Here is a 52,194-nt window from a genome sequence, read left to right on the forward strand (position 1 = left end):
CAGGCCGGTGCCCCCCTCCCCGCCCCCCCCCCGGTAGCCCCAAGATCATAAAGAGGGGCAGGGGGAGTCGGTCTCCCTGTTCCTTCTGGCACGGACACCCCTCCCCGTCCCAAGAGGGGCGGGCAAGGAGAGCGGTACTGGCGGTTAAGAAGAGTCCTGGCAGCTCTTCCGGGACAAATTGAGTCCCGCTTTCTCCGTCTTGGTGGAAGCTCGAGGGGGTGGCCGCGCCTCTTCATTTCCTAGTAACGTGCGAGACTGCCTCCGGCCACTGCCGGGACAGCGTCCAGACCCACGGGCTAAGGCACCGTGGAAGGACGGGGATTCCGGCCTAGCTCCCGGGCACCGGTTTCGGCGGCGCGGTCAGGACGGAACCGTGAATCCCCATTTCCTGGAGCGCGGGGGGTTAACTCACGGATTCCAAGTTTCCTCCCGCGGAGGCGGGTCGGTCTTTCCAGTGAGCTTAGGAAGAGTGATTTCTCTCGCCCCTGCAGCGCGGTTTCTTTTTCCCAGAACACCTCAAGGTCACTTTTTCCCCTCCTGCCGGCTCCGGGGGGTGAGATTATCACTTCTCCCCTCTTCTTCAGGGCTGACTCACTGTTGGGTCTTCGGTCCTCCGGTGGGAGATGAAAGTTTTCTCAGGCAGGGGCCTGCGTTGGTGGGTTCGTGGCCCCAATTAGACAGGGCAGAGGTTTCCCACGAGCGGCCATCAAGGGCACGGCGGCATCCCGGCCCATCCCCGTGGGCGGACCGGCCGCCCGACTGCCTCCCGGGAGCCCGGACACCAGGGGCCGGATCTGGGGGCGGTTCCCCCCGATCCCGCCGCCACGAGAGCCCCGGCTCTACCGTGGCCGAGCCGCCTAAAGGGTGTCGGGAAGGGAAAGGGAGCGTTCGAACTGAACCCGCCTCCCTCCTGGGGGGAGAGCCCTTCTCCACCCCGGCAGTCCTTCGGATACCGGGATGGAGACGGGGACCGTCCGCCCGCTCCTCGGAGAAAGCGGGGCTGAGGCTCCCGGCGGGCCCCACGCCTTGGGCACGCCGAGCCCGCGTGACCTCCTTGAGGCTCGGGAGACGGGGAGGGGTGACCGCACCTCCCCCAGAGCCCCGGGCCCCGCTGGCAGTCGGAGAACGCCCGCTTAGCCGGCCAGGCGCCAAATGCGACGGACGAAAGAGAAGGAGACGTACACGACTGCTCTGAGCAGCTGAAGGACGCAAACCCTGTTTCTCGGTAACACTTGTACCCACCCTGCCTGGAAGTGCCAACGGGTAATTTCTTTAACCTCTCCTCTGCGATAAGGCTGCAGTTAGTCCCAACCCTAGACCAGAATACATCTGCCGCAAGCACATGTGTTTAAAAAAAAAAAAACCAAACAAAAACCACCGCATTCCCCCGTGGACCGGCCAAACAATCCTCATCCCGGCATACTCTATGTTATAAAGCATTTTATGGAACTGTATTTATTGCTTAATATTGTCATGGGGAAAGTATTTACGGTACTGGCTTCATCTGTGGGGAGCGCTTGAATGCCGCATCGGTTGCGCGAGGTGCAGAGGAAAGCAAGGAGCCGGCAAAGAACGAGACTCGAAAAGACGTGGGAGCAAGGAAGGGGAAGGACAAAGGGACGAAAGGACAAGGCAAGGCGTCGCCCGTTACCTGAGGCTGGAACCATCCAGCGTCCTCCAGGTCACCCAAGAAGAAGAGCTGGAGACGGCCCTTGACGCCGCGTCCAAGTTAGGGCACGGGCAGCTCGGCGGCGGGTCCGGCGTCGAACGGTATTTTTCCACTTTCTTCCTCTAGATGGATGAGACCCCCGGGCGCGGGGAAGGTGAACAGTTGGCTGGCGAGAGAAGCCTTCCAAGGCCGCCTTTCTGGGCGAAGACATTAACTGAATAAATAAGATTTGATTTCTTCTCATTTGTGGGCTTTTCCTCCCTCTGCCGTGCACGTTTCCCAACTCGGGGAAATGATTATTCGTTTTACTGATTAAAGACTAGTCTAAACCTGGCACTTTTTCCAGGGTGGGACCCGGGCAGGACTTATTTCCCGTTCCTCTGCAAATAGGAAATCCTCAGGGGAGTCGATCCGGGGTCCCGTTTGCGGCCTGCGCCACGAGGGAAGGCCCTGCCGTACGTCGGCTTTCCCCATCAGGCGCCTAACGTGGCGTAAACGTCCGCTCGTTCTTCCTCAGAGAGCTCTTCCGCGGCCTTCTGGACCGTAAGCGCGTTGTGAGCGGGGAACCCGTTTCCCGAATCGGTTACTTGGCCACGCCGTCCTCGCCCAAGCTCTTGGTACACAGTAATGACTGAGCGCTTACTATGTGCCGAGCACCATCCTGAGCATTTGGGAGAGTACGACGCTGAGCGGACGCGTTCCAGCTGAGGGGGAGACACGTCGACCCGATTAAACGAGCCGTTTAGAATAATTTAAAACGCTGCGGGGTTGGGCGACTATCCCGTGTCCAAAGGTCACAGCCGCAAAGGCACCGGCAACACCCAAGGGAGAGTAGAGAGGGCTTAATCGGGGAAGGCCTCCTGGAGGAGACGGGATCTTAATAACGTCGGAGAGAGAGCGCCGGTCTGGGGGACAGGGAGGGGGAGGACGCGGGAGAGGCGACGGCGGCGAGGAAGACGAGACCGGGGCCCGGCCAGAGAGCCGGCACTAGAGGACGGGCTGGGCCGTAGCAGATCGGTGCAGCGAGGTACTGCCTCGATGTCGGGACGGGATGGGGTGAGGTGAGACGGGACGGGCAGGTCGAGGCCTTCGAAGCTGACGGTAAAGAGACGGTTTGAGGTAGAAGTGACTCACTGAAGGCGATGGACGGATGGACGGATAGAGCCCCCGCCGGGAAAGAGACCACCATCACCCACCTCACCGTCCCGAATACGGCCACAGAGGAGACGGGATTCGCTTGCATTCGCCCAGGTCCATTCCGGGTGTCCTGCACCCTCCTACTTGGCCAATTAATTAACGTGGGCATCTGTCGAGCGCTTACTACGTGCACAGCACCGTTCTAAGCGCCGGGGGAGATACGGGGTCGTCGGCTGGTCCCTCGTGAGGCTCCCGGGCTCGGTCCCCATTTTACAGATGAGGTCGCTGAGGCCCAGAGAAGTGACGCACAACTGATGAGCGGCGGGGCCGGGATTCGAACCCACGGCCTCCGACTCCCCGGAGTCTCTTCTCTGCCCGGGCAAGGAGGAAACGCCCTTCCCTCCCTCTCTGCCGTCCTTCGACCGCAAGATGCGCCCCACTCTTCCCACGGCCGCACGACACCGCACCTCCACCACTCAGCGCGGGGAGCGAGCAGATTAATCACTCTTCCCCCACCAGGCACCTCAGCTAGTCCTCCACCTTCGCTCGGCTATTCCCGCAAACACCCGCCCGAGCAGCCTTCCTTCGAGGGATTCAGCCACGGAGCAGCTCATATTCTGGGGTTTAAGGACAAGCAGCAGGGCACTTTCCTTCATTTAACCGCACGGGCCGAACGACTCCAAGTCGCGACGACCGCCTGGGGTCGGGAAGGGCGGGTAGCCCCGCCTCGGAGCAGAGAGGAAAAAAAACTAGAGCCGCATCTGAACGGCTGCCGGGGGTGTCTCCGACACGCGCCTTCACCGGTCGAGACATCGGAACCACGCCGATCGTCGACGGCCTCTTCAAACTAGGGAGATGCGATTACATCTTACTCTTTCTATAAAAAAACCAAAAAACTAAATCCCCCAACCGGATCATCCGTGATCAGAGAGCAAGTAAATGTGACCGGCTAACTTATTAAGAGAACACGTCCTTTCCCCGTTGCCGTCTCATAGGTGAATACTTAAACCAAGATCCAGATTCGGAACTCTAACGGTCAACGCGACGCCCGTGAGTCCCAACTACAGACGGTCCTCGTTGCGGGCAGGGCACGCGTCCTGTTGTACTCTCCCGACCGCTTAGTACAGTGCTCTCCACGCCGTAAGCGCTCAATAAAACCACGAACGGATGCATTTTTCTAACAAAATCACCGAATAAGGCAAACGCCTTTTTACCGACGAGCTCGAAGCATTTCATACCATCGCAAGGGTTCGCTGTAGCCCGAGGTAGGCGAGGGGGGAGAACACCTCAAGGTTGATCGACTCCGCCCGCGTCCCCCCCCCCCCGGCCCTTTCACTTCAGTGACGGCCTCAACGGGGACAGCCGGCGGGGGGCTCCTTCGACCGGTCCCACCCGACTCGGATCCCGCGGGCTCCCTCCTCTCCGGAGCGCCCGGGTGACGCTCAGACAAGGAGTCCCGTTTGGGAGCCCCGAGGGCGCCACCGGCCGGAGGCTCCCCGAGGGAGGCACGACAGCGGTCTACCCGGTGCCGCCCGGGCCTCGCCACTCGGAGAGGACCCGAGCTTCGTCTGTTATCCCGACCTGTCTCTGCCACCAACTCGATGGCGCAGACGCTAAGGCGTTCAACGGGTCAACTCCTGGTGTCTCCAGGCGACGCGCTCCACGTGCCCTCCGCCGAATGACTTGAATCCGCAGGGAACGGCGCCCGACTGTTTAGTACAGTGCTCTGCAGGCATCGCTCAGATTAGTACAGTGCTCTCATCTCACGTTAAGCACTCGATAAATACCACCGACTGAAATGAAATCACTTACAGGTGGAACTATTCAGACGCTAAAATAAACGGCGGTGCTTGTTAAGCGCTTACTACGTGCGGAGCACCGTTCGAAGCGCTGGGGGACACAAGGCGATCGGGTTGTCCCACGTGGGGCTCACGGTTTTCACCCCCGTTTTACAGATGAGGTCACTGAGGCCCGGAGAAGCGAAGTGACTTGCCCACGGTCACACAGCTGGCAAGCGGCGGAGCCGGGATTAGAAGCCACGACCTCCGACTCCCAAGCCCGGGCTCCTGCCACTGAGCCACGCCGCTTCTCCAGTCTTCTAAAAAGACCTGCCGAGGTATCACGCTGCACTGAAATCCGCCGAAAGGCTCGGGTTTGGGCCAAAAGCTGTGTGGAGGATGGCAAAAAATTAAGTGAGCTAAAAAGATTAGAAAAAGAACTTTATTTACAACCAAGGAAGACCCGGGAGTACTCAAGACACACATACTACGCACCGGTGAACTGAACGTTTTATTTTAAAATCGAATTCACGCCGGCCAGGCCGCAGCCACCGAGCGCTTTCTTTCACCGCTCTATCCGGACGACCATCACGGTGACATTATCCGCGGAGCCCCGCTGCACCGCCTTACTGGCTAGCCTGTTGCAGGCCGCTTCGTATCGGGCGTCGGCGGCCGACTTCCCTTCTCGAGTCTGGATCTTCTCGTCCTGGGCCCGGGAAGGGAGGAAAAAAAAAAAATCTACAGTTACAAAACCACGTAAGGGTCTCTAGCCACTGCGATGCAACGGCGGGTGAGAGCGGGGAGAGCGGACATCAGGGGCAGGCCACAACACGGTCGCATTCTCGACGGGATTTAAAGGGCGTCGACACTCGCAGCAAACGCAGCAAAGGCTCGGAAGAACGCCCACGGAAACCGGGTCCCGTCAGGTCTCCCTCTCACCTCCAGGCACGACAAGATGAAATTCACAGCTTCCTCTGGGGTAAAGACCTTGAAGAGACCATCACAGGCCAGCAGGATGAACCTCAACAGAACACAGGTGAAAAGGCGTCTCAGCGGGTTTACTCTGTCAACAGATGGGGAAATGATCTCCCAGAGAATGTGAACCAGCTCTGCAGGTTAAATAATTGGAAGCAGCCAACAGTGGGAAAAACTGTGGACGGGGACCAAGGGGGGAGGACGCCGCACTGGACGGCTAAGGAGGCGAGAGTTGTGGGTGGGGGACTAGGTGATAAAAATCAGAGTGGTTTAGGGACTAATCTGAAACAGTATAATTCAGATGAAAGAAGAGCATCCTTAAGAATTCTGTGTTCAGTTGGGAAAATTCATTCTGAGGAAAACTATCCGCTCGGGCTGCCGGCCCCCAACCGGGCTCATTATCCTGCGACTAAAACCCCGCCCACGGACAGCCAGGTGGCACTCTGTGTACCCGGGGGGCCTCTACGGCTTTTATCTTTTTTCCGATTAAAATTTTCCCTGGGAATCTTCCATTCCTCCTACCTCTTTCCACCCTCCGATGCCTCCCTGGTTCCCAGCTTGCGCCCGATAGTTGTTCCCGGGGGCAGAGGGGAGCCTGCGGGAAAAATCCCTTTTACAAATCCTTTAAAGTTATTTGGGGGAGGAGGGGGAAAATCAAGGAAGCCACAGCTCTGCTCCCTTCTACGCTCCCTAGTTTCCACTGACCAGAGGCAAGAGTGCGGATTGCTGATTCCTGAGATCTATTTTTCAACAACGCCTTCCTTCGACATTGGATTTAACCCAAGTAACAAAAATATGTCCTAAAACTGAATTAGCATCACAGTGTTACCACACTCCCAAATCATTTGGGCCATCGGCAGATAATTTAGGCAGAGCTCAGCACCGAGGGTATATAGTCCACCCTGACTTTACACCTGACAGACAACATTCTGTCCCACTAGGTTGCATAGGAGCAGATGAGGTCAGGTGGAAGCCCCAAGCCACTGTGAGCCTATTGGTGGCCTATTGGGAGTCAGAGGGTCATGGGTTCAAATCCTGGCTCTGCCACTTGTCAGCTGTGTGACTGTGGCCAAGTCACTTCACTTCTCTGGCCCTCAGTGACCTCATCTGTCAAATGGGGATTAAGACTGTGAGCCTCACGTGGGACAACCTGATGACCCTGTATCTACCCCAGCGCTTAGAACAGTGCTCTGCCCATAGTAAGCACTTAAATACCAACATTATTATCATTATCATTATTCACAGCTACCGCCCGGTGCCCTGGAATACCCGAAGGCACAGTAATACCTCCAGTCATCCCCAAACCGCTGCCAAGATCCATGGAAAAGAGGAGTAAAAGGGGGTGGGGGGGAAAATATGCAGAGAAGGGCACGAAGAAAGAAGCGGATAGACAAGAAGGGCAGAAGAGGAGGAGGAGGGAGGAGAAAGGAACAGCCAGACGGGGCAGGGAAAGGGCGAGGGGGAGAGGGAGAGAGAGAGAGCCAGCCAAGATGGAGTGAAGACTATGGAAGGGGCAGATCAGGGGGAAAGAGAAGTGGGGAGGAGATGGAAATGCTAAAATTTCAGGTGCGATTTACAAGAGCCGTCGCTAGACCGTAAGCTCGTCACGGGCAGGGAACGTGTCTTTATCGTTACATCGTACTCTCTCAATCGCTTAGTACGGTGCTTTCCACACAGTAAGCGCTCAATAAATACGACTGAACGGATGAAAGCGTCAGCTAGAAGAAACAAAAGTGGAGGCGGCAGGCAGACGCCATGAAACTTACTGAACTTCCTGTAACGTTTTTCTGTTTAATGACTTTAAAACTTCTTTCCAGTTTAAGAGAGAGAGCGCTCTAAATTTTCCCCTTTCAACACTCTCCTCCATTTCCCTGAGGAAGGACTATAAAATTCTAGCACTGGCTGCTGGGCAGATCATCATGGAGATTCCAGTAATGAGCAAACCGCTAACTATTCTTACTTCTCCCAGGGCAAACCTCCTTCTGTTCTCTCACGGTCTGTCAGACAACAGAACTGTAGGGAAAGGGAAAGGAGGCCCCGGTGGCCCCTGGATTAAGTTGGGCATTACCTGTCATTGTGTGTAAGTTGGCAGCGTTTGATATCTGGCACGGAGGTGACGCCGCAGCGCTTGTACTGTCCGTCCCCAATGGAGCGGGAAACCTCTAGCACACCCAGGACTCTGCCGTCCCTGAATAAAAGGGGGAGATGCATTTTAGGTCACGTGAACTCCCCGGGACGTCGACGCGTGCAATTATCCCTCTTCAGTGTTATTTCGGCAGCCCTTCCCCATCTGAAAACCGCCGTCTACACCAGACCCCACCAATGATCCATCCAATTTAATATCGTGTCCCAACCGTGGCAGACAAAAATGCTCGGTAGAACGATGTGATGATTGCCCTTCATCCCACGGTGATCCATCTACCTAAAAAACCTAGAACGCATGAATTTTTTCATCCACGTATCCATTTAAATTCTTAGGTTTCCCCTCCTCCATCCCTAACCTCTCCTCTACTACATTATTGATTCCTTTTCCAAATATTTTTGGAACCTACTGGTATTTCTACTCGCATAACTTCTTGTGTTAACGAATTCTATAGCGCACACCCCGCCCTGCGCAAAAGCTTTTCTTTTGGATGGGGATCAGCCACCTTTAAGCTTAACGGATCTCCCAGGTTTGGAGAATCGAGGGAACAGTTCCACGTTTTTACTGAAGCTACGACTTATTCTGTAAATGCTGAACTGAATGCAGCATTCCCCAAACAGACACGCAAGCATGGTTTCATATTGTGGCAAAACTGTGCCCTTGATTTGGGTTCCTATACCCTTCCTGAAGCATACCCAGAGTTTATCTGGTCTCGAGGCAGTAAGATCTGAAATTAGAGACAGCTCATCTATTGGTCAAAACTAAGGAAAATACGTTCAGAACAGGATTAAAGTTTCCAGATCCCATTTATCCCCATTTGAAAATATTCCTTTTGCTTCTTTAGAGTCAGAGTCATATTTTAACCACGTATACATTTTCTAACTCTGCTAAATGATTATCCTACTTGAACTGTATCTTTAAGTCATTTAAGGTCTCGATTAACTGTTAAAGAAAACGATTCTACCTCCTACACAAACAACAACAAAAAAATCAAAGTCGAAAAGGAAAAGGACTGTTTTTACCCTGGAAAAAAACACACAAGTAGCTTCCGCAGCTGAAAATTCCACAGATCTTTCACTAACACAACTAAGACAAGTCAGTCTTTTCTCATGACAATTATAATCTCTTTGCCTCTAGATCTTCATGAAATGTTCAGTTTATTTTTAGAGATGAGATCTCTTTAAATAGCTTTATACTGAACCTTCATTAACTCGCCTTTAAAATCACCCATCATTAACTGAGACACCTGCAGCCTAATCAGTTGATGAGAACAAGTGTCTTTCCAACAGCTCCTCTTCTGCGCTAACGTCTAAATCTGCACCGCAAAACAGATGGAAATGAATATTCCCGAAATTCCGCCGAATTGCTTTCGAAGCCGCATAGGTAACGAACGGTAATACTGGGGGCATTCGTTAGGCACTATCTGAAACATTCTGTATTAACTCCTAGGGGAGAGACAAGATAATCGGGTCCCGCTTGGGGCTCACAGGGTGAGTAGGAGGGAGACCAGGCACTGAATCCCCATTCTGCAGATGAGGGAACGGAGGCACATGCAAATTAAATGACTTGCCCAGGGTCACACAGCTGCTAAGTAGTGAAGTCAGGACTAGAATCCAAGACCTCTGACTCCCAGAACCGTGCTCTTTCCACTAGGCCACCCTTACCCGCTACAAGGACGTCCCGCCGGCACCTCCAATTTAATTAATCCATCAAAACTACTCATTTTCTCTCCTCTAGACATTGCACTCCTAACTTTCCCATCTCTGGCGATACCCGCCCCCCACCCCCCTTTCCGTCCAGAACCCTGAAACCCGGCTATCATCCTCACTAATCTTCAACTCTCCGTCCAACGTAACACCGCACCTTGCTGGCTCTTCCTACATTTTCTGCTCCACCCACTCCTCGTCGCTCAGACGGCCTTTACCCCGCTCTAAGTTCTCGTCGTGGATCACCTTGAAATCCGTGCTCCTACACAGATCACCTCGACACACGGATCAATTGTAGGTCTTGCACCCTGCCCCCCCACAAAAAAAGAATCCTTACGTTTGGCCTCAAGGCTCTCCACCAACTCTCCTCGTGCCTTCTTCACCCACCACTCTCCCAGCTCACTCTCTGCTCTTCTCAAGCTAATCTTCTAACGGGATCTCGCTCCTAATTCTCCTTCCATTCTTCTGACGGGAATTCCCCCCCTCTTCCTAAATCCATCAGCTCGATCCATCTTCACAGCCCTCTTAAAACCCCACCTCCCGTGAGTGTTCCCCTTTCAGTCCCCCAGATCCTAGCTGCACAACTCCATCAGCCATATCTAGCACACATATTTATCTGTACCCACATATTTATCTGTACGTTTACGTGTTTACTCAATCACAGTCAATGGTTCAGCCCTTAAAGCGTGCCTTCGCACGGTGTAGTGAGTCCTTACGTTATTCACGAGTGCATTCGATGATTACGATCACTACCGTTACGTATCCTTAGGTCTTCTTTATTTAGCACATAGTACGGGCACCTACTCCGCGGAGGCGATGACACCTATAGTTTTTTGAGCTGGGCTCCGAGACCAGCTCAACCCAGATCTCTAACCGCATTTGAGTTTCCACTCATGGCTTTCTGATTTAACAGTTCTCTGAAACCTGTCCTATCTCAACCTCATCGCCCCTGAATCTCGACTCAGTTTTCACTCCCACGTTCAAATGCAGAAGTTGGTGTTTCTGGGATAATGACCTCTCGAGTTGGTCAGCACAGCGTGTCTTTTTGCTGAAGGGGATGCAGAAGACGACGCTTGATCATCCTGATGACCCTGTACCTACCCCAGTGCTTAGAACAGTGCTCTGCACATAGTAAGCGCTTAAATACCCACATTATTATTATTTGTGATTTTTAATCACTTCAAAAATCTTTATATCGTTTTGGTGAGGTTTTTGGAGCTTCAGGATGCATTAATGTAACTGTAGATGATTTCGTTGAAGAAACTATACTTTAACACCATTTTCACGGAACCACTTAAGAGCGATCACTAGGCATAACCAACCTTATTTGATGCACAACATTTAGCAAGGAAAACAAATTCCTGAGAAAATTTGTGATCATTACTACAACAGCTTCACACTATTGCCTTGCCTGCCTCTTAAGAAAACAGATCTCTAAGCCTGGGGGATATTCGCTCAGAAACGTGAATCACGGATGCCCAGAGTTAAGGGGGAATTTACTATAGAGCAGCTAGCTGCCACAACTAAAATGGCAACTCAGAGTAAAATTCACTAACCACTCAGGTTCCATAACAGCTGAAGAGATCTTAATCCTTCTTGAGCAGACACCAAAAAAATAAAAAAAAATAAATTTAAAAAAAAATCACTCCCCTAAAAACACACCTTTATTCACCGATTCTATGGTCCCTACAAGGTAATTCCCTTTCTTACTGTTAGCTCTAGTAAAGGAATAACCAAGAATTATTTGGGGTCACCGTAATTTGGGGAAGCAGCACGGCCTAAGAGGACAGAGCACGGGCGTGCGAGTCAGAAGGACCTGGGTTCAAATAATAATAATAATAATGTTGGTATTTGTTAGGCGCTTACTATGTGCAAGAGCACTGTTGTTAAGCGCTGGGGTAGACACAAGGTAATCAGATTGTCCCACGTGAGGCTCACATTCTTAATCCCCATTTTTTACAGACGAGGTAACTGAGGCCCAGAGAAATGAAGTGACTTGCCCACGTTCACACGGCTGACAAGGGGCAGAGCCGGGATTCGAACTCATGACCTCCGACTCCCAAGCCCGGGTTCTTTCCACTGAGCCACGCTTTGTGGACACGTTCACTGTGTGACCTTGGCCAAGTCACTTCACTGTTACCCGATCTGTAACATGGGGATTAAGACCGTGAGCCCCACGTGGGACAGGGACTGTGTCCGATCTTATCAGTTTATATCTATCCCAGCACTTAAACCAGAGCTTGAAACATGCCATCATTACGATTATTAGCATTCTCTCCCATTCGCGTCGAGGATGTGGGCTGAAATGTATACACCGTCAACCAAACTGTGATGTGCAGGCATTGGGGGTCCAAAACCCCATCTTCCTGCCTCTAGACGCCACCTCCCCCAAGAGGGGACACCACCATTTTGCAGCGTCTTTCGGGTGCACGAAATCCTCCCAGGAAGGCCCCAGGAATATTTCTAAAACAAGACTGCCTGCCAGGGCTCCAGTTCCAAAACTCATACATTCTTGGAAGTGTCCAGAGATGACATTATCGGGAACTGAAGGGGGCCGCCAAACCCCACAATAAAACCACGGAGATAATGATTCCCTGAGGTGGTCCTGAGACCACACACATCTAACGAAACTGGACTACGGGATTGCTTTCTTGTCATACTGGCAACTTCAACGTGACAGAGATCTCTGAACTTTGTCGGGGAAGCAGCGTGGCTCGGTGGAAAGAGCCCGGGCTTGGGAGGCAGAGGTCGTGGGTTCGAACCCCGGCTCCGCCACTTGGCGGCTGGGGGACTGTGGGCGAGTCACTTCACTTCTCTGGGCCTCAGTTCCCTCATCTGGAAAATGGGGCTGAAGACCGTGAGCCTCCCGTGGGACGACCTGATTCCCCTGTGTCCACCCCAGCGCTTAGAACGGTGCTCTGCACGTGGTAAGCGCTTAACAAATACCAACGCCATTTTATTGTTACTTGAATACATTTTTCAATCCAAGTTTGACTCGCACTGCTTATTTTTCTCCACAAAGCTGAGAGGAAAGACCTACTACCCATTTGTTTCCCTTTTCGATGAAAAGGCAAGCCAGTGACCTGGAGGTCATTGTCTTGTTTTCTTCTGCACTGAATCCAGGCATTCTCTTGACTGAACGCCCAACCTGCCAGTAAACTGTTGAGAGAGTAGGGAGGTGACCGGGACAGAGGGCACAGCTGTCACTCTTTAACGGGCCAGAGTGAACTTCGCCTAATCCTCCTATGAATTCTGAGGCCTGCGCTGAGGCTTCGGACCCACAGATCTGCGTAGGGAGAAATGGGATTGAGGCTACGTGCTGAGGCCAGGACTGCTGGGGGGACCCCACACGCCTAAGAAAGTGTCAGTGCTGACGAGGGGAGCCGAACGGTAGCGGCAAAGTGAGCGGTTAACCTACCGAGGGCTACTTTTCCGATTCCCCGACCTTCCCCTGCAGCTTCCTTCCTCGGGAGGAAAAAAAAAGAAGAGGAAGTGCTCAAGATGCATTTCCCCATCCAACCATCCATCCCGGCAGCGACTCTGTCCCTGCCTGTCCACTCTGAACTCCAGCCAAACAGATCTGTATGCCACGGGGTGGTTTTTTTAAAAATATAAATGCTTCTCTGCTCCACCATCCCACCAAAACGTGGAAGGCATTTTTAGTCTCGGGTTACAACGGGGAAGAAGTATCGAGTTGACTTGCCCGGGGGCTCAGTCAGGGATGAAGTTAGATTATCTAACTGGCATTTAATCCTACCTTTCATTCATTCAACAGTATTTATTGAGCGCTTACTATGTGCAGAGCACTGTACTGAGCGCTTGGATCACAACAGTATTCTCTCCGCCCAAAACCCAAAGGTCCCCGTTCTCAAATCGCTGATGACAGGAGTTGCGTCCCTGAATGTACTTGGGAAAACACGCGTGTCCCATTTCAGACCGCTGGACAAAGTACTCAACCCTGTTTGAACGCTGGAATGAAAAGCTGCATATAATTCAAAGGATAAAAGCTTCTGCGCCTTGTAACTGCTGCATGACGGCTACATTTCCTCCCCTCCCTCTTTATCTCGGTCAGAAAACTGTAAATGGGTACGGAGAATGCTTCTGGACCACAGATAATACAAATTCTCCCCAAGTCTTAAGAAAATCTGCTTCTACCTCCTCAGAGATGGCAGATGATAAACTGAGGCAAGCATATGGCCTTCAATGATAGAGAGGGGGAAAAAAATTGACAGAGAATAGTATTTCTAAAGAAAGGAGCAATCAAACTTTGGCCCACCCAACCCAACTTTCTCTGTTTACAAACCAAGTAGATTGTATTTATTGCATTTTATATTTCCATTCCTTCCCATCTCTTCCAGTTAAAATTCCACAAAGTGAGAGCCTATAAGAAAACCACCGTAAATCCAAAATATTACACGTACAACGAAAGAAGAAACATAGGAAAATATACCCTAAAAATATTAACAGTACTTTTAGTGCACGCGAACGGGCCACATGTTCTAAATTCAAAAAGGGACAATTTCATGACATTCTAGCAAAATGTAAAATTGTTTATAGGTCTCTTTTCCCCAGGAAACTGTATGGTCCTGAAGGATGGGGAATTTGACTTGCAAATGTTATACGCTCCCTAGCATTTAATAAAGCACCTGGCACGCAGGTGCTCAATAAAAAACACATCTATTGATCGATTAAACATTCGATTAAGAGACCATAATCCTCCATTTAACGGGCTTGCATACGTCGCTGCTCTCCATAATGAAACTTAACGAAACAGACACATTTCGCCACAAGAATGGACCTAAAACACAAACTCACTGCCTTTCCTAAGACTAAATACCTTTTTCTTCTGCTAAATTTAATCCCTCAAAAGTGGCTTCTAGCCGCGGCAGTTAAGTTCTAAAAACCATTCATTCTTCCAGCGGCAATCGTCTTCCTTTCTCCTTTGATTCTCAGGGTGTTTCCCAGATTACCTGACATTGCCTCCAGCCTTCTGTATTCTCATTCGTTCTTCATACTGGGTTGGATTATGTTCTTTGCTCAGACTTAAGGCCGCATGCTTCTGATTTTCCTCATTGTAACGGCACAATATTGCCTATCCGGACCAAACAGACTTTCAGAATACTCTTCATTACACAGAAATCTAAAATTTTTCTTACCAAGAGAAAAGGTTAACGTTCTTTCAACAAGGGGTTTCGGGTTCAGGCCCTGACTAGCGAAGACCCACGAACAAATGAAAACAAGCTCAAGAGATGGCGACGTGTGTCAAATTGTAAATGTGCTGGTGGTAAGATGAGGGTTGATATTCATTTCCTAGAATAGTTGTAAGATAAGGTAATGTTGTAATCAACGCGTAGCACAAATGAAGACATTCTGGCCAGGAGCTCCACCTAGAGTTAGTTCAAAAACGACGTTGAGGATCTTAAATAAGTGTTTCGCAGCGAGATACTGCGGGAGAAAATTCATCCTGGGAGCTACCTTCTGCATTAATGCAATCAGCCTCCTCGAGACAAAATAACACAGAAAGCACCGTACGAGTGTGCGGAGAATAATGATGATGATGTTGGTATTTGTTAAGCGCTTACTAGGTGCAGAGCGCTGTCCTAAGCGCTGGGGTAGATACGGGGTCATCAGGTTGTCCCAGGTGAGGCTCCCAGTTAATCCCCATTTTACAGACGAGGGAACTGAAGCTCAGTGAAGTGACTCGCCCACAGTCACACAGCCGACGAGCGGCAGAGCCGGGATTTGAACCCGTGACTTCTAACTCCCAAGCCCGGGCTCTTCCCACTGAGCCACGCTGCTTCTCTCTCGTCAAGGAAATCCTACGTCTTGTACCCTGGAGGCTGCGAGCCCACTGTTGCGTAGGGACACTCTGTATCTGTTGCCCAGTTGCACTTTCCAGCGGTCTGCACACAGTAACCTCACAGTAAATTCGTTTAAATGAATACCGTGGCGCTGAACAGGGTCATTACTCTCGTTTCTGCACCAATCTGAGGCATCGTTAGCTATGAAGACAGGTTTACACTGGGAAGGTGGCCTTTGATCTAAAATAAAATAATAATAATAATGATCAGGTGGCTTCAGAGCTACTTACCCGGCTGTCTCCGAGATTGGCGATGTAAAGGATGTTGTCCACGGCCAGGACGCAAGTCGCCGTTGAGCCATCTTTCCAGGCCGGCTTTCTGGGAAGAGATGACACCAGACACATGACTAGTGCCAAAAAGCACTAGTTTAATCCCTTTAAATATACGGCTTTTCATACTCTTAAATCTTACTTGCGTCTCTAGGTTCCCAGAGCGAACAGAAAGGCCGAAAACCAAACCAGGCCAAAGAGAACACTTATACTTACTGGCTGGAGGCCTGCTTTAGGAACTCCTCATCAGTGTGCTTGAAAGTGTCCAAAAGACACCTCTTCACGGTTTTCTCCACGCTGATTACTTCTCCTGTCACCAAAGTACAGCAAACACAATTCCTCCTTTTCTTCCCATCACTCCACGGTACATACCGCCCCATCTCCCTGTCCGATACTAACTGATCCTAGATGCGCGGGACCATCATCTTTACAGATGTCAGGACCTAAAATTATCATCTCGAACAGCACCTTTTAAAATTAGCTTTCTAAATGCCCGGATCTAGAACACCAGTAGCTAGAAGAGCCTTCCTCAGGAGCCCAACAGTCAAGACTCCTAAGGCAGAGGACTGCGGGGGCGGCTCTTGAGCGACAAACTGGGGCACGTTTGATCTCAAAGCTTATTAAGTTATGGGATCCGCCCCCCCCCCCCCCATAACTACAAAACTCCAGTCTCGGTGATACAACCGCAGGCTCGGGCACCCAGCTGACACACCAATAATTATTTAATGGCACGTCCTGGCTAAATACAGCACAGATTCTTCCAAAAGGCTATGACGCCTGAAAAGACAAAACCATGATACTCGCGAAGGCGAGTGGATAAAAATACCCCCCAAAAGCCCTCACTCACCCTTGGGAAACTTCCTGATCAGGTTCTGATGCAGATTCTGAGCAGCAAACTTTGAGGCTCGAATTCCTCCATGTCCATCAAAAACAGCGAAATACGAAACGCGGGTACTAAAAGAAAGGCATGAGCATTATGAACAGGAGCCCCTGATTCTTTTAAAAAAGATCCAGGAGTTCTTAGGACACAAACTTTCCTTATCTATTGAAGTTTTCCTGCCTTCTTTTCATCCCAGATGCACAGAGAAAGTGGGAAAAAATAGGAGCCGAATGGAGAGCTCTGAATGGAAAAAAACTGCTCAGATCCAACTGATTTCTCCAATAACCGGGTAAAAGCTTTAGAGCTCAATCTTAAGCCTCCCCAAATTTCACAGAATAGAGTCAGTGTCTGCGATGACTAAGAGCTCGTGCATATTCAAAGCCCATTTCTTACACGTTATTTTGCAGCTACAGAAACTCAGACACATTTGCCCAATTAATGAGCAGCTTCCTACCACCAGGAGATCTATGTCTGGTTACCAGCACAAGTTAGGGTCTCGGGGCCAGTCAATCAACGGGATTTATTGAGTGCAAACCACTAACTGCTTGGGAAAGAACAACAGAAGGAAGATACACACGTCCCCGGTTCAAGGAAATTAAATGATGATGATGATGATAATGCTATTTGCTAAACACTGTGGGCCGCGCACTGTGCTAACTGCTGGGGGAGGTCCAAGTTAGGTCAGACACAGTCCATGTCCCACACAGAGCTTCCAGTCTAAGAAAAGGGGGAAGAATGGGTATTGAATCCTCATTTTGGCTAAGAGCCTGGGCTTGGGAGCCAGAAGTCATGGGCTCGAATCCCGGCTCTGCCTCTTGTCAGCTGTGTGACTGTGGGCAAGTCACTTAACTTCTCTGTGCCTCAGTTCCCTCATCTGTAAAATGGGGATTAACTGTGAGCCTCACGTGGGACAACCTGATTACCCTGTATCCCTCCCAGTGCTTAGGACAGTGCTCAGCACATAGTAAGCACTTATATACCAACATTATTATTATTTACGATCTGATGGAGGTGATGCAAAAATTCTTTACGAAGGGTGAGAATTGGAGGAAGTATAGGACTATGACGTGTCCAAGCACATCAGGATGAAACTGCTGACTAACAGGCAAGAGGGGTCTCGATGATAAAATCCGCCTGATTTAACCCCATCCGTACCCACCGTCAGCAATCTGGAATTGTTCGGTGGAAAATGAGAGTGACCACCCCTCTAGCCTGAAAGCCCAGTGTGGGCAGGAAACGTGTCTCCCGACTCTGTTGTACTGTACTCTCCCGAGCGCTTAGTACAGTGCTCTGCGCGGGGCAAGCGCTCGATAAATAACACTGATCGATTTGGAGAATCAGGGCTTATCTTTGACCTAGCTCAACTTTTTCTTCTTTCTCAAACCAACCCCCTAGTGCACCGCTGTAACCTCAGTGGGACCTATCTGGGGATGATGGTTTAGTCCCTAGAGTTTTTAGTACACGTAGTTGGTGGTGTTTACGTCCGGCCGCTTCTCAGGAAAACTACATGGATGTTTTCTGATCTGCCACAAGAAGTAATAAGATTAATAAAAGCAATCTAATTTTTTCAAACTAACTGAGCTTCCCCAAGGCACATATCGGAATTTTCACACACGACTCTAGACGGATTTACAGTGAGGATGTAAAGCCTTGGGGGATTTTAGAAGCAAATTTTCTTCTACTGAAGTCTGTCAAAATGGCCACACCATTTCATCTGTCACTGGGGCATAGGGTAAAAGAGAATACTTAGGAGAGAACAAGCGATTACAACGGGTCTGACTCTCTAAATCCCTATGTGGCGAGGCTGTCTTCGAAATACAAGTTTCCACTTTTGCTGCTTTTCAAGCTTCCAAAGGAGCAATGACTACCGCCAAAATTTTAGATATGAGACAGTGCAGTTGGAAACTGACCTCCCGCTCCAAAAGTCCTTCCGGATTAACATCCTCCGGGTTTGGAAAGATTGATGTCGGGCAGCTATAACTCGTCGCTTGCTCCGTAAACCCTAACAACATCGTGCATACCGTATTCTTACGCTTCTACGCCCCGGTATGTTTAGTCTCCTGTTCTGCATCATAAACTCCGTGACTGGGGAGACGGTTCATCTTGATTTTCAATTCTGAGCAGGGCCTAATACGTATTTCTGCACACAGTGAGTACTCACGAGCACTGCTGAATAACACCGACAGACACATCTGCTGCACAAGCTCTGCACGTCGATTTCTAATCTCCTCACTTTATTTCCTCAACTGTCATTTCAGCACTTCCACACCACCTAAGCATGTAAGTAAGCAAAACTCCCTGCAGGACTTACATACACATCTTTACGCTCTATTACTCCCGCCTAGCAAATTTATTTGAGGGTCTACTTCCTCCACGGGATAACGACGACGACGACAGAGGTATCCGTTAAGCGATTACTATGCGACAAGCAATGTACTAAGCGCCGGGGTGGATGCAAGACAATCAGGTCTCACACGGGGGTCCCAGTCTAAGAGGGAAAACGGGTACTGAACCCCCATTTTGCAGATGAGGAAACGGGCACAGAGAAGTGACTTTCCCAAGGTCAAAACGCCCATTTTGCAGATGAGGAAACGGGCACAGAGAAGTTAAGCGACTCTCCCAAGGTCACACAGCGGCAGAGCCGGGATCAGAACCCAGATGACGGGATCCTTGAAAACAGGAATCGTGTACGCAGATCCGAGTATACGCTCCCGGGCGCTAAGTACAATGTTCTGATCGATCGATGGAGGTCGCATGACGGATACGACAGTCGGGCAAATCATCGGAAATTTTACTTAAATAAAATCTTCTCGTTGGAATCCAATTTTCTTTGGGGGTGGCAATTCCCGTCACAGCCCCGCTCTTTTCCGTCATTCCTCAATGATGGAAAGAGACACGCTGTGCTCTTATACCCTTCTCCTGCTGAGGATCTTCTCCAACTCTGTACACTACTCCTAATTTCTCCAGGCCCTGGAGGACAAGAGCCGATGGGATACTCGACGTCAGGGAACGGAGCTTTGAGTCTCAAGCCCCGTTTAGTACATAGTCCGCCTGCAGAAGCTGAGGACAGAGGGAAGGCTCCCCACCACCACTTGCAAGAACAAATGCAAAATCCGGTCAAGTGCTGGCTCTCTGCATATTCCGAAGCTCCTTGAGAGGCGGGGAATGTGTCTACCTACTCTCCCAAGTGCTTAGGACAGTGCTCCGCACGCAGTAAGTGCTCGATAAATATGACTGGCTGAACCCCGTGAGTGACGTGTTAGGATCCAAGTCTTTGGCCCACGCTCTATCCATCGGGCCATGCTGCTTTGCGACAGAGCCGCCTCCCGTTGAGTTCCCCTAACAGACGCGTCTGGATTAAATGAAACGATACATCTGAAGTTCATTCTTCTGTAAATGAGAGTACCCTGAGACCAAATTTAACATTTTAGAACCACTGAAATCGGAGAGATCGGGATTTATTTGGAATCCAATTGCTCTGCGAGAGGCAATTCCAAATTAGTCTGACAAGTTGCCAACAGTGTATGTTAGAACTGAACTGCTAAACTTCTCAGTTGCTGAACTAAGCTGTTTTTTTTTTTGGGGGGGGGGGGGCGGTTCCCATTCAGATGGAAAATACATCTTTCCCCAGATCTTAAACATAGCTTCCACTCTTTCCAAGGTCAGTTTCATTCCATTTCTGCTCCCTTTCCATCTCTAGTTTCCTCAGCATCACTTATGCCACACCTCTTAATTTATTACCCTCTGTGAATTTAATTAATGCTCCTCCTATTCCCCTTCCCAGACCATAAAAGGAAGACAATCCCTGCCAGGAGCACTTTTATTCCATGAACAATAGCTTCTGCCTCCTGAAAATCTGATTTAGAGGAAATTTCATTCCTCATTTTCCGATGAGGCGATTCACTTTTTGTTGAAACGCTGGGTAGAAAACTAGGCGTTAATCAAAGGTATTTATTGAACACTTTCTGCAAGTTACTGCCATTCATGAACAAGAATCTGAGGGGCCATTTCCGGACAGGAGTTTGACAGCATGGGAGATTCAATGTGAAAAATGCCCAGGTGATGCTATCTGCCCCAGATAACTAAAAATACAGGGGATAAGACCTGGTTAAGCTGGTGGAGCCGGGGTACTCACATTAGAGATGAAAGTGGCTTACAATCCTCCGTAATATCGTTCAGAATGACATGGGCATCCTGCATCTCCTCTCGTTCACCTTTCCGCTCCGCTACGTAACCTTTCAGACCAAATATCCCCGTAGAGCCTGAAAAAGAGGCAACACAGAAAAAGCCACACACATATGAAGTTCTTCTTCCTCAAATTCCATTTCCAGAGCAACTTGAAAGAAAACTGCACCTTGCTTCCTACAGTGCCCCAGGAAGCAACATTCTTCACAGCAGTCATTCGGTTCCGAACGTAAATTGAGCCTAAAGCCCTCAACCCTTCTTCGGCAACACTTCTGTGACATTAGACAAATGCCCGCCATGCTAATGAGTGCTCCAGAAGGTTGATTCAGCCTGGGGAAAGGATATCTGCACAAACTCTGGTTATCTTTCTGATCTGGCATTGAGGATGTCATAGAAAATAATGCAAATTCAGCTTCAATAGGTATTTGTTTTACTAAGTTGTTTTCTTGCTGTTGTTTAAACCACCTTGAGAGAGGCAGAAGCCTGCTTGCTCAGGGCCAGTAAAAGAAAATCACTGGACTACCAGAAATACACAGTACGGGGTACGGCGTGCTTGACACGGAAAGGAAGGTGGGCGAATGTCTATTTTTTTAGTTGTAAACAGATTTAGGCTTCTCTGAATCATCCTGCTCGCTCAGCTTACACCCCCAAGGCCTCTTGACTGCCGACCCTTTAACTGAAAACGCTTTTAGATTACTAAACAATTCTCAAACAAGGTTTCTTCTGCAAGAGGACAGGTGGGGTGCTCCTTTCTTGACAACTGGTTCACAGCACCACGTGAGCTGGCTGGCGGAATGAGGCCGCGGCCTTCCCCGCTTCATAAAAGCCTCAAAGGACGCACCGGGTTTCAAGAGCACTTCTCTAATCCCATCTGCGATCCAGACTGACGCGCTGAAGCTTGAGCCAATTCTCAGTTATGTATGGTAATGACAGATGATTGAGGTATATAAATAATCCAAAAGCCTCATTTTATTCACCGTTTCTATTTTCTACCCCTAAGCTATTATAATTTTTCATCTCCTCCCTCCCACTGTATCCTTCGGTGTATAAATCAAAATGCCCAGAACGGAGAGGTAGTCAGACGGAAGAAGAGAAGACAGAGACTCGGACGATCTACAAACTGAATAATCAGCCCCTGAAGAGAGAACATTTCTACCCCCTTCTAGTCTCAAAGTTTTCAGGAGGAACCAAAGCCGAAGTCAAACGCATCCCAGAGGAGAGGATGGGAAAGAAAAACCGATCCCAGAAAAAGCCGTAAAAAGTTATGAATCAGTTACCAGAAAGGACACACTACGGACATATTTCCATTTAAGAAATGACTCTAAAAAGGAAGATCCGTTGTGAGGAAAACTAAGCTAAGCTTTGCTCTGGAGTGCCTCGAAGTATAAAATCTAGTACATTTGTTTTCAAATTGGCTGAAAACCTTTACAAACTTTCTTTTCCACACGCTCTTCGCTTCCATTCTTCTCTTCTTCAGATGTTTTTCTCTTTGCTCCTTTCCCGTCACTCCTTGGTGCTTGAGATGTCTGAGTAGCCTGTGAACCTGGAAACAAAGCAAAGGGCTAACATTTGAAGAATATGAACCGTTTTGGGGTGAGCATTTTCTCCCCCTAAAAGCCCATCACTGGGGACTATCCGACCATCCTGTTTCACAAGCCTGAAACCTTGGCGTTATCCTTACGTCCCCTCTCCCTTTTAACCCATATTCTGCTTCACCAAATTCTGCTGGTTCTAAAAATCTACCCTTTCCATTCAAACTGCCACTACGTTGGTCCAAGCACTTGTCTTGCCTCAACTACTCCATTAGCCTCCTAGGCGACCTTTCTGGTTCCAAACCATGAGTCACTCTGGTTGCCTGATCATTTTTATAGAGAAAATTGCTCTGCAAACACCTCCCCACACCTCAGAAACCTCTAATGGTTGCCCATCCACCTCTAGGTCAAGGCCGCCATGGGCTTTAAAGGAGTCAACTCTCTCCCTCCTACCTAACCTCACTCCTCTCCCCCAATAGCCCACCTCACTCAATCAACTCTCTCCCTCCTACCTAACCTCACTCCTCTCCCGCTATAACCCACCTCACACACGTCCTTCCTCTAACGCCAGCTTATTTACATTACCTGCCCGATGACCCCATTTCTCACTTTCCATCCTGTCTGAAACTCCCTCCCCAGACCATATCTCCCCCAAGGAGCCTTCCCCAACTTCTCATCTTCCCACCTTATTCCCCCCTCTGCACTATCTGCACATTTGCATTTATTCCCTCAAGCAACTTGATATTCACCCCACCTTTAGGGCACTGACTCTGTATTCTTTACCCTGCTGACCCATCATCTGAAATTTATTTCGTCCGTCTCCCCAACTGGATTGTAAACTCCTTGTGGGCAGGGACTATGTCTCCCACCTAGACTGGACTCTCCCAAGTCCTTGGTAGAGTTTTCTACACATTAAGAATTCAAGAAATACAACTGATTGATTAAAAACCCCTTTCTTAGATTTTTGCCATCTTTGTTTTCTTCTTCCTCTCTACCCACCCCTATTTTCCAATGCAAGACAGAAAGTTCTCTCCCTCTTTTACCCTTCCCATAACACGGCATCGTTGTCAAATCACCAAAACCATGAAGAGATTATTTAGGAGGATTGTCCTTTACAAGGAAAGGTAACCATTGATATATAATGTCTCTGAACATTCATTCTAAAACTGTTTTTTTAATCTTTGTTTGAATTTCCTCATTCCCGGGCACCCTCAGCCCAGAACTACAGTCTCTTTTCCAAGCAAGAGGAGGCTTTGCCATTTGCTTTTCTAAAGTACATTACAGATAAACTTCTAATCAGAGCATCTTCAGTGTTTCAACTCATGTTTTAACTACACTTTGAATTAGCCAGGATAACAAACATCCCTGAATGGTGGAATTGTAAAAAAACAAAGGAACAAACAAAAGACCCCTACAGGAGTCCCACAATTGGGTTAAACCTCAAATGTTGGGGCTAGACTTTTCCCCTTTGGAGACAAAGGTCCTAAGGTTTCTGGAATGTGGGGTTTGGGGGTTTTCTGGTTTAAATGGCTGGGGGTAAGAGGCAAACAAAAAGAACAGGGAGGGAAAAGACTGCAGAAGAGAACCAACAGCAGGTCACCTGAGCCCACGGAAAAAACATACTGAGCTGTGCTCACCTCTGGGAGAGGACTGTAGATTTGGACGGGGAAACACAGAGAAAGAAGTTGGGGAAAGATGGGCAACAAAATAAAGGCAATCAGGCGGAGCGGGGTTGTATGTATCAATCGGAGCAGTCAAGAGAAAATCTGGGAAACCCGTGGATTTATTGCAGCATTCCTTGTGAAATCTGTAATGGATTCCAATCTCAATTCCAAAGATAGATGTGTAGGACCTGAACTCAAGGAAACTTGTCAGACCCCAAGTGTGCTGTGCATAGCTAAATGGGATCCTTGCAAAGGACCCGGTCTCTTTATTAGGAAACCAGTGCCACTTAATTCTAGGAGTATAAGATGAATGTATGGCAATGACAAAACATACATTATTTGTATCACTTGATTTATAAGCTGCCTTTCTAGTTCTCACCTGAGTTCCCGCTGCTGGCAGGTGGGAGATCATCAAAGAGCAAAGATCCCCCAGATCCTAAAAAACAGAACACAGTCAGCACAGCATAACCATAAGCTAAAATTTCAAGAGGCTGTCCCACCAAGAAGCCCACTCACGTTCTCTGAAAAGCTCCTAACACTCAGGGTAAACTGGTAGCTGATGGCACTAAACTAGAAAGGTTTGGGACTTACCTGATACTTTCCCCACACAAAGCTTAACCTGTTCAAAATAATCATATCGGCTTTACGTGTTATTCACGAGGTGATCAACCCTCAAACAGATGGGAGAAACTGCTCGATTTTTTTTTAATCCGGTGTTTCTTAGAACCAGTACCAGCAGGGCTGTCTTACCTGATAATAATGGGCTCAAAATTTAGTCCACAATCTAAGACATGGTGTTGTGAGCGGGGAGAGGTAGAAAGATTCAGACAACCACAATCCCAGGAGGAATAGAGACACTGGCACACACCTGGGATAGTCTGATGACTGTACCTGAGTCAGCACTGCTGGCTGGAGGAAGATCATCAAAAAGAAAGGATCCTTTCTGTATTTCTTTCCCTGAAATACAACAGAGCATGCTTAGTACACATTCACTGACGCCCTAGGATCATTTTCGGAAGAAGAAAATTCTACAGTTCTTGCCAAATTTGCCACTTAACCCCAAACTGGAAATGTCTGAACGAGGGCTCTGCTAATACAAAAGCAAAAACAGCACTTCTAAATAACAAATGTAAAGGCAATATAAATTGGATGCTAGATGTATCCCACATTGCTGGGTTTTTTTCCAGTCACACCCTGTAAACTTCGCAGTCAGTGAGTGGCCTTATAGGAGGTGAGATCCAGAGATGTGTGTACGCGGCTATACTCACACATTAATACCAAGCTCAGTGGGGTGGTTTCCTGCTTCAATGGGCTATATTAAATATCCCAGTAAACCTCCTTTAATTTTGACCACAACTAACTGATCGCTCTTCACCTGAACAGCACAATGCTATCCCTAGATTTGCTTCAATTCCTCCCATGCAAATTGTAAGTGAAAAAGATCTGTGGATCCTCACGGATGCTTTTGTGTAAATGAATCACCCTCTGTTGAATGACTCATTAAGGAGAACCTATTGAGCATTTTACCATTTTACATTCTAATCTCAAAGGTGCTAGTCAGCCCAACCCAATCTGAGATAATCAAATCTCAAATTAGGTCCAAAGAGGAGAGCCGAAGGAGTCAGAGGATGGGGGGTTCCAATGCCAGCTCGGCCCCTTGCCGGCTGTACGACTTTGGGCAAGTCACTAACTTCTCTGTGCTTCAATTTCCTCATCCGTAAAATGAAGACTGAATACCCGCCCTCCCTCCTACACAGACTTTGAGCTCCATGTAAAACACGGGTTATCCAATCTCATTATTTTATAAACCATCCCTGGGCTGAGCACACGGCAAGCACGCAATGAACATCAATTATTATTACGGTGATTATTAGTAATCTGTGAATTTAACAAGCATCCTCCATAAACTCCATCCCCAAAACTGTGCTCAAAACGCTAAACCTTCACACCGCACCACTTGAAACGACGGCCCAGGTAGCACACCGAACCATGACGAACTATTCTAATTGTGGCCTAGACATGGAATCGAGGAAATTGCAGTTGACTCATCTACCGGGGTCACAATCGCAAGGAAATAGGAAGGTACAATATCGGGCAGGGAATGTGTTCGTTTATAATAATAATGTTGGTATTTGTGAAGCGCTTACTATATGCAGAGCACTGTTCTAAGCGCTGGGGTAGATACAGGGTCATCAGGTTGTCCCACATGAGGCTCACAGTCTTAATCCAGATGAGGGAACTGAGGCCCAGAGAAGTGAAGTGACTTGCCCACAGTCACACAGCTGACCAGTGGCAGAGCTGGGATTCGAACCCACGACCTCTGGCTCCCAAGCCCGGGGTCTTTCCACTGAGCCACGCTGCCTCTCTTATTGTACTCTCCGGGCTTAGTACGGTAATCTGCAAACAGTAAGTCCTCAATAAATACAATTAAATGAATGAAAGAGCCCGGGCCTGAGAATGAGGGTTCTAATTCCGGCTCGGCCACCTGACTGCTGGGTAACCTCGGGGAATTTTTCAGTGCCTCAGTTTCCGCAGGCGTACACTAGGGACTGAATACCTATTTTTCCTCAGACTGTGAGCCCCATGAAAGTCAGGAACCGTGTCAGACCTGATTATCTTATAGTTTCTGTAGTACAGTACTTGGCACACAGTAAATCTATAACGACGGCTATTATTACACCTGTTTTTACTATGATTCAGTGTGCTCTGCTAGTGGGGGGTCTTCCCATTCCAAACTTGGAATTCCAGTCCCAGGGTCCCCATACTTCATCAAGTCCAGAATAATTCAGTTCCAAACTCTGGCAGGGTATCGGCCCCTCTCCTTCACATTTCAGATGAGCAGAAATCTGCTTAAATAGGTGGACGCCACACTTTCAACTGACAGGAACTACAAGTCCTTCCCTGTCAAGACAAACCACCGATTTGCTTCCTTACCATTAAAATCCCAGGACATTCTGATTCTTTACAATCTAAGTCTTTTTAAAAAAAAAAAAAAAAACAACTCCCGGTACTTTAAAGGCATGGATACGGTTTGGTTTTGGGGCCGATGTGTCATACGCTTACAGTAACATTATTTAAAGTGAAGAGTCCTATTTAAAACATTCTCCTTGAACTTATGGGCTGGGTAACTTTCAAAAATTTCTAAAACCATTCAGAAAAATATTTATTCACCAGGACCGAAAGTCTAGGGTAAAGTTTAATGGGCATCTCTATAGCAACTAAACAAATCACGAAAGGCTAACCTTTACAGTTACACTGGATATAACGATATAACGGAAGGTTACTGCCATGGCAACTTGCAATTACGGTACATTTTTATTTCAAAAGGCCACATCAACGGGCAGGTTATTTGGAGGAAATCCCTTTTCTGAATAATCCTGAGCAGAGAAATCACGAATAAAGACGCTCCCTCTTGTGGATGACTTCAATATATAAATGGGCGCAAGATCAGGGATGAAACAAACAAGGAATATTTCTAATTGCCCAAGATATCATACATGCTAGGATGGAAGAGGGTGCCTCAGTTCGAAGAGCACAAGCCTGGGAATCCCGGCTTCGCCACCTGCCTGCCGGGTGACCTCGATCAAATCGCTTAACTTCACCGAGCCTCAGCTCCTTCATCTGTAAAATGGAGATTCAAATCCCCCGTTTTGCTTATTATGGTATTTGTTAAGCGCTTACTCTGTGCCAGGCACTGTACTAAGCACTGGGCTAGACAGAAGCTGGTCAGGTTGGACACAGTCCTTGTCCCACGTGGGGCTCACAGCCTCGATCCCCATTTTACAGACGAGGTAACTGAGGCACAGAGAAGTTAGGGACTTGCCCAAGGTCACAGCAGCCAAGTGGCAGACCTGGGATTAGAACCCAGGTCCTCCTGAATCCAATCTCTACCCACTGGGCCATGCTGCTTCTCAGTCTGTTCTCCCTCCTACTTAGATGGCGAGCAGGGACCCCCTGAGCTGATTATCACCTTGCATCTTCCCTAGTGCTTAAAATATTTATAATGATAATGTTGGTATCTGTTAAGCGCTTACTACGTGCAGAGCGCTGTTCTAAGCGCTGGAGTATACAGGGTAATCAGCTTGTCAATATCTATGCCAAATAAATGTCATTAACAAGGTAAACTGAAATGGGTGTTACTCACTCTATCAAGTCAGTCCAAATACTTCAAAGGAAGAGAAAGCAAAACGCTTAATACAAGTTAAACTCTGCAGCCGTTTAACAGCCGTATCACAAAACAGTACCGAAAAGGGCCTCATAATAATGATGTCGGTATTTGTTAAAGCGCTTACTACGGGCAGAGCACTGTTCTAAGCGCTGGGGTAGACAGGGAATCAGGTTGTCCCACGTGGGGCTCACAGTCTTAATCCCCATTTTACAGATGAGGTAACTGAGGCACAGAGAAGTGAAGTGACTTGCCCACAGTCACACTCTGTTGCTTTTGAAAGTGCTGCTCTCTGCTGAGCCTGCTGCTTGCTCCTGCACTCACAATGAAAAGTTGGCAACTCTGTTTAGGGTGATCAATTTTGCCATTGAAAAACTTTACTTTTACAAGCGTCTGTCCACAACAAGAATATTAGCAATACAGCGAATTACAGTAACTAGCTTAGAAATCATCGCTAATTAGCTTACTTCTTGGAAACTGCTTTAATAAAAAGACAACTCAGAGATAAATCCACAGTTTGGAAAGATTTTTTTTTTTTCCAACAGCCTCCTTAATACCTTTAACGAAGTTGGATTTCAGTTGTATGGCCAAATTAAAGGATCAGAACCACCCGACAGCATATATAAAAGGAACCAGACTACAGGACAGACTTACACTGAGATGTCAATAAAGCAGCGTGGCTCAGTGGAAAGAGCCTGGGCTTCGGAGTCAGAGGTCATGGGTTCGCCTCCCGGCTCTGCCACTTGTCAGCTGGGTGACTGTGGGCGAGTCACTTAACTTCTCTGTGCCTCAGTTCCCTCATCTGTAAATTGGGGATTAACTGTGAGCCTCACGTGGGACAACCTGATGACCCTGTATCTCCCCCAGCACTTAGAACAGCGCTCTGCACATAGTAAACGCTTCACAAATGCCAACATTATTAACGAAGGGCAACGTGGTCAATATATGCCAAGAAACAACAGTCTCGAAGATTGATTTTAAGTTAGAATTCAAAAAAATGCATTCTCAAATGAACTGACAGAAATACGTATCGGTTACATTAAAGGCGTCTGGATGAAACATAAATGGGGACTGTTTTTGTTAATGCCCAAGAAACATAACGTGAGAAAAGCAGAAGTTGTCATTTTATGTTATTCTATAATGAAACCTTCAAATCTAGGTTGAAGTCTCAAATGAGGCAGCCAAAAATCGCTACCCAAAATAACTGCCCCACATCGTTTCCTATACCACTGCACTCTCTCTACGCAGCGAGAGGTTTTATGGTTTTATCTATTTATCGGGAAGCCGCACAGCCAGTGGAAAGAACACAGGTTTGGGAGTCGCAGGAGTGGGGTTCTCATCTTGTCTCTTGCACCGGCCCGTTGTGTGACGACGGGCAAGCCATGACTTCTCGATGCCTGGTCTCCTCCCCTGTGAGAAGCAGCACGGCCCAGGGGAAAGAACCTGGGAGTTAGAAGGACCTGGGTTCTAATCCCGGTTCCGCCACTCGTCTGCCGTGTGATCAGGGACAAGTCGCTCCGTGCCTCAGATAACTCATCTGTAAAATGGAGATTAAGTCCAAGACCCCCAGGTGGGACATGGATTGAGTCCAATCTGGATTTGCTTGTATCTACCTCAGCAGTTAGTACAGTGTCTGGTACACAGTAAGCATTTTAAAAAGATTTAAAAAAAGTCTCGACTCTGTTTAAGTCAATTACTACTCCTCAAAATCCTTCATTGAAAAATTAGGGTCGAGCCAAAAATAAAGTGCTTTTCCAAATATATTCTCTGCCAAAAGGGACATGCGGTTGATTTTAATGCATTTGTGGGAAATGTCAGTATCTCCACTGCCATCAGTAGATTCAACGTGTATTTTGGAATATGATACCTGGAAAGTTTGATCATTTAAAAATGTGTCAGGTATATTTTTCCCCGGGGAATTTCCCTCCCCTCCACTCTGACGAAGAGTCTAGTTTCCTTGAGTAACTGGCTCCAGTGAATCAGTTTTTGCTTACACTCGTGTCCTTGCCTTTTTTCTGCTCCAAATACAAGAGCCTTCCACAAATAAGATTAGTATATTGTCAAGTTTTGGATTTATTCTGGAGTCCAATTCCAAAAATTAAATGTGAATGCCTTAAAGCTGCTTCGTATGTCAGTAAGGAGCTATGACATTAGTCCCATAATTATTCATATTACAGACAAGGGCCAGAAAGAATATATAAGTTGGGAAAAAAAAAATCCCACTTGTCATGCAGATGCTATTACCAGTGAATCCGAAAAGCTAAAGAGGTACCCTGAATTTCTGAAGTTTAAACCACATTTTTATCCAAACTTTGGAAATTAAACCTGATGATTTTCCTTGAATTAAATAGCACTTTAGACCTCCCATATCCATATCCTAAAACCGAGTTTGGCAGGAAGTTTGTACTCCTGTTCTTGAGAGGGGACTCTTACTTGGGGGTATCACAAACTTTGGAATTAAAGACCCATGAAAAAATGGAAAGCTCCTTGAGGGCAAGAAACCTATACCCTCCTACTGCTGCACGCTCCCGAGTGCTCAGCAGTAACAATGTTGGGATTTGTTAAGCGCATACTATGTGCAGAGCACTGTTCTAAGCGCTGGGGGAGATACAGGGTCAACAGGTTGTCCCACGTGAGGCTCCCAGTTAATCCCCATTTTACAGATGAGGTACAGAGCCAAGCACTCCTCACAGGTTCATTCTCTAATGAGCTTTAGGATTCAGCCCCAGTGAGCACCACCTCTGAAAGATAAAGATGACACAACACTCCCTTTGGATTGAGCTCAGCTCCCTTTCCTCAGCTCTCAGGAAATAAAAACAATTCAGCCACCAGAGTGAAGCCCCACTGGGTTAAATTTCAGCTGCGAAAATGCGGCCTGAAGGTTCATCTGTTAAACCACTTGCTCACACCTGCAAGCTCCTCCTCACAGTGCAGGCAGGGACTGTCTCTCTTTACTGCTCATTTGTACTTTCCAAGCGCTTAGTTCAGTGCTCTGCACACAGTAAGCGCTCAATAAATACGACCGAATGAATGAATCCCGCTGATCATATCGCTCCTTCTCAAATCACACCTCTCCAAGGGGTCTTCCCTGTGAGTTACTCAGGTAAGGTTTACACAGGGAAGGAGCAGGTGGGGGAGGGTGGAGGACAAACCTTGGAAGTTGCTAGGAGACATAAAAACTCACTCCTAATAAATCCCTTCCTCCTCCCCAGGGCGAAGTTAATTGGATTGAGGAGTCGGTGGTTCTATGTGGAGCTCGCCCAGTCAGAAGGGTGGGGTGGGGAAGAAGGAACAGGCAAGCTAATTGGAAAAGGATTCCCCATGGTGGAATCCAGAGGGAGAATGAGACTCCTACCCCGAGTTGGAGAGACCGCTTCTGTGGCTCAACGGCAATTCCGCCCTGGCACCCCAAAATCATGAGATGAAGACCCAAAGTGGGTAAACCTGAACACTGGGATTCCCCGAGAGGTGAGGGGACATGACCAAAAGAATGTGTGCACGGGATGCTTATAAGAAAGAGTGACAAGAGAAAAGGGGATGGCATTTTGGACTGGGAATTCTGCACTAAATAATAATGATGGCATTTATCAAGCGCTTACCATGTGCAAAGCACTGTTCGAAGCCCTGGGGAGGATACAAGGTGATCAGGTCGTCCCACGTGGGGCTCACAGTCTTAATCCCCATTTTACAGTTGAGGGAACTGAGGCACAGAGAAGTCACTTGCCCAGAGCCGCACAGCCGACAGGCGGCAGAGCCGGGATCTGAACCCAGGACAACTTGTTACCCGACTCAGTGAAAAAAAAATCCCTTTAAAACACCTATCTAAAGGCCATTAGAGTTCTAACCTTTGAGAGAATGGATGGTATGGGCTCGGAGAGCTCCTGGCTGCTGGAAAGTCACGTTTACCGGGGAACAAAAACTTCTCACTCTAGGCTTCTAGGCTTCCATCACCTCGCCCCCTCCTACCTCTCCTCCCTTCTCTCTTTACCGCCCACCCCGCACGTTCCGTTCCTCCGCCGCCCACCTCCTCACCGTCCCCCGTCCTCGCCCATCCCGCCGTCGACCCCCGGGGCCACGTCCTCCCGCGGTCCCGGAACGCCCTCCCTCCTCACCTCCGCCAAACTGACTCTCTTCCCCTCCTCAAAGCCCTACCGACAGCTCACCTCCTCCAGGAGGCCTTCCCAGACTGAGCTTCCCCTTTTCCCTCTGCTCCCTCTCTGCCCCCCACTTCAGTTCCCCTCAGCTCGGCCCCCTTTTCCCCCTGCTCCTCCCCCTGTCCCTTCCCCTCCCCTCAGCACTGTGCTCATCTGTTCATTTGAATATATCTTTATTACCCTATTTATTCTGTTAATGAGATGTCCATCCCCTTGATTCCATTTACTGCTACTGTTTTTGTCCGTCTGTCTCCCCCGATTGGACTGTGAGCCCGTCAATGGGCAGGGATTGTCTCTAGTCTATCTGTGGCGAATTGTCCATTCCAAGCGCTTAGTCCAGTGCTCTGCACATAGTAAGCGCTCAATAAACACTACTGAATGAATGAATGAATGAATGAATGAATGATGGTCCAGACCCTGAGTGATCTCCTGGCTGCCTGGGGACCCTAAACAGTCAAAGGGTAGATGGAGAGACCAAAGGGGTGCGGGAGTGGGGTTCACTTGACACGGGCTCCTAATCTTGGAAAACCCAGAAGGCTTTAGGACCCTATGAACATTATCAGGCATCCTGTTTCTTCCAGGCTCTCCCAGGCGCTTAGCACAGCACTCTGCACATAGTAACCACTTCAGAAATCTATTTATTGCCATCGTTCTCGTCTGTCCGTCTCCCCCGATTAGACCGTGAGCCCGTCAAACGGCAGGGACGGTCTCTATCTGTTGCCGACTTGTTCATTCCAAGCGCTTAGGACAGTGCTCTGCACATAGTAAGCGCTCAATAAATACTATTGAATGAATGAATGAAAGAAATACTATTACCGCGAAGGGGCACCTGGGGCTACGGAGTGAAGTGATACTGCATTAAATGAAGCACTGTAAAGCTGCAAACACCCACAGCCACTCAAAGTACGCCGAGACTTGGGTGGTACAGGATGGCACTGATTTTTTTCCTTGCTTTCGCGTCCCCTTCCGAAGGGGAGAAGGGTGGGGATAAAGAGGGGGTTGTGGCGGGGAGAAGGCCTGTCATTTCTGAACCAGATCCCTCGCTCCTGCTGCTCTCCTGAAATCCCATTCTCCGCCCTTCGCGGCCTCGCGCCACACCCACGGACTCCTCTCTCCACCTCCCCGTCCTCCCTCCCCTGTTAATGAGAGCAGCTAAGGCTACCGCTCCCCTGGGCTCCCTCGCCCCCCTCATACGCTAAACACGACAAACATAAAATGGACTGGGACTATCCGGTAGGCCGGCAACATTTCTTGCCTGAGGATTCTGGCAATGTTTCCGCAAGACTGATTTAAAGGCAAACGTCAGTCAGGGACGAACGTTCGGTCTTCTTACCATTTGAGAGCGGAAACCCGACGCAAACAGGTCGTGTTAAAAATATAGGGGACAGTTCAGTTTTACCTGTCAAAATTAGAAGATTATTAACGTCAGGGCTCGGGTGACTGACAATCATCACTGCACGGCCTCATCCCTTCTGCTCCATCAATAGGACAATAGTATTTATCCCCTCTTAGATTGGAAGCCTCCTGAGGGACAGGGACCGAGTCTAATTCCCACCCGTGAGTTCTCTCCCGGTGCTTAGGACAGTGCTATGCACACAGTAAGTGCCTATTGCTATTAGTGCCCACTGTGCAGAGCACTGTATTAAGCACTCGGGAAAAAATAACAGATTAAAGACAATCTCTACCCTCAAGACATGTGCAATTTAGGGGGAGAGAAAGACCCAAAATAATTTAGAGGAGGAGGAAGAGAGAGTTTTTCATAAAACCATGCTTTCTAAGGGCTTAAATAGTTCTTAAAAATGCAAGAGGTGGCTATGACCGTCTAAGTGCTGAAGAGTTGGATGGATGAGACCCGAGGCGCTTCATTGGGAAAAGCCTCCTGGAAGAAGTAGAATTTTAGGAAGGCTGAAGAAGGAAGAAAGCCGAGATCTAGCATATCCGAGAGAGGGAACGGAGCGCCAGCCGGGAGGCTAGATGGGAGCAATGGGGTCGGGGGTGGGAGAACCGCGAACAAGGCATGGAGAATCTGAGCCCAAGTGGGGTGGGCGGTTCATGTGGATAAGGAAAAAGGAGCGAACTGATTAGATGCCTTAAAGGCGGAGGCCCGGAGTTTCTCTCGGACGCAGGGAAGAACGGGTAACCACGATGAGTTACCGTGACTGAAAATGCTGGTTTCCTGAAATTCTCAAATCATTTCACGGCTCCCACCCGTCCCCCACTTACAAAATAGTAATCGAAGCAGAACACCACAGACCAGGCAAGATTAGAAAGACGGGGCAAACCAAAGATGACTCTGGAAGCTCTTTCCCAGAACCAGCAATATAAAGGCTTAGAGTCAATATTCCTTACCTGATTCCTCGCTGCTGGACGGTGGGAGATCATCAAAAAGCAAAGAACCCGGTGTCTGTATTTCTATCCCTAGAAAACATCGAAAGACAAAAGAGAAACATTCAGGAAAAACACAACCTGATTTTTCAGGATCTAGGCAATATAAAAGTGCACTCCAAGTTTAAATCTCTCTAGAGCAGAAAATTTTTTTTCTCGGATATCACAGGAGAGACCTGAAGCTCTGGAAGGCCTCGAAAATCATCGCTTCTCCTTCACCGCCTGGGTTAACTCTTTTCCAGACCCACTAATTCTCGATCAGTTTCGATATCCGCGGTGCGATTCACCCGTTCTCTTACGCTGCCTGGGTTAACTCTTTTCCAGACCTACTAATTCTCCATCAGTTTCAATATCCGCTGTGCGATTCGCACGACCCGGGCCCGATGCGAGACCGGTATCAATTGCATCACCCGGTCCTGACACTTGCTAGAAAGTTGGGGGCAAGACAAAAATCCCATTGAGCTCTGCGGAGAGTCAGAGGCATCACCGAGCAAATCGGAACAGACAGAGGAGGAGGGGAGTTGCAGCCCTACAGTGCTCTGCACACAGTAAGCGCTCAATAAATGCGTCTGAATGATTGAATGCAAGGTCCTGGCTTCCTGGAATTCTCAATCATCTCGTGGTTCTCGCCTATCCTGGAAAAGGACACAGGATTTCTGAGGAGTCAGTGGGCATCTTCACCTGCTCCTATTTAATTTTTCTTTTTTGGAATGGTATTTAAGCGTTTACTATGTGCCAGGCAAGCTACAAGCTAATCCAACCTGCGCCCAACCTGCTGAACCTGTATCTATCCCAGTGCTTACAACAGTGCTTGGCACAGAGTAAGTGCTTAACAAGTACCGTTATTATTATTAGTCAGGTTGGACGATGAAGCAGCACGGCATAGTACTGTACATTCCAAGCGCTTAGTACAGTGCTCTGCACATAGTGAGCGCTCAATAAATGCTACTGAATGAATAGTGGAAGGAGCACAGGCCTGGGAGTCGGAAGGTCATGAGTTCTAATACCGACTCCGCCACTCGTCTACTGTGTGTCACTTCACTTCTCTGGGCCTCAGTTCCCTCATCTGTAAAATGGGGATTGAGACTGTGAGCCCCATGGGGGTCAGGGACCGTGCCCAATCAGGACAGTGCCTGGCGCATAGTTAAGCGCTCAGCAAATACCACAATCGTTATTATTATTGTCCCACATGGGGCTCATAATCTTAATCCCCGTTTTTCAGATGAGGTAACAGGGAAGTTAAGTGACTTGTCCAAGGTCACACAGCAGACGAGTGGCAGAGCCAGGATTTGAACCCAAGTCCTTCTGACTCCCAGGCCCGTGGCTTATCCAATAGGACACGCTGCTTCTCCTTACTCTTCTATTTGCTTCTCCCCCGAGGACGGCTGCGGGTTTGTGTTTTGGAACTGTTGTTTTTGAATAAAGCTGTTCCTCTTCTCTTTTCTGACCTTTTCCCTCCCTCCTCCTCCTCCTCCTCCTCCTCCACCAACATGACACGTGATGGGACCACGGCCCCATCCCCATTCTGTGATGGCCTTTGGAAAAAAAAAATTGGCCCACTTACACACGTGACCGTGACAAGCGAGACTGCTTCACCCCCTCATTTCTGTTGTAGTCTTCTCCTCTAAATAGGCCCTTTATGTTGCGGAATTCAAATGAGGGTTCCGCCGCTGCTCTAGGCCTATTCTCAAATTAACTCGGCAGTCCTTGTTACTCTCCTTCATCGGAAGGCCTCAAGAAAGGTGGAATGGGAAGACGAGAGCACAGTTCCTAACTTTGAGAGTGGACCCCTCCCGTCTCCACTGGAATCCAACATCTCTTTAAGGAAAGCGCTGAATAAATGCTTAGGAGCAGGGCTCAACAAATAGCCTTACCCATTGGCTCAGTGGGGACTGAGTAATTTCATGTGCCATTTGCAAACCCAAGCAGCTGGGGCAGAGAGGCTGCTCCTTCAATGCCGCAAATAGAACAGGGACCAAACACAAAAAAGCTCCCGGACCACTGAAACGTCCTCCCGGCAGATTAAGCCGATATTCGTTTTCACTGCGGCCTTTGTTAAGCGGTTACTAAGTGCCAACTTCTAAACTGTAAGCCTGGAGCAGATACACGACGGGTTAGACGCGGTCTTCGCTCCACATGGGGCTCACAGGCTAGGGGGAGGGAGAACAGGTTTTTCGTCCCCATTCTACGGATAAGGAAACTGAGGCACAGAGACGTCAAATAATTTGCCCAAGGCAAGTGGCGGGGCAGGAATTAAAACCCAGGTCTCGTGACTTCCAGCCCCAGGCTCTTTCCATCGAGAGGCATCTCATAAAAGCGGGTCTTCTTGAGCCTCTGTTACTCGATTTACAATTACTTAATATTATATGCTCGAGGCTAAAAGTTCACACCACACCCGTGAGGTACTGTGTGGCATCTTTAAAAGTAGAGGTCAGAGAGAAAGATAAATGAGAGACAGTGAGGAGCAGCGTGGCGTATTTAATAGTATCTACTGAGTGCTTACTGTGTGCAGAGCACTGTACTAGGCGTTTGGGAAAGAATAATAAACAGACACATTCCCTGCCCAAAACAAGCTTACAGTCTAGTGGAGTCAGAAGGGCCTGGGTTCTAATCCCAGCTCCACCATTCGTCTGCTTGTGTGACCTTGGACAAGTCACTTCACTTCGCTGTGACTCGGTTCCCTCATCTGTAAAATGGGCATTAAGACCGTGAGCCCCACTTAGGCCAACCTAATCACCTTGTATCCTCTCCAGCGCTTAGTACAGTGCTTTGCACAAAGTAAGCGCTTAACAAATGCCATCTTTTTTTCTTTTTCCCCTGCAGGCCTCGGTTACCCCCCTTTAAATGGGGGTTAAGACTGTGAGCTCCACGAGGGACATGGGCTGTGTCCAACCTGATTACCTTGTATCTACCCAGAATTTGGTACAGTCCCCTGGCAAATAGTAATGATAATGGTATTTGTTAAGCGCTTACTATGTACCGGGGCATCGTACTAAGCGCTGGGGTGGATAGAAGCAAATCGGGTTGGACGCAGTCCCTGCTCCAAATGGGCTCACGGTCTCAATCCCCATTTTAAAGGTGAGGTAACTGAGGCCTAGAGAAATGAAGTGACTTGATGAAGGTATTTGTTAAGCGTTTATTACATGCCAAGCACTGTTCTAAGCGCCGGGGTAGATACAAGTCGATCAGGTTGCCCCACGGGGGGCTCACCGTCCTCATCCCCATTTTAGAGATGGGTTAACTGAGGCACAGAGGAGTCAAGTGCCTTGCACAGAGTCACACAGCCGACAAGTGGCGGAGCCAGAATTCAAACCCACGACCTCTGACTCCCAAGCCCGGGCTCTTTCCAACAAGCCACGCTGACTTACCCACAGTCACACGGCGGACAAGTGGCCGGGTCGGGATTAGAACCCATGACCTTCTGACTCCCAGGCCCGGCTCCACCTACTATGCCACGCTGCTTCTTAAGCAAGTTTCTGGCTCACTGTGGGCAGGGAATGTGGGTTATAATGTACTCTCCCAAGCCTTTAGCACAGTGCTCTGCACACAGGAAGCGCTCAATAAACACGACGGATCGAATGAACGAAGGAACGGATGATAAGGAGCACTTGTCCGCTTTCCGGAGCGACGGCCGCGCCAGCGCCTGAGGCGGCCCCGGCTCGGCGGCAAACAGCCCGCGCCGGGGAGTCGGAGGTCGTGGGTTCTAATCCCGCCTCCGCCGTTTGTCTACTGGGTGACTTCCCTGCTCTGGGCCTCCGTTCCCTCATCTGTCAAAGGGGGATGAACAAGGAGCCCCTTGTTGGTCAGGGATTGTCTCTTTTTACTGTTGAATTCTAATCCAGTGCTCCGCACACAGTAAGCGCTTATTAAATACGGCTGAATAAATGAATGAATTGATGTCCGACTCCTTGTTTGGTTTGGTTTTGCTGTCTGTCTTCCAAGTTTAGACTGTGAGCCCGTTACTGGGCAGGGATGGTCTCTATCTCTCGCCCAATTATACACTCCAAGCGCTTAGTACGGTGCTCTGCACACAGTAAGGGCTCAATAAATACGACTGAAGAAAGGCACGACTGAATGATGTGTCCTCAATTAGACTGTAAGCCCATCATTGGGCAGGACTGTCTCTATCTGCTGCCGAACTGACATTCCAAGCGCCTAGTACAGTGCTCTGCACATAGTAAGTACTCAATAAATACTACTGAAGAATGAATATTGAATGAAGGCACAAATGAATGAATATTGAATGAATGAGGGCACAAATGAATGAATATTGAATGAATGAATGAAGGCACGATTGAATTACTATTGAATGAATGAATGCAGAAAGGCAGGAGTGAATGACTATTGAATGAATGAATGAAGAAAGGCAGAAGTGAATGACTATTGAATGAATGAATGAATGAATGCAGAAAGACACGAGTGAATGATGAATGAATGAAGGCACAAGTGGATGACTACTGAATGAATGAATGCAGGAAAGCAGGAGTGAATGACTATTGAATGAATGAAGGCATGATTGAATGACTACTGAATGAATGAGTGAAGAAAAGCATGAGGGAATGACTATTGAATGAATGACTACTGAATTAATGAGTGACGAAAAGCACGAGTGACTGGTTATTGAATGAATGAATGACTACTGAATGAAGGAGTGAAGAAAAGCACGAGGGAATGACTACCGAATGAATGACTACTGAATGAAGGAGTGAAGAAAAGCACGAGTGACTGGCTATTGAATGAATCAATAAGTACTGAATGAATGAGTGAAGAAAAGTATGGGTGAATGACTACTGAATGAACGAATGACTATTGAATGAATGAGTGAAAAAAAGCATGAGTGAATGACTACTGACTGAGTGAATGACAACTGAAGGAATGAGTGAAGAAAAGCACAAGTGAATGACTACTGAATGAATGAATGAATGACTAGTGAATGAAGGAGTGAAGGAAAGCACAAGTGAATGATGACTAAGTGAATGAATGACTATTGACTGAATGAATGACTACTGAAGGAATGAGTGAAGAAAAGTACGAGTGAATGACTATTGAATGAATGACGACTGAATGAATGAGTGAAGAAAAGCATGAGTGACTGGCTACTGAATGAATGAACGATTACTGAATGAAGGACTGAAGAATAGCACGAGTGAATGACTGTTGAATGAATGAATGCCTAGTGCATGAAGGAGTGAAGAAAAGCACGAGTGAATGGCTACTGAATGAATGAATGACTAGTGAATGGAGGAGTGAAGAAAAGCACGAGTGAATGACTGAATGAATGAATGATGAGTGAATGAAGGAGTGAAGAAAAGTACGAGTGAATGACGACTGAATGAATGAATGACTAGTGCACGAAGGAGTGAAGAAAAGCACGAGTGGATGACGACTGAATGAATTAATGACGAGTGAATGAAGGAGTGAAGAAAAGCACAAGTGAATGACTATTGAATGAATGAATGACTACTGAATGAATGAGTGAAGAAAAGCACGTGTGAATGACTATTGACTGAATGAATGACTACTGAATAAAGGAGTGAAGAAAAGCACGAGTGAATGACTACTGAATGAATGAATGACTAGTGCATGAAGGAGTGAAGAAAAGCACGAGTGGATGACGACTGAATGAATGAATGAGTGAGTGAATGAAGGAGTGAAGAAAAGTACGAGGGAATGGCGACTGAATTGAATGAATGACTACCGAAGGAAGGAGTGAAGAAAAGCACGGGTGAATGACTATTGATTGACTGACTGACTACTGAATGAAGGAGTGAAGAAAAGTACGAGGGAATGACGGCTGACTGAATGACTACTGAATGAAGGAGCGAAGAAAGGCACGAGTGACTGGTTATTGAATGAATGAATGACTACTGAAGGAAAGAGTGAAGAAAAGCACGAGGGAATGACGGCTGACTGAATGACTACTGAATGAAGGAGCGAAGACAGGCACGAGTGACTGGTTATTGAATGAATGAATGACTACTGAAGGAAAGAGTGAAGAAAAGCACGAGGGAATGACGACTGAATGAATGACTACTGAATGAAGGAGCGAAGAAAAGCAGGAGTGCCTGGTTATTGGATGAATGAATGAATGACTACTGAAGGAAGGAGCGAAGAAAAGCACGAGGGAATGACGACTGAATGAAGGAGTGAATGACTCTTGCATGAATGAATGACGGCACGAGCGAAGGGCTGCGGAATGAATGAACGGCGGCAGGAGTGAAGAGCGAAGGAAGGAACGTCTGAATGCGGGGCCCGGGTGGTCGAGGGGCGGGGGGGGGGGGGGGAAGGCTCCCGGAGTGCCCGGATGTGTGTGGCGCGCGACGGCCCCTCAGCCTTCCCCCAGCGCGCGCGCTCCCTCCCCCCCCCCCCCCGCGCGCTCTCTCTCCTCCTCCCTCTCCCGCCCCGCTCACCGGCGGCCGTCCGCGACGCGGGCCGGGGCTCCGGCAGGTCCCCGAACAGATCCATGTCCGGCCCGCGGCGGCCCCGGGCCCGCGGGAGGAGCCGACGGCCCGGCCTCGCCCTCGCAGCCGACGACGGGGCAGGCGGCGCCGCCCCTTGGCGCCCTGGCCGCCGGAGGGCGGAAGTGGGGGGGGGGAGGAGAGAGCGCACGCGCGCGACGGCCGGAAGTGGGGCCGCGCGCAGGCGCCGCCTGGCCCAGACCCGGAAGTGGGGCCCGGCCGGGGAGGGAGGGGCGAGGCCTCGCGCCGCCCGCTCCTAACAGTGCTATTCATTCATTCATTCATTCATTCATTCATTCATTCATTCATTCATTCATTCATTCATTCACTCACTCACTCACTCACTCATTCATTCATTCACTCACTCATTCATTCATTCATTCCTCTTTATTGAGCGCCTATTGGTGCAGAGCACTGGACTAAGCACTGTGAAAGCCCAACTGGGCACCAGAGAGAGACCAGTCCTGCCCCACCACGAGCTAATAATAATAATAATAATAATGTTGGTATCTGTTAAGCGCTTCCTATGTGCCGAGCACTGTTCTAAGCGCTGGGGGAGACACAGGGGAATCAGGTTGTCCCACGTGGGGCTCACGGTCTTCATCCCCATTTGACAGATGAGGTCACTGAGGCCCAGAGAGGTGGGAAGTGACCTGCCCAAAGTCACCCAGCTGGCAAGCGGCCGAGGTGGGATTCGAACCCATGACTTCTGACTCCCAAGCCCGGGCTCTCTCCGCTGAGCCGCGCTGCTTCCATCTGCCCCCAGTCCCCACTCATTCCTTCATTCAATGGCTGTGTGACTGTGGGCAAGTCACTTCACTTCTCTGTGCCTCAGTTCCCTCATCTGTAAAATAGGGATTAAAAGTGTGTGAGCCCCACGTGGGACAACCTGATGACCCTGTATCTCCCCCAGCGCTTAGAACAGTGCTCGGCACATAGTAAGCGCTTGACGAATACCAACATTATTATTATTACTATTTATTGAGCGCCTACCGTGTGCAGAGCACTGGACTAAGCGCTGTGAAAGCCCAATTGGGCACCAGAGAGAGACCAGGCCTGCCCCACCACGAGCTCGCCGTCTGCCCCCAGTCCCCATTAATTCCTTCATTCAATACTACGTGGCTCAGTGGAAAGAGCCCAGGCTTTGGAGTCACAGGTCATGGGTTCGAATCCCGGCTCTGCCCCTCGTCAGCTGTGTGACCGTGGGCAAGTCACTTCACTTCTCTGGGCCTCAGTTCCCTCATCTGGAAAATGGGGATGAAGACTTTGAGCCCCACGTGGGGCAACCTGATTCCCCTGTGTCTACCCCAGCGCTTAAAAAAGTGCTCTGCACATAATAAGCGCTTAACAAATACCAATATTATTATTATTATTATGTGCCAAGCACTCTTCTAAGCGCTGAGGGAGATACAAGATCATCAGGCAGCCCTGTGTGGGGCTCACAATCCTAATCCCCATTTTAATAATAATGATAATAATAATAATGGTATTTGTTAAGCGCTATGTGCCAAGCACTGTTCTAAGCACTGGAGGAGATACAGGGTCAACAGGCGGTCCCAGGTGGGGCTCCCAGTCCTCATCCCCATTTTAATAATAATAATAATATTGATGAGGGTATTTGTTAAGCATTTACTATGTGCCAAGCACTGTTCGACATACAAGGTGATCGGGTTGTCCCTCGTGGGGTGCACAGTCTTAATCCCCATTTTCCAGATGAGGTCACTGAGGCACAGAGAATTTAAGTAATAATAATAATAATAATAATGTTGGTATTTATTAAGCGCTTACTATGGGCAGAGCACTGTTCTAAGCGCTGGGATATACGGGGTCATCGGGTTGTCCCACGTGGGGCTCACAGTCTTCATCCCCATTTTACAGATGAGGTCACTGAGGGCCAGAGGAGTGAAGTGACCTGCCCAAAGTCACACAGCAGACAAACGGTGGAGCCGGGATTCGAACCCACGACCTCTGACTCCCAAGCCCGGGCTCTTTCCACTGAGCCACTCTTCACTCCAGGTATTCTGGAGACTTAAGTAGAGCAGCCTAGTAAATGGGAGTCAGAAGACCTGGGTTCTAATCCCGCATGTGCCACTTGCATGTTGTGGGACCTTCTTTCTTACTTACCTTCACTTACTTACCTTCACGACGGTCATTTACCTTCTCTGTCCCTCATTCATCCAATCATTTATTGAGCGCTTATCATGCGCAGAGCACTGTACTAAGCGCTTGGAAAGTACACTAGAGCAATAAAGTGGCTTACAATGGGTTTACAGTCCGTCCGTCTCCCCCGATTAGACCGTGAGCCCGTCAGTGGGCAGGGACTGTCTCTATCTGTTGCCGATCTGTCCGTTCCAAGCGCTTAGTACAGTGCTCTGCACATAGTAAGCGCTCAATAAATACTATCGAATGAATGAATGAATGGGGGGGGGGCGGAATCAGACATCAATACAAGTGAACAGGCATCAATATAAATGCCCTCAGTTTCCTCAGCTGTAAAACGGGGATTCGGTCGTATTTACTGAGCGCTTACTCTGCGCAAAGCACCGCGCTAAGAGCTTGGGAAGGTGCGATGTAGCATTAAACTCACATTTCCTGACCGTAACTAGCTCACGATCTAGGGGGAAGACTGACGATAAGAAGAATAAATAAGCAAATGAATTAATTACAGATTAATTACAGATCTGTACGTAAGTGCTGTGGGGCCGGGAGGGGGGGATGATGATTAAAGGGAGCGAGTCACGGTGACGCAGAAGGGAGTGGGAGAAGAGGAAAGGAGGGCTTAGTCGGGGAAGGCCTCTTGGGGGAACCCGGGGCTTGTGTGGGCCAGGTATTATTTTCCACATAATCATCTTGTATAATAATGTTGGTATTTGTTAAGCGCTTACTATGTGCAGAGCACCGTTCTAAGCGCTGGGGGAGATACGGGGTCATCAGGTTGGCCCACGGGAGGCTCACGCTCTTCATCCCCATTTGACAGATGAGGGAACTGAGGCCCAGAGAAGTGAAGTGACTCGCCCACAGTCCCCCAGCTGCCAAGTGGCAGAGCCGGGATTCGAACCCATGACCTCGGCCTCCCAAGCCCGGGCTCTTTCCACTGAGCCACGCTGCTTCTCTACCCTAGCACTTAGTACAGTGCATGGCATGAGGAAGATGCTTTTAAAAGCCCATTATCATTAACTATTGTGAATAATCATTCATTTCCTTCTCTATAATTAATAATTATTTCCTTCTCTTTAATATTTCTTCCTATCTTCAGGACATCCCCTCAAACGGCACATGTCCAGAAGGGAACTCCTCATCTTCCTACCTCAATCCTGAGCTCCGCCTGACTTTCTCATGGCTGTAGCCTGCAGCACCATCTTCCCTGCCTCACGTGACCATACCCTTGGCATTATCCCACACGCCTCTCTCCTCGAATCCACACGTTCGTTCGGCCGCCGCGTCCTTCCGGTTCGGCCTGCGCCACGTGGCTGAAATCCACGCTTCCCTCTCCATCCAAATCGCTATCACGTTGAGCCAAGGACCTGACCTGCCTGGGTCACTCCCTCGGCCTCCTTGCTGACCCCTCCGCCGTCTCCTACCTCTCCCCACTTCGGTCCATATTCCGTTCTGCCGCCCGGATCATTTCCCCACGAAACCGTTCAGTCCGTGTCTCCCCTCCCCTCCGGTAGTTGCCCATCCACTTCTGCATCAAGTAGAAACTCCTTGCCAGTGGCCTTGAAGCAAGGTGACTGATTTCCTCTGATTTCCTGCCTCGACGTAGCCCTCACACTTTGCTCCCCTAATGCCAATCGATTCCCTGTTCCTCAATCTCGCTATCTTGCCACCCACCCCTCGCCCACGTCCTCTCTTTGGCCTGAAACTCTCCCTTCTTATCCGACAGATGATCGCTCTCCTCACCCTCAAATCCTTACTGAAAGCATCCCTCCTCCAAGAGGCCTTCCCCACCTAAGTCCCCCTTTCCTCTTCTACTACCTACCCGCTTACGCGTCGTCGCCTTTGCTCTAGGATCTGCACCCTTTTTTCACCCCCCCTTCATCTCCACAGCACTTACGTCCACTTACGTACGCATCCCGAATTTGTGTCTGTCTCTCCCTCTAGACGGGCTCAACGTGTCTGCTAATTCTGCTATGTTGTACTTTCCCAAGTGCTTACTACAGTGCCCTGCATATAGGAAGTGCTCAATAAATACCGTCGATTAAAGCCTCTCTTGGGAAATGGAGAGACAAGGGTAGTCAAAGCAGTGAATTTAAAATCCTGAACCATCTCTCCTCCTCAGGCAATTATTTGCTCAAGTGTGGAAGACCCGCTTGGGCTCAGATCGGCATTATGGGTCACGTGCGGACATGTAAATCGCCCATATGGGAAGAAGAATCATTCTCACTCATCGGACTATGGCAGCCGCTGTTTCTGGGCCACAGCAGGCATTCAGACACGGCATCCGGCCCCGGAATGGACCGGGGAAAATAAAGGATCTTGATAGAACCATAGGCCGCTGCCCGCTGAGAGGACTTCTGGATTCCACTCAAAGCCCTCCAGTCCGAAAGAAAAGGTCTTTCAAGGAGACCCTATTTATTTTGTTAATGAAATGTACATCGCCTTGATTCTACTTATTTGCTATTGTTTTAATGAGATGTTCATCCCCTCGATTCTATTTATTGCTATTGTTCTTGTCCGTCTCCCCCGATCGGACCGTGGGGACCGTCTCTATCTGTTACCGATTTGTCCATTCCAAGCGCTTAGTCCAGTGCTCTGCACATAGTAAGCGCTCAATAGATACTATTGAAAGAATGAATGAGGGGGAAATCAGTCGGCCAAAGATGTTTGGCCCTCTGGGCCAGCCCTCCTTTCTCCTCAGTTATTTCAGGCAACTCCAGTGCCGAGGAAATGAGACGGTGGCATTCTTCATTTAAATATGGCCCTGGAGCCTCTATTTTGTAATACTGCTTTCTGTTGCCACCTGCCTTCGGCGAGAGGCTGCTGATACGCACCCTCGGGTAGCCCTGATGGGATTAAAGGAATCCAAAAGCTTCATAGTTGGTGTTGCGTGGTTTGTTCCTCCCCCAGATGGTGGAGGAGCAGGTCCTGGCCTTGACGATGTTGTTTCCAACCCCAGGGGAGGTCAGGAATTAGAAACCTCCCTGGAGATCTGTGATACTGTTCATCCTTTCTGCCTAGTAACCCAAAATCAGTACAGTCGCGGATTTATTTCCACCCTCCACACCGGCGTAAATCAAAACCGATCCGTCCCCGCCTTCGGTGATTAAAAGCTCTCAACAGGGTCAGGCTGAGGGTTTGGGATGGAAGCAAGGAGTTTGAGCTGGGGTGGGGATTTCCATCGACAAAGGTTGGAGCTAGGGAAAGGAAAATGATTAGGGTTGGGGGTTAGGGTTGTGGTCTGGGGTAATGTGTGAATAGTGGGAGTCAGAGGTCCAGGGTTCGAATCCCGGCTCTGCCACTTGGCAGCTGTGTGACTGTGGGCAAGTCACTTCACTTCTCTGGGCCTCAGTTACCTCAGCGGGAAAATGGGGATGAAGACTGTGAGCCTCACGAGGGATAACTTGATTACCCTGTATCTCCCCCAGTGCTTAGAACGGTGCTCTGCACATAGTAAAAGCTTAACAGATACCAACATTATTATTATCATTATTACGATACTGAAAACTTACGTCGAGTTCAGATGTTGACACATCCATCCATTTAATGTCACTTTTAGACCCCTCGTCACACTGCCTTGCCCGTTAGCAAAGATTTTAGGGGGTAAGGTCTTGTTTAAATTCCTAATGCTAAAATATTATTTTGAAAGATTTGTCTCAAAAAATGTCATTTGGTCACCAATGAAAGCGGACTCTATATTGCCAGTGAGCCCCCAACCTGAGTGATTTTTTGTAGGAAAAACTGCCCCCTCATACTGCAGGTAGGAAGTTAATTGGAGTTGCAGATCTACTAGAGAAAGAGCCCCTTCAAATTAGAAATAGTGTTGCCTAGTGGATAGAACATGGGCCTGGGTTCTAATCTCAGCTCTGCCACCTGTCTGCTGTGCAACCTTGGGCACGTCGCTCAACTTCTCTGTGGATCAGTTACTTCATCGGCAAAATGGAGAATAAGGCTGGGAGCCCCAGCTGGGACACGGACCGTGTCCAATCTGATTCGCTTAATACAGCGCCTGAAGTGAGTGATGAACGGATATTATAAAAAAAAATTCCAACGTGGTTTTAAAGAACCCGGGAGAACTGCCCTGTGGGGGTTGGGGTTGACCCAGGCAGAAGTGGAAATTCCATGGGGTTGGAGTCACCCAGGAGTCTCATCAATCAATCAATTATATTTACTGAGTGCTTATTAATAATAATAATAATAATGTTGGTATTTGTTAAGCGCTTGCTATGTGCAGAGCACTGTTCTAAGGGCTGGGGGAGACACGGGGGAATCAGGTTGTCCCAGATGGGGCTCACAGTCTTAATCCCCATTTTCCAGATGAGGGAACTGAGGCCCAGAGAAGTGAAGTGACTTGCCCACAGTCACACAGTTGACAAGTGGCAGAGCTGAGATTCGAACTCATGACCTCTGACTCCAAAGCCCGTGCTCTTTCCACTGAGCCACGCTGCTTATTCGGGGCCGAGCGCTGTACTGAACTCTTAAGAGAGTACAACAGTGTTAGACATGGGCTCAAGAGAGTTTTGGAATGGGGGCGGTGGTGAGAGGGGGGCGGGGGGACACTAATGCTAGGGTTCCTGTGGGCTGGGAGAGAGTTTTCTAGGCTGGATTGGACCCTGGTGGGATGGATCTGTCCGACAGTGTTTTGAATATTCATTTATTCATTCAGTCGATCGTACTTATTGAGCGCTTACTATATGCAGAGCTCTGTACTAAGCGCTTGGAATGTACAATTCGCCAACCGATAGAGACAATCCCTGCCCAGTAGCAGAGCTTCTGGAATCCCCATTTTACAGATGAGGTCACTGAGGCCCAGAGAAGTTAAGTGACTCGCCCAAGGTCACACAGCAGACCAGTGGCGGCACCGGGATTAGAATCCACGTCCCCTGACTCCCAAGCCCGGGCTCTTGCCACTAGGCCATGCTGCTTCTCTGATGATCGGGGTGGGATGATTGGGAATCTCAGAAAGTGCCTTCCATTTCTGTTAAGGAAATAGATTCCTTAGCGTAAATGGGAACAAATTTGAGGATCTTTCCAAATTCATCCCCGAAGAGGACCAGGAACCTGGGCATTAGGCTATTTGGGCTAGGTAAATTTGTCGATTATTTCTAGCAATTTCTTCCACAGTACTTTTTTGCCACCTCCCAGTCATTTCTAGTTTATATTATTATCATTATTATTATTCTAATTTTTTGCCTTTCATTCATTCAATCGTATTTATTGAGAGCTTACTGTGTGAAAAGCACGGTACTAAGCGCTTGGGAGACTCTAGACTATGAACACATTTTGGGCAGGGATTGTCCCTCTTAATTGTCGTATCGTACTTTCCCAAGTGCTGGAAGCAGCGAGGCTCAGTGGAAAGAGTCCAGGCTTGGGAGTCAGAGGTCATGGGTTCGAATCCCGCCTCTGCCGCTTGGCAGCTGGGTGACTGTGGGCAAGCCACTTCACTTCTCTGTGCCTCAGTTACCTCATCTGTAAAATGAGGATGAAGACCGTGAGCCTCACGTGGGACAACCTGATTATCTTGTATCTCCCCCGGCGCTTAGAACAGTGCTCTGCACATGGTAAGCGCTTAACAGATACCAACGTTACTATTATTATTTTGTCTTAGGTATGTGAACAAATATTCAGACCAGCCTTTGTCTAAGCTCTTTTGGTTCATAACGAGTTCAAGGATAAATACTGTGGTAATCTCCTCCCGGGCGAGTCTCTTTCAGCGCTTCGGATCATACGTCATCAGGGCCGGCACTGCTAATTACTCAGACGCAGGTATCCGCAACCTGACTTAAAAACAGAGAGTCCCTTTGGGAACACGGTGACTTTGAAGCTCTGAAAAAGAGAGATATTATTTTGCTGAATCTACTATCCCTCAAAATCCAGGGGAGAATAATCACTCCAGAAGGATAGGAAACGAAGGCCACCTTTAAAGGGAAATGGTTCCACGAAGTTTTTAGGGATTAGCAAACCGCACCCCAGTGAGAGCGTTAGAGTTGCGGACCGCGACGCGACAACAAATCATTTCAAAACCCACTCGGCAGCTATTGGGCTGAACGCGGGGGATAAGAAAAGCTTCAAGTCCTGAAGAATCCACAGATTCTGACTTAAACCTGAGATTTAGTGAAGAGTTTGCGGTTGTGGTAAAATCTACAGTCACTAGCAATCGTGTTCCTAGAGAATGAACTCCAAATCAGGGGAGGAGGAGGTGGAGAAGAACATCAGACAGGGTTTCTACGTGACGTGCGGTGGGTGAGGGGTAGAGAGTTCAGCCAGCGTGCTCACAGGGGAAAATCAGGGTGAGAAGAAGCAAGGTGATCCCCCGGAAATGTGTCCGTTGCTCAGAAGCAGATTGGCAGGGTAATTAAGCATGTCCTTAACTCTGCTGGAAAGAAATGTTTACGTGTGCACACACACACATGGAGCAGCGTGGATCAGTGGAAAGAGCACGGGCTTTGGAGTCGGAGGTCATGGGTTCGAATCCCGGCTCGGCCACTTGGCAGCCGTGTGACTTTGGGCAAGTCACTTCACTTCTCGGTGCCTCAGTGACCTCATCTGTAAAATGGGGATGAAGACTGGAAGACTGTGAGCCCCACGTGGGACAACCTGATGACCCTGTGTAGTTCGAATCCCAGGTCTGCCACTTGTCAGCTGTGTGACTGTGGGCAAGTCACTTAACTTCTCTGTGCCTCAGTTACCTCATCTGTAAAATGGGGATGAAGACTGGGAGCCCCACGCGGGACAACCTGATTCCCCTGTGTCCACCCCAGCGCTTAGAACAGTGCTCGGCACATAGTAAGCGCTTAACAAATACCAACATTATTATTATTATTACCCCAGCGCTTACAACAGTGCTCGGCACATAGGAAGCGCTTCACAGATACCAACATTATTATTATTATTGTTATTGTTATTATGCAGAGAATGACCTACGGGGAGACCAACGCAATTTCAAAGGTACGATGTGTGCGGGTGTGTGTTTAGGGGTGGGTGGGCAGTACCCTGCTTCCTCTACATTTCGAACAGAGGGGTGGTTGTGACTGTTTTAGACCAGAGGTTGCATCTCTTCTTCAGTTGTTCTGTTGCTTATACACGTACGTCCTATAATGATAATAATGTTGGTATCTGTTAAGCGCTTACTCTGTGCAGAGCGCTGTTCGAAGCGCTCGGGGAGATACAGGGTCATCGGGTTGTCCCTCGTGGGGCTCACGGTCTTCATCCCCATTTTACAGATGAGGGAACTGCGGCACAGAGAAGTGAAGTGACTCGCCCACAGTCACACAGCTGACAAGGGGCAGAGTGGAGCACTTACTATGTGCAGGGCACCGTTCTAAGCGCTGGGGGAGATACAGGGTCATCGGGTTGTCCCTCGTGAGGCTCACAGTCTTCACCCCCATTTTACCGATGAGGTAACTGAGGCACAGAGAGGTTAAGCGGCTCGCCCACAGCCACACGGCTGCCAAGTGGCAGAGCCGGGATTCGAACCCATGACCTCCGGCTCCCGAGCTCAGACTCTTTCCACTGAGCCGCGCTGCTTCTCTGTTATTTCTAGGCCGGGGAAGAGTGGAGGGCACAACTCCCACCTCTGCTTCAGTTGTCTCTTGCTGCTCTTACCCCTCACCGTCCTTCTCCTGGGGAGGCAGAATGGCCTAGTGGCAAGGCCGCAGGCTCGGGAGTCAGACGGACCTGGGTTCGAATCCACTCGCCTGCTCTGAGACCTTGGGCCAGTCATTTCACTTCTCAGTTACCTCCTCGGTAAAATGGAGATTGAGACCGTGAGCCCCATGTGGAACAGGGACTGTGACCGACCTGTTTACCTTCTATCTACCCCAACATTTGCAGAACAGTGCTTGGCACATAGTAAGCACTTAAGTACCATAATTTATTATCATTATTATTATTATTCTCTCCCGCTCCCTCCCAGAAATGCCCATTCTCTAGCCACCTGCCACCCCCGGCGGAATGCCTCCTCGCCGCTCTGGTTGCCGCGGCTCTTGGCCATATTCCGTTTAGGGTCTGTAGCTCTTCAGTTTACGAGGCTTGGTCCCTGCTGGTTTAGAGCAAGGATGAACCTTCCTGTAGAAATTAGGAGCTTCAGGGCCATTCCCCTACCGCACTAATGTAGTAATTCAATTCAATTCAATCCAATCGTATTAACCGAGCGCTTGCTGTGTGCAAAGAACTGTACTAAGCACTTGGGAGAGCACAATATAACGGTAAACAGATAATATAACAGTAGAGATGTGTAAAATGGGGATTAAAACTGTGAGTCCCAGGGCGAGTCCCAACCTGATTACCTCGCATCTACCCCAGAGCTTAGAACACTGCTTAGTAAGTGCTTATCAAACACCAATATAATGATTATTAAAAACCTAACATTTTTTCCTCTCATTTTTCTCTTTCCACTCTTATGTATCAGTATTTTTCGGTTCTCCTCCGTCACGTTTGAAACTCAGAAACAACCATCCACTAGGTAACCGTAGTCCACGTTCATTGCTGTGACTGCTGCAGAAAAGGGGTTTTCAACACAATTTATTGGCATATAGTTACAGCAGCCATCTCAGAACTGCTCCGTTTCTCCTTCTTGTTAGTGAATTATTTTAGAGTTTTGGCCCAGTCATTTTAGGATGTCTGTCCTCCTGTGCTTTTTAGGCTGTAAGCTTCTAGGGGGCCGGGTACTAAATCTGAATCAATGTCCTTGTACCTTTCCCCAAGTGCTCAGTCAGGGCTCTGCACACGGGAAGTGCTTAACGGATGTCAGTCAGTCAAACATATTTAAGAATAATAATAATGGCGGTATTTGTTAAGCGCTTACTATGGGCAAAGCACCGTTCTAAGCGCTGGGGGGATACAGGGTAATCAGGTTGTCCCCCTTGGGACTCACAGTTTTAATCCCCATTTTCCACATGAGGGAACTGAGGCCCAGAGAAGTGAAGTGACTTGCCCAAAGTCACACAGCTGGCAAGCGGCGGAGCCGGGATTCGCACCCATGACCTCTGACTCCCAAGCCCGGGCTCTTTCCACTGAGCCACGTTGCTTCCCTGTTTATTGTTATTCTATTTATTGCAGAGCACTGTACTCAGCG

The 52,194-nt window shown here is 48.7% G+C and overlaps 1 protein-coding gene across 4 annotated transcripts; it reads right to left on the minus strand.

Moving 5' to 3' along the window:
• Window positions 1-5,008: 5,008 nt before the first annotated feature.
• Window positions 5,009-41,048, minus strand: LOC100082936 (ILK associated serine/threonine phosphatase). 4 transcript variants are annotated; one of them, XM_029069075.2, is made up of 13 exons: window positions 40,914-41,048; window positions 34,468-34,536; window positions 24,691-24,756; window positions 24,179-24,235; window positions 22,033-22,146; window positions 20,554-20,680; window positions 16,386-16,492; window positions 15,755-15,848; window positions 15,500-15,587; window positions 14,379-14,500; window positions 7,628-7,747; window positions 5,524-5,647; window positions 5,009-5,290 (listed from the first exon to the last, which is right to left on the minus strand). In XM_029069075.2, exons 1-13 carry the CDS (start codon window positions 40,966-40,968, stop codon window positions 5,150-5,152), a joined length of 1,284 nt encoding a protein of 427 aa, XP_028924908.1. In that variant the 5' UTR covers window positions 40,969-41,048; the 3' UTR covers window positions 5,009-5,149. The 4 variants fall into 4 exon arrangements, with proteins under 4 accessions (XP_028924908.1, XP_028924907.1, XP_028924909.1 ...); XM_029069074.2 differs by having other exon boundaries at window positions 22,027-22,146; window positions 40,914-41,043; XM_029069076.2 differs by having other exon boundaries at window positions 5,524-5,605; window positions 22,027-22,146; window positions 40,914-41,037.
• Window positions 41,049-52,194: the final 11,146 nt, after the last annotated feature.

This window comes from Ornithorhynchus anatinus, chromosome 7 (genome assembly GCF_004115215.2).
Source record: "Ornithorhynchus anatinus isolate Pmale09 chromosome 7, mOrnAna1.pri.v4, whole genome shotgun sequence".
Classification (NCBI taxonomy): domain Eukaryota; kingdom Metazoa; phylum Chordata; class Mammalia; order Monotremata; family Ornithorhynchidae; genus Ornithorhynchus; species Ornithorhynchus anatinus.

What these genes read in the sequence shown, in the direction of transcription:
- LOC100082936 (XM_029069074.2), bottom strand. Translation starts at nt 40,968, where the DNA reads ATGGATCTGTTCGGGGACCTGCCGGAGCCCCGGCCCGCGTCGCGGACG. An exon ending in GTCCAGCAGCGAGGAATCAG is followed by an intron (nt 24,757 to 34,467) that starts GTAAGGAATATT and finishes GTTGTATTTCAG; the next exon opens with GGAAAGAAATACAGAAAGGA. An exon ending in CAACTTACACACAATGACAG is followed by an intron (nt 5,648 to 7,627) that starts GTAATGCCCAAC and finishes ATCTGTTGACAG; the next exon opens with AGTAAACCCGCTGAGACGCC.